Below are 72,089 nucleotides of genomic sequence, written 5' to 3'. Positions count from 1 at the left end.
TTACAATGAACTGAGAGTCGCACATCGCATGATGATGAAGCCAGAAAAAGTTGGCCTGGTATCAACTAAATAAAACCGAGGGTCACAGTGTTACAGATTAATTAATTGCACTGTGCACTCTTTACTGTGACATGATTGTTAAGCCCATAGAAGATAAAGTGGACTAATGGAGGTCACCTGTGTTCAAGCAGAGAATTGCCTGGGGCCTCGAGCTGAGGGGGGGGGGAGGGTCCCTTTCCAAAGAAGGGCTGTGTTCGTTCATAGCGATGATAGTTAAATTAATATGCACAGGACACTGCAACAACACCAGGGTTGGAACTCACCAATGAGGCACCATTGTTGAGGACTAGAATGAAGACTTCAACATACATGTGTGTGTATGATGTGCCTTGGATGGTGGGGGGGGTTGGACTTAAACTTTACTGCCTTACTATTATTTTGTGATTTCACATTATCTTTGCTTTTGATGTAAAAATAATCACTGTAGGATTGGAATGATGTGGTTTGCTTTATGTTCAGTATGATGGACGGACCCCGAAGTCCCTTGCAGTGCTCTGTGACTCCTGTATGTGAGAGGTCCCAGTGCTGACTGGTCAATTTCCTGCAGTAGAATGAAGGAACATTCCAGAAAGTCCAGTGATAAGGTCGCCAGCAAACAGTTTTCATAGAAGACATTGACACAATTTGAAAATCTCAAATGTAAAATCTGAAATGACTCAAAGATTCTTTAGTTCAAAAAGCAAAATGTTTTGTCATTACAGCTCGAGAGGAGAGAGAGCGTAAAACAACTAATAGGTTGTATTTTAAAACAGCAAGTGCAATGGCTTTTACCTAATGATGGGCGACCATGAATAGTCAGATATTATATTTGCTGAAATATCTAAAAAACAAAGTTTCTTGACTTTCCTCCAAGTTGAATTACTGATGATGTTATTTAATTATATTATAAAAAAAAGATCACTACCAGATGCTATAGAATGCCCGGTTGGACATATTGCATGATAGAGTCCAATCACCAAAACAAACTGTGGTGGTGAAAACACCAAACTATGGGGATGCTTTTCTGTTGAAGCACCTGGAAGATGGATGAAAAATGACTGCAGCAAACTACTGAAAAGTTCTGGTGAACAATCTGTTTCTGTCAGCAGGAGGAGTGTGGCTTCCGAGAAGTTCTATTATCCGGCAAGCCAACAAACCAGAAACATAACATCAGTGCTTCAAAAAAAAAAAGTGACAGTAATCCAGAAATGTTGGCAGAAGACTTATTTCACCCATGGCCTCTGGACAACTCAATTTAGAAAATTTGATGGGGAGAAAAAAAACCAGATGATCCAAGTTGCCAAAAGTTTTTCCAGTGAAAATATACTTACAGAGAGGTGGATACTGAAGGAATCATTTCATACACTTGTTTCTCTTCCTCCTTATTCTCAATTTCACTTTGTTTGACTCTGCCATGAACATTGTCTTTATCTTGATCAGTGTGAAAAGCACCTGACTGAACCTGCTGTGAATTTCATGTTGTTAAAGAATCGACCAGCAGGTCCAGCAGAGATGAGGATTATTTACAGGCACCGTGGACCAATAAACAGAAGCATCACAGTTTTACATGGGATGTAGAAACTGAAGAGTATTCTTAAGAATGATCGGCCCCGAAACACGTTACCGCTGTTTAAAACTAGCTTCTGACAATATGTTGCACATCTGGGTCCATGGATTATTATTTTACGGTGTTTTTACTGCGGTTAATTGGCCATATGATACAATAATACAATGTTAATGAAGTTCCCCCCCCCAAAAAAAAAATCAAAACCACTGATATAAAATGCTTCACTGCCTTTGCACCTGAGATATTTCCTGGAAAAACAAACCCAGCCAACACCAACAACAGTTTAAAACAATAACTGTTACAGATTTTATCGACCTGGACCTGAAACACTCATTTTATTGCTTAGCCACGGAGTTGCTACAAATATATTGAGATGAAACTGAAAAAGGGAGCATTCATAAAAACAAAAGATATCAGCAACAGTGAGAAAATAAAAAAAGGAAGATAATGTGGATTTATTGTTATGTGAGACCCCACAGTCTGTGAAATTACTGAGATAGAATCATAATTAAAAGTATCAGCTGGAGGACAGACTCCTCTGGGGCATAACAGGAGGATCTGGGAGCTTTGGACATAACAGCCCACAATGAACCTGGATATTGACTGAAATCCTCACAATATGGTCCATTTCAAATTAAAGCCAAACTCAGTTAACGACTCATGTGACGTCCTGTTGGGATCGAACATTTCACAGACTCCCGACCGCAGATTTGACTGTGGAACTTGTTGACGATGCCACACTTTCACAGAACGTTACAATTGTTGTGGCCTTGCAAACATGAATCGACAGCGTGCACGAGGAACTGTGAAGATTCTTCAGGAGGCTGAATCTATTTCCATGCGCAGGCGATAAAACAAGTTACACAAAGAACAAAGTCTAAACAGTGACCACTTCACATCTAAAACCATCTTCAGGCTCCGCTTACAGACCAGGTGCCACTAGAGGCTTAAAAAGGCAACTCACAATCAGCAGTGACCAATCAGAGGAAAGTCAGTGAGGAGCACATGTGTCTCCCATGAACTCATCAACTGCATGTGAGATAAAAGGAACCACACCGACACTAGGTGTCTTAGACTCTTTGACTGTGGAGGGGGGAGGCTTTCTTTAACTTGGTTTATTGATGTAATGTGATATTTTTGTGTTGTTTTGTTTGAGGCTGCAAAATCAAACCTCTGAGGTGATTTAACACACATCTGCAGTTGTGCCTCTGTTTTACAGCCTGATTTTAAATCGGTGTGTAACCGACCTGAAGATACTGGTCATGACTGAATCTCTGTCTCAAGATGAAGTGGCCCTTGTGAATATTTTTATAAACATGTGATCACAATTTCATCAGAACATTAAATCAACAACTTCCCAATTTCAAGTCATATTGAATTGAGAACATTATTTATGTGCATGAAGATTGTGAGTGTTGTTCTGACGAGGGGGGGGGGGCAGAGTCACAACACTGATGGCACCAATTTACTATAACGACCCTGCGAGCGGATGGCCATCGTCAACAGATCCACCACTTTAGAGCAAGGTCCTACATAAAGTCCAGAAAAAATCCATCACACCCTGTGCTGTGTTAAATGCTGCATTAATAACAGGAAGAATTAAAGTTTCATATTCAGAGTCCTGTAGTAAAACACACCAAAAATAACTTGTTTTATTCATGAGAGTTAAATTTAGTTGAGAAAAGCCTAATTGTGTCTTTCTTTTTTCACTTTTGACCAGCGAGTCACCGGCTCTGCTGTTTGGTACTCGTCATGTCTAAAGTGAGTTTATCAGAGTTTGAAGGCTTGAAAACCTTAAATGAAAAGATAAAATGAGATCTGCATGTTTGACTGATAATTATTTCATGTTACTCACTGTAATTCGATCCATTTGAAAAATAAAACATTGATTATGGAAGATTATCAGTAGAAAAAATAGATTGAAGGTCTTAACTTGCTTAAATAAATGGAGACATGTGTTAGCCAAAGTATTGATACAGCATTGATCCATAAAGTTATATCTATTCTAATTTTATCTAAGTGCTTATGTCAAAATTATAAGTACAAAACAGTGATGTGTGTAAAGGTCAGTTTGTAGCTGCACTCATTCAACGGGTGAAACTCAGAATCCAATCAAGAGAGCGGGGTAAATTACTCCTCAGTGATAAACAGGACACAAAATACAGGAGTCAATAGAAAATAATTACAGAGGCCAGAGTGTATATTTACACAACATCACAATAGGAGGACACGATACTGTTCAAAAACAGCATTGAGAGGTTTTTCCATCACGACAGGTCTAATTCATCTTCTAGGCTATAGCATTCTTCAAAGGCCCAAAAATAGATGTATAGATTGAATAGATAACTTCCAAACTTCTCACAGCCCTCTGACATTATCAGCCATTCTTGTTGTGGCATAAGAGTTGACTGTATCATAAATGAAAGCACTTTGTAAAGCTTATCTCTGTTAAATTAGAATGACAAAAGGACACCATTTGCATTAGAAAGGAATTTCAATAACTTGTACTCACTTTCCGGGTGCAGGACAATTTGCTGTGTAGGTATTTATACAGTGCATCTTGCAACAACCTCATTCTGTCAGAGGGAACCAATTGGCTGGCTTAAATTTCTTTGCCTCTGTGACAATTTTTTTCTTATGCTGTGCTTCTCATTGCACTTTCCCTCCTTGTAACACGTTGGATTAAAGGCTGCTTTCCAAATCCTGTGAAACCGCCACTAATATAATGTCAAATTGATCTGTCAGCCAGAGGGCCTCTGAATCTGAGACACTTTTCTCAACCCAAAGGCACGAGTAATACTATTAATAGCTTTATTTGTACAGCACTTTTCAATACAAGTAACACAATTATGTGCAACAAACATTATGGAAGTAAGAGGAAAATAATGTAAAAGTTACAGCTGATCAAAGTCATAATTATGCCATAAAAATAAAAGAGATTAAAGAGGCAACTGATTCTGCTCGTCTTATCTCTTCTGGCAGATTGTTTCAAAGTGTAAGGGCCCTTACGGTGAAGTCTCTCTCTTTGGTTTTCAACCGAGATTTTGGATTGGCTAGCAGCACCTCATCAGAGGACTCGGACCAAGGTCTGAAATATAGGAATGGGCCCGCCCATGCCTTAATCTTTCAACACTCCAACGCTGATCACTGTTCTCACGCTGTTGTTCTTGAGTTCTCAACAATCCAACACCACAGCTGCTTTGAACACTGAACTCAATGTGACCCTGTTCATCTGGAAACCAGCAGATGAGCTGTAAACCTCCTCCATAATTTTCAGAGTAAGTGCCACCATGCCTTTTTAAAATGTATAACTCTGGCAACATCAATGGATTTTAAATCTTTCTTCCCCTGGCTGTGACTGCACAACATTTATCTTGTGTGAAGTTGCCCACAGATGAAGCGTGTTTATCATTTTGATGCGGTTACTTGACAGAGAAAAGGTATTGTGGTCTAAAGCGCTTGGCAGAAATCTGACACGCATCCCCAGCAAGCACCTGATATGACTGTCAGAGGTAACATAACAATGTATGTAGGCTTGACAAAGACGTGAATCAACCAACGCCCTTTGAGCTCTCTCACACCCTGTGATGCCAGGTATCTGTCCTCGTACGAAGGCCAGAGGAATAGGCAGCTCCACAGATTTGAGGGGTGATGGAAATCGAAAGCAAGTCTTGGCACATTCATTTGCACAGGGAGAGTCGGTTAATGATCTGTGGCATATGGACAATTTCTCTTACAGCATTGATCATTTCCTAATCAGAATAATGCCCCTTGAGGCTGCTATACTGGATGGCTTTCAACTGCTCGCAGACATCGAGCATGTCAAGGGTAAGCAGTCCTCATCTGCGAAAAAGCTCAAGGTAAATGAATGTGTTCTCCAACTCTTCCTGACTTTCTTTTTTATTGACCAATATTTGTCAATGAAAGCAAATTATACCGGAAATCAATGCATGTCTAATTCTAAATTGCATTTATATAACACTTAGACCTTCATAATCTCGCCACGGACAATTTGCACTCAGCTATCTGCACGCATCAGCGGTTCCCTTTTACACCAAGCAAGCACATAAACACACCGTCCTGTGACATTTCTTGCTGACATTCACATTATATACTTGGTGCACTCAAAGAACTATGGGTAAAATTGATCAATTAAAAAGGGACAAAACCATCATTTACCTCAATTATTGCAGAACTTTGTCAGTTTTCCTCAAGGCATGACACTGTAGCATCATAAATCACAGATACAAAAGATTCCCTTATTCTCACGGGAGAGTTGCACTCTTAGAATAGAAAATGGCTCCTCGGTGATATAAAGACATGCCTGCGGCAGAAACTGCACACAGCTACTGTACACCTCTCGTAAAGAAGAAAATTAAATTTAGATGTTATTGATAAAATATTCAGGAGCCCCATGTCACTGGAGTGGCTTATTTATCAACAAAGAAACTGCTCTGCATATTGCTGACAGCACAAATCAAACAATCGTATTTGATTATATTTTCTATTTTTGATCTAGGTCCATTAGACTGGATTAACAAATATATGATATACCCTTTAATTGAAATTGTACTAATCCCCCTGATGCTACTGTTGGTCTAAAGTCCAATTTGACCCCTACATGTATGGCTCAACATTAGCAAGCCAGCAAAGACGCTAAATAAACCATTCTACTGGTGCACAGGTATTGTATTGAATAACTTATTACATATTGGTCGAAAAAGAAAATACTGGAATGTTTAAATTTGTTGCTAAAAGATGCTTGAAGTTATTAACTGACCATGAGCAGCTAGCTCAATGTTAGCCAGCTGCTTTTCAGGGATCTGTTAAGTTGTGGGGTTCACACATCGTATGACCCCTGAATAACTTTACAAGCATTAGCAGTAATGGTACCAAACCATTTTACACTTGGGGTTGGGTGTGGCTGAAGGGGTAGAGTGGTCATCCTCTAACCAGAAGGTTGCCGGTTAGATCCCAGCCTTTCTCCACCGAAATGTCCTTGGCCAAGAAAATCTCATCACACGGATAAGGAAGTGAGAGTATTCACAACGCAGTTCATAAAATGGCTTCCACATATGTAACGATGCGACAAGAAAAACGAAATAAACTAGAGTCTGCTTAGTCTTGGCTGGAGGTAACTCGACTCTCTGGCTAAATCACTTCATTAGCTGGATAGTAAATAAAAGACAAATCTTACATCGGGTTGTGCTTGGCTCTGTTGCAGATAAAGTAAGCAGCTTATCTGCCTTGGAATTAAAGGGATTAACTTTTTTTTATTGGGCTGTGTCTTTTAAAAGAGTTGATATGCAACTTCGCTGTGCCACTGGAGGAGTGATAAACAGAAATTTGAAAGTCCTACTGTTGGGGCTGCAAAACAGAAATTACTTTATTAGTCAGATGCTGGTGGTGATAATGGGATCTGATTTTCAAAGGTCTGTTTCAAGTACTTAAGTGGTTTGAATCAACCCATCTACCGGCTCCCTAACCTCCCCTCCCGCCCTAAATCAATATTAGTCTCATTCAACACGTTAAAGCCCCTGTTAAAGGATTTAGTGTCATGAAACAGGTAAGTCCTGGCAGCTCTTTGTGTGTTGGCTTGAGGTATAATGAATCCTGGGAATACAGCAGAAGGGCAAGGTATTTACCCTGGCTGTAAGGCAACTGCCGTCCATCCTGCAAACGGCTTTGCTGCCACATTGAAGGCCCAGTAATGAGCTGACAGGTGCAATGTTTACACGCCGATTGCCACTCAAGTTTGAGGGGCTGACTCTCGGTTTACTCTCTCGACGTTAATGATGCCAGCCACAATGGCTCACCTTGCTATTGATTGTCACAGATTCTTGAAAGGAACCTGGCACCTGTGGTAGCTTCTCTGCATGTTGTGTTTCGATTCTGACAAGGCATCCAAATGATGCTTTTATCCTCTGGTTAGGTTTGTAAAGAACAAAGTTGGGAATCATTGGTTTAAACACATCTGTCGTTTTTGCGTTAATCTCAATGTGTCCTCCGACGAACTGAGACCAAGATCTTGTGGGTATTTTTTCTTCTACTGAGTTTGTAGGCCGACCCTTCCCAGCACAAAGTGTAGATGTACATGAAACATGTACATATGAGATCAATACTACTTACCAATGACTTCTCTGCTGATGAATGTGACCAAACACTTGGTTTCGTCATTGAATTTTTTCCTTACTTAACAAACTATGCAGTCTTTTAAATTTTTCGAAAAATAGGGGTTTTTTCAAGAAGAGAAAAAGACCTTGAACGGATATACGCATACAGTCAACAGCCACTTAGCAATTTCCACCATGGAGGAAACATTTACCTTGAACAGCAGACATTAGGCAGAGGAAGATAACTGCTTCACAAAACCCGTCATTATCCATTTTGTTGCCTGTTCTGAGGTTAGCTCAGCCTATGGTTAACCAACAGGAGGAAATCACCCCCGAAAAAGCTGCCTTTCCCAGGGCTCCTCACCCGCCAGCCACTGCTTGTTTGTGTGCCACAAAATGGTTCTCAGCTTCTCTGTGGCTGGTGAGTGGGCTAATGCTCCTCATTAGCAAGGTGACCTTTCCGGAAATTGCCGTGGTGCACTCCTCACCACCCTCTGATTACCTCAGTTACTGTGGCTAAAATCAAATACCCCGGTCATTCTCACAAGTCAGGGAAACACATTTCGTCGATGCCTCTCCTGGCAGGATAACTGGAAGGGAACAGGGGGACTTGGGAATGGTCTGGGCAGTGTGCTTGTGCTTATGTCTAGTAATCGCTGTAAACTGTGGGCATGTGAATAAAGGACAGTTTGCCAGTATCTTGGGTTTATAATGACAGAAAATAATATCCTGTGTCCTTTTCTCTGCATTTTACAGTTTGTTGTTTCGCACCTTGGAATATTCAGGATTTGGCTGAATATTCAAACAACTTGAAGAATTTACATCAAATCTGTAAATGTGTTTTTGCCACAGCAGTCAGAATTATTGACATTTCTGAATAACAAATATTTTACCTTTTTTTTTTTTTTTTTTTGCCACACACTCGCTTGATGGGAAAATCCCAGGACTTTATATTTTGATGCAGATCTGGATCCTGATGAAATGTATTCTTCTAAAATGTCCAGATATTTGAAAATAACATATTGTGAAACCTGGGTAGAAGTATATCCTTTTTATTGAATTAAATGAATTTGAGTGCACCTCACTTTGTCTTTCTCGGTGCATTTCAATGTGTGGAAACTTGCCTGTCCAGGGAGGATTCTAATCTATAATGAGGAATCTTCATGTAGTCTTCACCTGCAGCGAATACTGTTGTTCACTGATGCCTCTTTTTTAACAGTAGACACACACAGACACGACCAATGAGACGTCACTAACACTGACATTTAGTGTCAACCTTACAGGAACGTCTTAACTCTCGTGGACTCACTCAACAGTGGCCGGAGTTTCCTCCTGGATTGAGATCTTGAAACTGAATCTTTAAGTGCAGACGGCTCCTGAGGTGATTTGAGCAGACGTTGTAAAGACGTTATCGTTGGTTGGGCAGAAGTGTTCAGGAGCGCAGCACTGCAGGATTTCACTGTGTGGCTTTTGAAGACGAGACACTACAGGCAAAGACATTATTTTTTCATAAGCGAGTCGACTTTGAGATTTTGTTGTATCTTTCTTACGTAACATGTCTTGTTTCAGATGTGGTTTTATTTTGACTTGGTCTATTAGTATCTATACGTTTCAATTGCAACGTCTCTTGAGCCAGAAATCTTACTCACACCAAACATTCGTATCTATATTCTGAAGTGTGTTGACAGGGAATGTCCATATGTCTTTAAAACATGGTGGAAACTGAATACAACTGGATTTTTGACTTTGGAGTTTTTTGTGATCAATGGACTGATTAAAAAAAAAAAATCTTTTTTGGCTCTAATATATCAACAAGATTAAAATTTCAAAAACAATTGTCTCAACGGGGGAAGCTTACCGATATGCAGTGTCCAGGAATTTTGGCTTAAAGAATAGATGAAAGAACAGAGTTTATCCTGTTTTCTCAAACCTTCATGTATTTCTTTTGAATTTTTCTCTGCTTCACTGATTTGGGGGGATTTTATGGCGAACAAAGAACCGCTGACTTTTTCACTTCACACAAGTAGTAGTAGTAGTAGTAGTAGTAGTAGTAGTAGTAGTAGTATCCTCAACTGTGTGATGAATAATATCAAAACATCAATATATCTCAGCCTCGGCTTTAATGTGGTAATCTAATTTTAAAAGTGTACTACTTGATTTCTTTATTCATGGTTTCAGTGAAAACAGTGTTCAATATTTATATTTTATTCCTAGAAAATTAAAAATTTAACTTCATGCATTCTGATTATACGGGAAAAAGTAATTATATTAAAAATTATCTCAACGTTGCACATGAGCCTTCGACATTTCTATTTCCAGATCATACCTAGAAAATGTAAATCGAGGGGAAACTTTCAGCTCAGAACCAATATGCTAAAGGAGACGGTGCTGCAGAACAGGATGGAGACGCTTCTTTTGAAGCAGCATAAAATAAGGTTTCATAACAATATGCTGAGGGAGATGCTTGCTGCAGTACCTGGCAGCTTTTCACGACTGTCTCCATAATCACACAAGCCTCCCTGTTCCAGGTGGCATTTCTGGCAACTCGCATTGCATTCCTGGATGAGCCAAAGCAAAATGAGTTTAAGCACAATGTTAATCTTCACATTCTGTACTGAGAATGGCTTTTCACCACACACAACATACACTCTGTGAGCGTGTGTAGCATAAAGAAGCGTGAAGCTTTTGTCCCGGAGTAATTTTCCAATATGATAGCTACCTAATGAGTTTTAACTGCATCGAGCCACAAAGAGATATCAGTATTCTGCTTGTCATCATTGGGAGTTTACAGGAGGCGGCGGTCATCAGGCTTCTTCAAGACGCCATTTGGTGCCTTCGGAAACAGAAATCTGTATTCAGATGCTCAATGACTGCGAAGATGGGAGACGTGTGAGACGTTTTTTTTCCATTACGAGGTTGAATTATTTTTACAGAGAAATGGGGAATAATTGATTAATTCTTCTGCCATAAGATTTGTGTTTTTTGGATCTTTTAGAGTTTTTCTATTCCTGCAAGGTTTTAACCTATATTAAAGCAATTTGTTGCCTTTCAGCTTGTATTTAATATGTTCGTGAGTATTAAAGAAAGAAGCTCAATTGAATATTCAATTAATCACCTTTTAATGAAAGAGTGAAATTACAAATATACACAATAAAAGAAAGGAATTAAGGAGAATGTACTCTGCCTCCAGTGGGAGATGAAATGGATGGAAATTAAAGCGAAGTTGTAAATATGCTTGTTTGGATACCATTAGGCCCAGCACCCTTTGTCCTCTCAGCCTTATGTTCAGAATATTACACTCACTAACAGACTAGCTTACATCTTAACTTTTTAATTTTAGGATGTTGCACTTAATTCAGTTAAATACTAAACTGCATCAAGACCTGTAGAAGAGGTGGCCTTGTTTTGGTCCTAAAAGTATTCTGGAACAGTTGGTCCAGGGTCCAACTACAAGTACTCTACCAGCATTCAGGACCCTGCGCAGCATGGCGGCTGTAGCAGTAGTGGGAGTAGCAGTAGCTAGAGGACGGATTCTCTTTGACTGTATGAGACATGAAGTTCCTTCTTCCTCTCCTCCTCCTGCCCCAGATATTATGTTTGTCATAATGCATTTTAAATCACTTGGGGTTTTGCTTCTTTTCACATTAAAGAAAAATCCAAGTTTACAAACTCATCAGCTGATTCAGGTCAGAGCAGACAAACCAAATGGGAAAACATCTTTATTTGTCAAGATTTCTTTTGTCTCTGCTGGGTCAAACTGTGACTACAGTTGTGCTGACATGAGGGGATTTTTCAGCGTACAGCTGAAACAGCGAATCTCCTCCCCTGAGTGGCAACTCATCGCTCTTTAATGTGTTCTATACCCGGAAAGGTTCTTAAGGTGAATGTCTCCATGAATGACCTTCCAAGGCTGATGAATTCCTCCTGAAAACCCCCTGTGGTGTTGTGACAGTGCTTGGAGCAATAATGTCAAAAACACAGGTTCTGCCAGGTGCAAGTTAAGCTATCATCCATTTGGTTTTTATAAAAACGCCTCTCTGTCGTCGGTTTAATAAGAATCTGGAGCAATAACACGATGCTTTCTCTGTCTGAAGAGGTGTGTTTCCTTCCTGTTCAATATGAGGGGTATTTTATGGGCCACAGTACTTTAAACTGTGTCCATCATATGCAGTGAGACACAACAAAGGAAAAACTTTCAGCAAAACTCTACATTAAACCTATGAGATGCAAACACATCAATTCATCAGGGATATTTGTTTTACCCAGATGCAGATGAAAAGGAATTTTCCAGAGTCGGATATCAACACTGTCGCAGGCTTTTGCAGGTATAGATGAGGAAAACTTAGCCCATCTCATAAGGCGTGCGTGGTGTTGATGTTGTGCATAGATGGTTTGTTTCTATCAGTGTACTGAGGTGGTAGATGTAGCTTGGCAAAGTGTAATGGAACTCCCACTGTGCCCCTCGTCCCAGGGGTTGAGATCTGTCTGATGCTATTAATAACGACATTTTGTTCTCAAGCCGATTAATCAGCAGCTGCAGAAAATAGATGTACTTCAGTGAAGCAAGGGAGGAGGAGAGGAATTGCTTGTGTTGCACAATGCACTCATAGATTCAATAGAGAACTGGCAGAGGAACCGAATAGAAGAAAAGTCCCACGCAACTATTGTAGGAAGTTACAGCCATATACCACAGTGTGTAGGTGCTATAAATGTTGTAGACGTCTATACAGTATGTGACTATTAATGCAGTAGTGCAGCAAGTGAATGATAATGATTCTGTGCTGATTAGCAGCACAATCACAATCCTTCTGGTTTTTTTATTTTTTAATTGCATTTCTCTTTGCCTAAAAAATCATGTCATAATAAGTCATCATGATTTTACTATGAACAACAGTGTCCCTTTCCCCACTAGCACATATGGATGAGTCGTTTTGTAAATGGGCACATGTCGATGCGCTCACATTATCCTGTGGATGAGGCATCATCAACCATCCTCTCAATGGTTTTTAGAATATTCCACTGATCTGGTGAACCCACGGCAATGTGCTTGCAAATGCAACCAGGGGACAAGTATACATGGATGAAAACGATGCATTTTTCAAACTAAATCTAAAAGACGGAACATCTTTTACAGATCATAGATGCACACGAGTCTTGGGGTTTGTCAAGTGGAGAGGATTTCAGATAATATTCATAATGTTTGTATCGCTGTGTAATTAACTGGCACTATAATCACCGTATTTTGTTTAACCTTAGAATGAGACATTCATATACACGGGGTCCTCTTAGTCCGCCATGTTGCACTGCCACGTGTCTATAAAGCAGCATAAAACCCACCATTTATGCAGCAGAGTTGGTCACAGTGATTTGTTTATGTCAGAGACAGTCATGTTAAGTGATGATCTCTTGACTAAACTCCGCAGCTACTGAAGTAAAAAGTTTAAGGTTTATAAGTGAGAGAATTTTGAATTAATTTGCCATCTGTTCAAATTTAAAGAGGCCTTGCGTTTATATTATCTTTTTCCGTGATGCAAAATAAATTAATATAATCAAAAGTAAAAACAACATTATTGAGTTGCTTGTCTGCAGCAGCTGTGGCTGCAGCTGTTTCTATGGTTACCACAAGTGGAGCTCTGTGGTTATCTTTTCATGAGATGCAGTGAAAACACTCTTTGGTCAGCATCACAGATCCACAAAGTTTGGTGTAACCACTTTGCAATTGCTAAGAGATCCACACCTCGCTCAATATCCGAGTTAAGCGATAAGAGAAAGCTCAACTTCTAAAAGTCTTTGCTTTTATTTATGTCCCAACTATGGATCTATACTTTGGAAGCAAATTTTAAATTACAACTAACTCACAAGATCAATACGATTTATCTCCTCCTGCACACGTCTCTGACAAGGCATCCACTGACCCAGCAAATTATCCATAGTCGTAATTGCAACAAGCCGGAATACAGTATATTAAAAAAACTGTGTGTGTCAAAGTAGAGGAGCTCAGCAAAATCCGTCGTTGATATTGAACTTCAGCAGTTACAGACATAAGGTGCAGTGACATGTTTAAAAAAATCAAAAGCCCTCAAATGCAGGTTGAGTCTCTGTGTAAAGTCTGTGCACTCACCAGGAAACCCTTCATGTGAACTACATAAGTTGATTTTCCTGAGACGTGTGTGTTGTAAAATCTTGCCGGGCAACACCTTCTGGGTCCACGTCTTCCACACGCCACAATTAGAGATGCTTTTTTATCCCCTGTGAACTGTGAGGTCACGGAGACGAGGACGACTGTGATGTTTTAAAGATATTCTTATCATTTTCAGGATTTCAGTCACATTCTGCTGTCGGCTGTTGTCAATAAGGTTTATGATGACAGGAAACAAGACAGCTCCTGACAAACTCTTCGATCACGCATATTGTTAGACCAGGACTCCAGTATCAACATCATATTTGACATGTTACGCTTTTTTTATTTTAAGCAATGTCACCCAATGCCTCCCTCACAAAGAATTGATCAGCCTTGTTTTTTTTTTTCTACAAAATCCCTCTGATATGAGTCGGGCTTATAGCACCATAGCTGTCTGTGTGTAATAGCTTGGGCTAAAGTAGGGGAAATATATGCATGCCTCTGAAACAATCAGTCTTGTTTATCCAGAGCCCTTGAACCTCCAGGATCAGAAAGTTTTTGCAATGAATTCTGATTTCACTAAATCCCTGTCCAATAAATTGCCTCAACTCTGCACAAACATCAAAAACAAACTCTCTCTTCCTTTTTTGTGCCACCAGCTGTTAGATTTGGGCGAGAATAACAGAAGGAGCGGGTTGGATGATAGAGACGTGGAGGATTCACAATTTGTTTATTAATGTCTCTTTGCTTCTTCCCCCTGTCTCTGCCTCGCCCACCCTTCGTTTCCCCTCCCCTGAAAAAGCTCAGCTTCCTCACCCCAGTGTTTGCTAACTGTGAGGGAACGGTAACATTTTGATGGAGAGCTCGCTGGTTGCCCTTGCTGGGTCTTAGCAGGTGGATTCATTTGAAAGTTTCCTTCCTACCACACTCAAGTTATATTTTGGTGATAGTAAAAATCTGTCGTCTATGAAGTTGTTATAAGGGCAAACTGTAAGGACACATTTTTATTTTTTAATCTCAGGTGTTCATTGAAGTCCCCTCGCTTGGCTGGAGACACAGCTTTACCCCGAAGTGTGAAATCCCAGTTTATGGTGCATCTGTCCTTTTAAAGCCTTGATGAAAGTGGATGGAATATGGAATCGAAAGAGTCAGATTTGGAACTCGGGAAATGATTAATTGCTCAAAGCCACAGTTGCTGCTTGGACATCTGCTTACTTGTCATTGTGTCTAATTAAAATGATAAACAATTAGTGATGCAAATCAGCAGCCCTTTGGTTTTTTTTTTTTTTGGAGCAGTGAAAAAATATTTTGCTGGACATGGAGCCTGAGTGTGATCTGCATTTAATGTAACCTAAAAATAAATATTCCACTCACTGGAAATGTTTTTCTGACTCATTGGAAGGAAGGAAACTTGGGGCTTACGTCAACATAAAGTGGCAGCAAAGTGTCTCTGCCAGTTTCAGATAGCGACAGTTTCCATCTTGCATCCTCTGTATTTCAAAAGCAAAGGAACTTGTGACCTATTATCACGAGGCAGCAGAAGTTGATTTGAATTGTGCTGTTGTTTTAAGATAGTTATATGCAGGTGGACAACACACACTTTCAGCTTTTTACACATGTGCTCGGGAGTGACAGAGTGACAGCATCCTCTCTTACTACCTGGTAAATCCGCCGTTAAATTAGCAATCCACTTGCTCGTTGCAGAAGACAAGGTTATTGCTCTATTGCATGTTCTGCCCAAACTACACCCAAGATGGTTAAATAACAGACCTTTTTTCCTCACTACACACGAAGTACAGCTGAGAGTGATGCAAATGTCAATAGCAGATATTAAATCGTAATCCTAACGAAAATGTTTACCCAGACGATGGGACTGGATGCAAAGATAAGTGATGATATACGTTATTATAATCGGTTAATGAAGGTTTAGGTGTAACAGCATCTGTAAATCCACTTAAGGGAATGACCAGACAGCAGAGATTATTCAGTTTTGGTCATTTAATAAAACAACAGGGACAGTTAGGACTTCAGGTGGGTTGAGGCAGGCAAGAGTTAATCACAAGGGAGAGAAGTCCAGTGAGGCAAACAAATCCAAAGGGAAGCATGCAGGCAGAAATCCAAACTCCAGAGAGTGCAGTCCCAAAGTCCAAACACAGGTATGCAAGCAGAGCACAGAAACGCACACAGTAACAAACACAATATCCTGGCAAATGAAAACAGGAAACTATGGATACACAAAGGACTAATTGACATAACAATCTGGCTGAAACACACAAAGACAGGAAGTAAATTCACAAAAGACGCTCAAGAACCGAATAAAACTAGAAACTCACCAAACTTGACAGCCCTTCAGTCATGTCCCCAGCATGGCTCAAAAATGGATAATATTTTGCACACAAGCTGTGATGTAAACTCTATTAATGGTCTCTTTAACTTTCAATAATAGCCCATCCCAAGAACTTTCTAAAAAAGCTTTGGAGTTTGGTTTGATCTTTTGCCAGAACTCTGTGTGTCAGATGCTTTGGACGGGATTCAACAGCCTTTTTGATCTGCAGACGGTATTGGCTGTGTATAGACTTGAAACTTCAAGATCTGCATATAAGTCTTCCTCTCATCACTAATTAATTGTTCTATTTTAACATCCTGAGGCAATTTTGGATCATTTTATTTCTTTTTTTTTTTTTTTACTTATGCCGTCCAGATACAACATTTGACACTCGAGTAGATTAAATAGCCCTGAAGGAAAAACTGCAGCTCGGAAGAGAGGCTCCGGCTGTGAAGTGATACACTTCATATCAGTCTATATACAAACCTCTCGGATTGCGCTTTTTAATCACATATCCACACCAGCAGGGCATTAGGTGGTGGATCTCATTGCATTGACGAAGCATGTGGACTTCAGTTGTGTGCGATATTCCATCACAAAATTTTCCCTGCTGCTGTCCAGAAGACCTCTCTGGTGCCGAGTTTATCGTAACAGCTTGAGAGTAGATGACCCGCCAGATGTTTGTAATCTCACACTGCGAGGCTTGTGACTGGGTCGCAATCAGATAAGGGAACATAGGAAGGGATTATAAATGGTGACAGTGGGGAAAAGGCTATAGATTCTTCCATAATCGCTGATAGACGGCAAATGTCCTCTCTTACCCCCCAACACGGGCCAGTCAGTTCATACACCAACGCAATATCTGATAAATATGCATGTTTATTTGAAATGAACACCCTTTGTGTTGCAGTAACTGAGTAGAGTGAATGAAGTCAGAGCTCACACACACATAAGGTGCAAGCTCATTCCTTCTTGCTAGTTTGCAAGGCCCCATTGAGAGTGTGTGGATGTGTGGGCAGGTTAATGATATCAGCTGTAGAGTAGTTTTTGATCAGGAACAGACTAATGAGATTGGTTGGGCTGGAGTTACTCCATTAAAAAAAAAACATAATAAATTGCTCCCTTCCTTCCTCGATTTGTCTTTTTTCTCTATTTTTCTTTCTGCTTTCTTCTGTCTAAACCAAAGAACGAAGAGATTTAGGAGAACCAGAGCAAAGAATGAGTGCACAATGGTGCAGATTAAAAGGAATCAGTCATATTTACAGGATTGAACAGCAGGACAGATTCACCCCGTTGCGAGGCACTGGGAGATTACTGGTAGCGGAGGAGCAAAATTGAGAGCTAGTTCTGGTGATAAATAGAAAATGAAATACAATTATTAAAAAAATAAAAAAATGTCCTGACTCCTTTCGACGGATAGAAGTCTTTGTTTACTTATAAACATGAACACATGGTCATGATGACATTTTTTTGAGAGAGAAAAAATAAAGTAAATCTCTGTTCCTTTAAAAAAAAAAAACATTCTCATTTATTCATAGAATTATTCATCGTTAATCAACAGAAGAAAATCCATTGATATTTTCACTGTTTTGTTATTCCACAGCCGTGCGGCGCTGCAGGAAATGGAAGCTCACCCTTTTTTTTCAACTCCTTAGTACTGAAGCATGTTTCACTCCATTAGAGAGTGAAAATTGGAGCCATGGAAGTGTAAAGAATTGGACATCACTACTCCTCAGCCCCTGAGGTACATCAAGAAATGTTGGCTTGCCAAGCCCTCCCAGTAAAGAGCATGTTCTGCCGGAGACGATGTCTTTGCTGGAGAGAGTACATTAACATGTTACCCCGTGCCAACTGAGTCCTGTGGTTACGTTTCATCCAGTAACTTACAGATTTGAATGATGGCTGGTTTTATTGAAGAGACTCCCCTTTCCAATCCAGTGCTCTTATTTAAAGTGATAATGCGTGACATTTTCTGAGAAATAACGCCAACGCTTTCTGATTCAACCAGTATGTCGTTTATGAATACTGATGCTTGACTCCTTCAAACAGCAATGTTGGTTAGAAAACACTGATTTTTACAATAAATAGCAACAACTAATAGAAATAGAAATACTCTTGGTATAAGCCAACTTTTGAATGAACATGTTGATCCATTGTCTTTCCTGGGCGCTGTAATTACAAAATATATATATATATATATATATGTATGTATGTGACCCCAATTTGAATCTTTTGACAGGAGCCAAAGAAAAGGGCAAAAGATCTCCAGGTTTTCTACGGTTTGCTTTTTTTATAATAAATACGTTTATTTTTAAGTCTAAAAGAATAAAAGACCTGACACGAAACGTCTCAGAAACATTGTGCACACCGCCTTCACCAAATGGCTCAAAGGGTCAGGGGAGTATTTAGATTTTTTAAGGAGAATGAACCATTTAAAAGTTCGATGTCCAATGGAAAGACTCAAACATCTCTCGGTGTGGATGATTCTTAAACTTTAAAGTCTTGGGTTCAGTCATCAAGCTGTAAAGAAATCTCCCAATTTCTCTAAAATAAATATATCGATAAAGTGTCTCTTTACAACTTGCTCGTGGAGTGGAGTCCAGTGTAATTGAATTTTATTTTATCATATAATAGCACAACCCTAACCCGAAAGTTCCGAAAGAAGCTCGGCCACAGAGGAGACATTCAAATTCCCTTTAAATAGAGACCTCCAGCAGAACTAGACTCTTCCTTGACCTGATGGGTGGAAAGGAGAGAACCCAAATAATCATATGTGAAGGTTGGAGGTGTCCGACTCGTTCTGAGGTTGTGGGTAATTTGATCCTCTGTGAATTGACTTGGTGAAAGATTTAATGACTCTAAGAAAAGGAGTCTGAGGGTGTCTAACCAATTGTGTTAAAGGGCTGCTTGGAATTTCTGAGGACGTGGGTTCAATTCTCATGAGGCTCGGTGAATTCTGAAGGACAACACCCATAGTGAATATTGAAAAACACACAGAGAGACGCTCTGATTGTGATTGATAGCGTGGAGAGATTGTTTGTGACCATACAGCTCCAAGGGTGCAGGTTTCCAGCCGGAGGTATCCGAACCAATCTTACTTGGGCGGTGGGACACTGACAAGCTCTGTTGACAGTATTTATGGGAAAATTACAGAAGTAGTTCTGCACTTTCACCTTTTTAAAGCCTTTTATAGCCATTAGTGGTGAACACTCAACAGTCCTGTGTGTGTGTGTGTGTGAAGCATGTGTATATGGATTGCTTTATTCTTTTTAATCATATTAAGTCGGATCATTATATGGTCCCATTTGCACAGTGCTTTCGTGAGGTGTATGCGACCAAATCCTATTGGCTATCAGCCTAATCTACAGCAAAAGCACTGCAGCTTCCAGTTGCAGCTTTAGAGGGAACTGCCTGTCCCCTCTGTGCAGGCCTGGCCACGGACATACATGCAGCATTAATTTGGCTGAATTAGGATTGAGAACAAATTGCCACTCTGCATTCCCAAATCCAGGGGTGATTCAGAAATAATGAGCGGCTCAGCTCACATAAATGGTTCACGAGATTATCCCCATCTGAATTAAACAGCTCACCTCTTGGCCAGGAAGCCCAGTAGTTTCATAACAAACTTATCGGGGACGAAAAAAAAGCCTGACAAAGCCATGGTGAGATAGGGCCGTCCTCATCAGGCAGAGGACGTCACATTGATGTCACTCTAACCAAAAATAAGACTTGTGGTAATTTGAGAATGTTTTCCACTTCGATATCCTGCAAATCACACATCATGCGTCATTTTCAGTGCGGTTCAAACACTGTAATGTCCCTGTAACCTTCCTCATGTCATGAAAGCTGTTTATTTCAGTCCACTTCCATCTAAAATGCTTCAAGATTATCCCTTAGCGGCATTTCATGCTATGATAGCACTAATGGCAAAAATAGAATCATGATCCTCATCGTTTAAAAGCGGATCAGGAAGGAAGGTCTTGCTGAAATGACCTTTGGATTGGGCTCCAGGGACTAAAACAAATACGGTCACAATTCTTGCTCCAGCTCAAGAGGCCACAGAAATTGGTGGGAGTCATTGAGCCAAATGGGCCAACAGGCACAACACCAGGACCTTGAGCAGCTGAAAGGAATTCAGTCAACATCAATTTCCCATTTATTATTTTTTATTCATTGTGACTAGTAAAGCAAATCCATCAAACCCAATTTTAGAAATGGTTTCATGGCCAAGGTCAATCGGAAAGATTGAAATAATAGATGAAAATGAATTAGTGTTTGCAAACTGTTGAGCGAATAACACTTATTATGTGAAACTACTTTCAATTAATTGATAAACATATGATAATAATAATAATACAATGATGAAGGGCATCAAACTTTAAATGAAAAATATTTTATTGACTTCTATTCGCCGAAAAGTTTCCAACATCACAAGGTAACGGGACGATTGGGTCACATCAGCTTTACCCGTGTTTTTTTCCCTTCTCTGCTACAACTTCTTTTTTGAGCTAGTGTTGAAGACAACCTCTCCCATGATCCCACGCTGCTTCACAATGTCATCACTCTAGGTCTGTTGTTATTGCTTTAATTTGAAGTTTAATAAGTATTTATCTCAATAACTGTGTGGATAAAATGTAAGAAACAAAACTTTGATTTAATTGTTACCCAGAAGCAGATGTTTCAATTCAATTTTCTTTGTATAGCCCATATTCACAAGCTTGGGGCTTAATTTCATTTACTTTTTGTTCCAATATTTACAAAAGATGTCGATGTTCCACGGTCTGGAAACACATCAAACGCAAATTTAAATGGCTGATCCCTTATTCAGAGAGATTTTCCGAGCGTGAATCATGAACGTGTTGGTGGCAGAAGGTGAGTCAGATGGGGGCGAAGCAGAGAGTGACAGAAATGAAGAAAGAAAGATTGACGGTGGGGGGAAGTGAAGTGAGATTTGATAGAAGAAGAGTGCGATAGCATTGGAGCGTTTAGTATGCAGAACGTTAGGCAAACACTTTTAGCCCCTCTGTCGAAGTCTGGGACTCCTCTGCAGTGAGCGGTCTAAACTTTCTCTTATAAGCCTTCGCCTCGAGCCATGAACTCAAATATTTTAGTCACATTCGCTGAAGCAAAAAAAAAAGTGCCTCATTACTTATGATCAAAGGTTGGTGTTTTCTGGAGGAGACATGGAGCGTCTGCTAGAATTTGCATTAGGAGTTGAAGGCGGGTCATTTTCTATGGAGAGACATCCAGAAACGGGCGGAGACTCCTTGTTTTTTTTTTCCTGCTTTAAAGCTCACTGCCTTTGAAGAAAGTTTACATGGGTAAACAGAGCTACATTAAATCTGAATATCACGATTAAAAAAAGAGGAGTTAAATCGCTCTCTTGCTGTAAAGTCACGTCGGCCAGTTAAAACAATGTTGACCTTTATTTCATCATGTTTGCTGAAAATTCTTAGAAATACAGAGCTCGTAGTGACGTATCTGACTGCGGCCCTCTGTGCTCTGTCTTTTGCACGCGTTTCCCTCCAAAGCAAAGAGTTGTTATTTCTGTTACATTTCATGAAATCCCGCCCTGTCAGCAGCCATCAGCAGGTTCACGGTAACAACAGCAACCAGAGAAAGGCCCATCACTGTCTGTTTGCCTTTCTTGTTTTAATAGAATAATGAATAAATAACATTTCAACTGAGTTTTAATCATTCATTAAGTGATTTCATTATGTATTCATCCACTTATGAATCTATTTCTTTAGTAGAATAACTGTTTCATAATGTTTTATGCTTTTAATATTTGATATTTTGAACTTTCCACAGCCGGGCCTTGCACACATGGGAGGCAAATTATAGTAGCAAGTTTACAACTTCTCTAACTGCCTCACGTATCCTTGACTTTTTCAATTTGTATTTCTACTTCAGTAGTGGCAGCTAGTAACACCTGCCTCACCCCTTGTTTAAAAACAGCTTTGGATTTCTATTATTCATAGAAATCTCTCACGGTGAGGGCTTCAGTGTGTCTTGAGGTCCATTATTCTTTCTAAACCAGTTACAAAAATCGCAGTGATGGATGAAAACAAAACTTCAAAATTAGAACCCACAGATATAAAACTATTCGGACCTAACCCTGACACCAGTGAAGGGCAATTAATTGCAAAAATACAAAACACCAGTAAAATAGAACATGTTTTTGTCCTGAACATTCTTTTAACCAGAGTTTTTTTCCATATCCTGAGGCCAATCCATGTTGCCTCCGGACCCTCAGTGCAGATGGAGTGTCGATAATTAGCTTCATATCTCTGTGTCGGTCTGAAAAGAGAAACATGTTACTGAGACCACCAACAAATAAACATAATATGATAGAGTGATGGTGCTCCGTTTGAGGGGCCCAGTGTTTCTGAGCACTGCTAAATGGAGCCGTGGCCCCAGCATGGCACTGCTGTCAGACCTTGCAGCCTCCGTCTCTAACTTAAGGGGCTTGTAAAGAGTCCAGGGCTGATGGGTTTTCAGTCTCCTTGGGCGGTGAGCCGGGAGAAAATTGGAAGGATCCTGTGCTGTGTTGTGTGTGTGTGTGTGTGTTTTACTGTGCATGGGGACTATACGTGGTTTAAAATTATTTGTGAAAGCAAGACACACTCACCAGCTCTGAAGGTCAAGAAATAAAGACATATACTGTGTGTACCTCCGATAACTCCTTCTGGTTTAGTTGAGCAATCCAGCTCACAATGTGTTAACAGGTGACTCCAAATGGTTGGTTGAGAGGAGAGAGTAGTAGCAGTCTGGGGTAGAATAGTATAAACCTCCTTTTTCAGACCCAAAAATGGAACCTTATCAAAAAAAAGGTTGTGTTTATGAAATACAATTTAAGAAAGTGTATATCACGGTCATCTGCAAACTTACTGGGCTGCGTATCCCCCAAAACAGACATGTTCAGAGACAATGAGTCTACATGTTTCCCTCACACAGCATCTGGTATCTGTGTAGGCGGACACGTTCACGCACATTAGTCAACAGTTTGAAATTTAAAACGACTGAGTGGGTTGAGTTAATGAAGGAGTTTAGCAGAGTTAGCATGAGGAGTAAAAGGGGACTAACCATCCAAATTAAGTAGAAAAGAGGAAAACAAGATAATAGTTTGATCGGTAAAACCCACCTAGATAATTTTAAAAGGTTATGAGAAATTGTTCCATCTGGAAATGTCAATTTAAATAGTTTTGTCTTGATTTGAGGGCTTCCAGACTGCAACATGTATATTATGTCTATGCCTGTTAGTGGCTCCTTCTGTACATTCGGGACATATTAATTAATCCATATAGCCATCATTTGCACATTAGATTTCTACCTTACAGAGCAATGTTTCTTGTGTATTACCAAAAAATATAAAGTTCAGTTGAAAGCAATCGCACAGGAATATCCACAGAGAGCTGCCCTTGAAAACCAGGAATGTGCCGAGAGTCAAGAGATAAGAGGACGGTGGAGAGGGACCATGAAATCAAATTATCACGTGTGAATGTAGTGGGAAAGTATATACTCCGATGTGTGAATGAGTGGTGATGTACTCGTGAAGGTGGATCCCTGTTTTTCTTGCCAAATGCTCCAAATTGTATTCATGCGAGGAGGAACTGCAGCTTCCTCTCAGCGTGAGTCTCTTCTTCAAAGTCTCAGTTCCACGGGCCTCGTGTTTGCCACCGTGGAAGTGTTAAATATGATCAAGCTAATTTAAAAGTGCGCTCGTGAAGTCAAGACACTTCATAATATTTTCATCAGGGAGATGCCTTTTAAGTAAAAATCCAGAATAACGACTTTTATCACACAACAAAACGGTGAATCCGTTCAGTGTACTCCCGTGATTGGGTTTTCTGTTTGCAACAGCTTTAACTGGTGATTTCAATTTGTAGAATTTACAATTGTTTTATTTATTATCATATATTATATTATCGTACTATCATGTATTCTGTCTGGTTTTACTTTTTAATTGTCATTTACGTTGTAATATTTTATAATGCGTGAATGCATTAGTTTCTGAACTGATTAATCATTTAAAATTTTGTCAGTCGCTTGTAAAGCACTTTTAAATGCGATTGATTTGTTGTAGAAAGGTGCCAAATAAATAAAGTCTGATTTCAAACATTGGGGTCAAGTCGTAACTAAATACAAACTTGTGATGGCAGTAATGGCTGCAATCTTTCTGTATATATATGGATCTGTAATGAAGCTATTTTTACCCAGACTCTTACACATCACAGGCCCTTGTCCACATTGTTTTAACATATGCATGGGACTGTGCTATCTCATGATTGCCAAGGTAGATCTACTGAAAAGGCTTTTCTGAATCAAACACGATCACTGGCATCCTCTCAGCTTGCAGTGGCTCTGTTGGGGGGGGGCTCTGTTGATTCCTAACCAAGATCAATATCTCCTCAGGTCCTTTTCCGTCCGCTTACTTTCCAGGGTTAATCGACGAGGATGCAAAGCTCCGAGGATTCGGAGACCCCGACTTCTAATCCTTTCACTTTGTGCAAGATAAACCGTTGGGCTGTTGACTGCTGTCTTGACTTCATTTGCCGAATATATTTTTATTATCCCGGGCTGTGGACACGGCACTGCGTGGACCTAACTCAAACATCTTTCCCAATGACAAGGTGACATTTTAAGGCTCCAATTATTTTAAATCCAAGTGGTTTATACTGCATTTTTCATGTTGAGAAAGCAAAACAGTGCTTAATATGATGCCTTGAGGGTCTTTTAAAGCTCTCAATGTCAAGGCTGTGATGCGAGGAGTCAAGTTTTTTTGAATATTCCCCCAGTATTTTCATACATTGTTTAATAATTCACTCAAAAATTATGAGGGAGTGTGGCAGTGTTTGTAATATACATAACTAGGTCTAATGGTATGCTGAATGTTGTGAAGCTGCCTGGGGCATTTCATTCATCATCATCGCACTGCATGACTGCAACAGTCGCTTAAGACTTAAATATACAAAATATATATATATACTGCATGGCATGGTGTTGATGTTGACCTTGTTTTAAATTGCATATTAATTAATTGATTTTGTTTGATGTTCCACAAAGCCTTAGGAGATTGTACCGAGAAAATAGGGTTTTAACTGCTGAAGATAAAACAGAGGCCTGTTAATTTAATTCCCATGTTAGTTCTTCTTAAAGCAACGGTTCCTTGACCAATTTAACATGAAAGTCAGAACAGGTGGCGGCAACTGTTGAAAAGTACGAGGTGAATAGTTCAAAAATGTGTATCAGTGAAAGGTTAATTTTCTTTCAGTCCCTCTGAGCTCATGCAGGTTTTTCTCTGCAGTGTCTCGAGCAATGCGATGCCAACGTCCTGAAGAGGCTGCGGAGAAAACAAACAAAATCTGAAAGCCTGAGGTTTGGATGGAGGCCAGATTCGACAAAACAGTCGGTCATCGCTCTCCCAACAATCCTGAAAAACAATAGGCACGCCACAGTGGGTCCACCATCTGCTTAGGAGGAGGAATGTTATTTGGCTTTTAATGTGGTGAGAGGGACACAATATAATTATATCCAGGTGCATGCTGGTAATTATTTAGAGCAATTTCGCAGTTTTAAAATTAAGTCTCCCTCAAATGTAGTTTTCCCTCACCTCATTAAAACAGTACACCAGCAATGCAGCAGACTAGATCCTGAGAAACTGCAAATATTAGTAGAACTAACTCCAAGAAGGTTTAGTTTTCCCAGCTTTTTTTCCTCAACGTTCTTTGGCAGCAACAAATGATTATTTCCATAAATCAGTAACCTGATACTAACTAATTGATATTAATAGGTCAATTGGTTAGTTTCATACATTGTACCTCTATTAAGGTTTGTAATTCTAATTTGTGTCATTACTTAAAAAGGTTTACATGCTCTCAGAATGCATTATCACATTTCTCCTACTGTCCATTGCTGCAGCTCCTCTTTTCAGCCTCTGTCTGAAAAAAAAGAAGGTTTTAGGTCCTGTCTCTTTAAGGCTGTTCAAGTAGCTCACTCTGTTGTGATCGGTCAACTGCTTCCAGTGCAAGAAGTGTAAGAAGCCTCCACATTTGTTTTTGGGGCTTTTGTAAGGGGGGGGATGTGCCAGGCTAGCTGCTATATGTGCATTAGGTGGGGGGGGGGGTCATCATGATGTCTCATGACGTATTTGTCAGACCACTAACAAGGTGTTTCAGAAGCAGAGAAGCTTCCTTTACTGACAACTTGCTTCTTAACTTTGCAGTTGTTTTACATTCCCAAAAAACCTATAACTCACAAGAGGAAAGAAAAACTGAAAGAGCATTATTCTTAAAACCCCAACTGTTTGATTTACAATCTGCTGTGAAGTCGGCGTGATCGGTCCTCTTCCAAAACACCACACAAAATCAACATGATCTACGAAATAAGAACTTTTATTCATAATATATTCATACTTGTACACAAGTAAAATAAAATGCATATCTATGGTTCCTTTGCAATCTCCATAAACAAACCCACAGCATTTCAATCAGTAAATGCTACCCATAAACCCTTTCTGTCATGAAAATAGAACTGAAACTGGGGGAGGTAAAACATTTGTTTTTATAAACATAAAAAACATAACATTACCCAACAAATGCATCACTTTGAATAAATAATAGGGGGGAAATCGTTTATGTTCATTAAACGGACCCAACATTCTTTGTGTGCGCTCTGTTTTCCTATATTTGTTTTTTTTTTTTTTCGTCTTTTTTCGTTTTTGTCTTTTTTTCATCGTCCGGTGTTCTGTCTAAGCAGCAAAAGCCTTTGGGAGGGAGAAAGGGAGGAGTCTCCGAAAAGTGTAGCTTAGACACAGTACAGTAAAGTACATAGAGAACAAACAATTTTGGGCACCAATTCAATTATATACATTGGATCTGTAGTGTTCTGTAAAGGCATCCATTTTGTTAAATGTACTCTAATGTCTTCATTATTGTTTGTCCTCACCCGCGACGGGCCATCAAGACTCCATGCTTTTCAGTCACTGCCTGTTGTAGATGTCACTGCATCTTTTGTATCATTGTCATGAGCATCAACAATCTTGAGTCCTGTATTCAGAGTGAGATCAGGAGTCCTATGACATGGTTAGAGATATCCAGATCATGGGAATCAACAGAAAGTGAAGAACTTGTAAAGTAGCGCCCTGGCCTTTGATGCAGTGGGTGTCTGATTTTGGCTTTTTGGAACACTTCTTTTTCTTTTTATTTGACGCTGTGGACGATTCCGTATTGTCTATGAGGTCTGGGTTTAGATTTTCCAAAGACTCGTCCAGGGTGTTGGACAAGGTTCCCAGCGGACCGTCATTCTGCTTGTTCTGGGTCTCATTTTTTGTTCGTTCTGGCTCTTTATATTTAGTCTTGGACATGTTCTCCTTTTCCTTCAGGGGGTTGTTAGTGATTTGGCGGCTCTTGCCAGACAGGATAGAGGACTTGTCGTTATCTCCGAGACAACACCTGGGAATTGCTTCTCCCAGAGGATTTTCAGTGGACGGGAATTTCCCAGACTGTGCCTTGGAGCTGAAGAGACTGGTCTGGATTTGAGGCATTTCCACACACCCCTCCAGGTCTTCACTCTTCAGACGTTTCAAGTCCTTTCCTGCCAGGAAATCGGGAACATTGCACTCCAACTCAGAGCTGGAACCTTTGAAACGTTTGAACCAGTCCCACAAGGTCCTCGCCCGGCAGTCGCAGATCCACTGGTTACCATTTAAACGCAAATACTGGAGGGACACCAGCGGGTCCATGGTCTCTCCTGACAGGATGGTAAGATTGTTAAAAAACAAGAACAGGGATTTCAGCTTACCAAGATCACTAAAAGCTCTGGGTTGCACAAAGATAACCCGATTTGCATGTAGCAGTAGCCTATCCAAATTGATTAAGCCTCGAAACATGTTGTCCGTTACTATCTTGATCTTATTATTGTGCAGGTAGAGATAAGTGAGGTTGGCAAGGTCCAGAAAAGTGTCATCATGCAGGGTTAGAATGTTATTATCCTGCAGGTAAAGGTACTGTAGGGAGAACATTCCTCGGAAAACCCCAATAGGGAGCTCTGACAGGCCACACCTGTGCAGGTGGAGGGTGTGCAGCTTCGTTAAGCCCCGAAAGGCTGTAGGGCTGATGGTGCGGAGGTTGCTGTTGTCTCCTATGTCCAGTTCCTCCAGTTTTTCTAAGCCATAGAAGGCCCCAGCCTCAATGTAGCTGATGTTGTTGGAGTACAGCCAGAGAACAGTGAGATTGTGGCAAGAGCTGAAGCTGGTGGATCTCACCACCGTTAGCTTGTTGGTCTGGAGGAATATCCGCTGGCTCCGCACAGGGATCTCAGTGGGGATGGAAAACAGTCCTTGTTGTTGGCAGGCCACGGTGGGCCTGGGCTCACTGTAGCAAACACACTTGGCAGGGCAGCTGTCAGTTTGAGGCACAAGGTGCAGCCACATCACCAGAAACAGTAGTCGCCCCCCTGAGGAGACAGAAAACAAGAAAGGTTGTTAAGTTGGTGATTTTTATCGCAGAATTTTAATACTTTTTTTACACACAAACGTCTAATAATATGCATGAACACAATAAGTACCCTGATAGAGAGGATATGGGTACAGAAATCCACAATCGCAAAAAAGAAAACGTGAAAAAAATCCATAAAATTGTCTTTTAAAAATTTAAGAGAGAAAATAATATCTCCACAGTGATTCAGCTTGTATTTTAACAGAGATGTTTTTTTTGAAGGTGGGATTTGGGGAGATATCTCCTCCCCTGCTTTCTCTGCTGACATGAAGACCCACACAGCTGAAGAGAGCCCTGTAAAGGCAAACTCATTTAAAATTGGGTGGGTGGCTTTTATGTGGAATTAGCTTGCACTAATAGGGCGAACATAACTAATGGTGTTTCAGCGTTCCTGAGCTTGACATTTAGCCTGGTGCTGGGAGATAAGCTTTCATGCCAGGCTAAGAGATTGATGCCTGGGGCTGGGGTGGGAAGAGGTTCTACGAACGCCCTGCTAGAGTTTCCACTGCACAGCCAAGACTGAAGCATTTTTTTCCTAAGTGCAGCATGAAGATGAGATACACAAGAGGTGTGGTAGCACTCAGAGCGAGGCTTGTAGGATCCTTGCATGTGTTTTGCCCTCAAGGCGTCCATGTTTAAAATAAGGAGTATTCCGCATTGGCTCGCATTAATTATTTCTCCCTGTCCTCTGCCATGGTTCATATCAGCTTTCTGCACCACATCATAAGTGAGATGGGCTGGATCACTACATGTGAATTATCAGTTCTGACATTACACTGCTGTGGGTGTAGCTGGATGAAGAGCATCTTCTGGGGCTCATTCTTTCACATAGAGATGCAAGTGTCAGTGTCACGGGAATGTCTGGTATCAGCATATAACTGCAGGCACACCTCCAAATCTCTAAATCCTCTTCAGCTCCTGTCCTTACTGAGGATTTCCAATCTCTGCTCTCATGCACATGTGAGGAATCCCAGACTCGCAGCCATGACAGGTATAGTGAGTGTCTGGAAAAATGCATGAGCCTTAGTCAGCCTGTCCTCCATCCCCACTCTCCTTCCTCTCATTCCCCTGCAATATGTTTCGGTGCAGCTCATCTCTGGACCTTGTTAAACGGAGCACTGGTGTGGCCTGACAGCAGCCCTCTGCTGCACTTTCCCTCCAATCTCCCTGCTCAGCCGTCAGACTGCCACTGGAAAGCTGTCAAGACTTTCCCCTCTTTCTGCATCGTAGCACTTTTCCCTCAGCTCTGCCTAACAATAGCAATATTTTATCGCACAGCACGCTTCACGTAGCTCCTCTGCCGTCTTCACCCCCCCCCCTCTGCTGTCTATTCATTAACGGGCTATTTCCGCCCACGCGTTGCATGTCAAAGCCCGGTTTCCTCAGCTCTCGGCATAATACGTCTTGTCTTTGTTAGCATCTGCTGAATGACACCACGAGAGCCACAATGTCATCAACTCTATCCCAATTATTTTTTGCTCTGTAACAGCAGCTTTCACATCTGCACCACGCTGATTACATTACCATACAGTATGTTGCAAACATCAATCTGGAATCTCTACGATTTCACTCTGTCACGATCACATTTCTGAGTAACCTCTGCTTGGCTTCACAGTTAGACCTCTCACCTTCCACTCTGGAGATTTGTCCTGTATCTACAGCGTATACAGCTGACGCGAGAATTGTGTTCACGCTATCGATTCGGCAGCCAACAATGCTGGTCCGTGCACTTTTATTTTTCGTCGTTACTTTCTTGTCTTTGCTTCAGATCTAAATCATATAGCAGAGATTACACCAAAAGCAACTCATGTTTGGTCGTTTGTCCTAAAAGCTGTAGACAGAAAACTTTAATATCTTAAAATACAACAAGGTTGTGAGGCGGGGGGAAAAAAAGAAATCCGTTTCTTATCGTCTTCTGCCAGCTTTGGTTTCAACACTTAATCTTCCCCTATCTGCTGTGTCAAAACATGGCTCCGAGCACTGCCTTCCTGTGTCAGACCCTGCCAGTGGCCTCTCCTTTGAGAGCTATATTATTGTACAATAGCAATCATCGCTCTGTTTAAGAGCAGACAAGCCTCTTTGTTTCCTTCTGACTGACACTGTGGCCCCTTCAGCTTTGAGTACAGCCCATCATTTAACCCCCTCCCTGTCGTTCAAGACAAGCCCTTCTATTTACATTGAGAGCCTGACAAAATGCAGTACTGCAGCTTAGAGAATTGCATACAACCAATATTCTTTGGTGATGTAGCGTCCTTGCTTGTGTAATTAAATTGGCTGTCAAAACAAATCCTCCGAACTCATATGATATAGCTGCGGACAGTCTGGTTAGGGCATTAAATTGTGCATTATATTGGTACTCAACCAAAGATTGGATATTGGCCTCTTGGTGTCCCTTGCTGGCGCCATGAAGGTGAGTTTATGATTTTATTCATCCAGCTTCAGGCTCAACAATGTGCAAGACCTGCTGTGAAACCTGTTAACAACCCACCGAAAAGAATTTCATTACAAGGGGATTTCAGGAAAGTTTTGTCCTGTGGTCAAAAAAGGAAAATTAAAAATCAAGAGAGAACTGTTTTGGCCTGAAAGCACTCAGTGTTGTAGATAAATGATATCAGCTAACTGCAGCTTATGTCCAGAAATATTGGTATCAGTGTGTTTGTAATAGCTGCAGGACACAGATGCACAAACTGTGAGTTTTATGAGTAGGTGCACGCCGCTTTGTTCTGTTTATGTTTCATCTCATCACTTGACCAGACTCTATGCTTGTTTGGACCTCAAAACAAACTTTTGTGAAATTGCAACGTGCATTCAAACCCTTCCTCGTGCCCTGAAAGCCACAGTGAACTCAGAGGGCAAGTTGGGACAGCACATTCGGAGGACCTCCGATTCATCACGGTGGCTTTACTTTGAAGGGCTGGGGAATCGGGCAGGGACGGCTAACATGACAGTCTCATCCCCTCGGCCCAGAGTGGAAGTGATGTCTCTGTCATAGATGAATCACGGTGGTTCTCCAGAGGGACCTCCTGGCCCCTTTCTGAAATCATACATTATTGTGCTGCTCAGAGTCGAGCCTGCATTTAATATAGTCATGATCCCCTCTCTGTAAGGTCATGTATCTTCTGTGAATCCATCCATGCATAAGTAAATTGTTTTTATATCATGTTGAAATGAATAACTTAGACAAACGTTCCAGGACGTGACAGTGGTATGAATCCTGATTTCAGCACAGCCTAAATGGCAATAAATGACGTTGCAGTAATAGGGGGCAATAAGTTCATTTGAACCATTTTGACAATATAACTTGGTATTTGCTGTGTAGCTTTGCGGGACGGGCCGGTGACTGCATTATATTGTCGTTTTTGTCCATGTTGAATTCGTTTATTTGTTTTCTCTCTCAAGCCTATCATCAGTTCCCGACTATTTTGCTTCCGTCTGCTCCTCCATCTGGTGCACATCACCATTCCCCACTAAAAACAAATATGACATGTGGTCAATCTGGTTATCAAGCTACAGGCTACCAGTGAAAGGCTTAAAAAGGCAGGTAGAGGCTCTGTTAAACGCTCCTCAATCACACTCAACCAGAATAGTTTAGCTCAGGCCCCAGGTTGGTGATTAGAATTGACAAACTAGAACTGTAAGAAGATGAGGCACAACCGTCCTCTTTTTAATTCACTGCGTCCAGATTTTTATTTGGATCTGCACTAAATTGAAAATGTTGAAAAAACTCACAAGACAGAAATAAAATTTCCTGCACAGCTCCACCGTGTTTCGTGGTGATCAGTCTGGTAGATATTGCATAATCCTGCTAACTACCTAACAAACGCTGATGAAAACTTCAAGGGGGAGGTTATGATCCTGACTACTTCTTTACCAAAGCCTTTCTCCCATGAGTACAATATATTACAACTGTCTCCTGAGACTAACAGAGACAGTCAAGAGCTACAAAGTTTAATAAAAAAGGGAAAATGGACATTAAGTTGATATTCTCAAATCCTGAGTGATTCATCGAGCCTTCACTTTTGGCTTTAATGGAGTTTAATGCAGCACAGTCCTGTATGTAAGCAACCAATTACATCTACTCTTGTTACTCTAGATGAATCCCTTTCCCTGTGCTTTAACAGTTTGGAGTACTTCCTAAAATCAGTAATTCTACTTTCACTTTCTCCGTGGTTCTCATACACTCGACATATCGGTTACCTTGTCGTGCCTGACCGGGAGAATATTCCATTTAAGTTTGCTTTGAACCTCTTTTCCCTCCTCAGCCTGGGGAGAAGGTTTTATTGTGAAGAGGAAATGGTCTTCACTTTCAAGAGCATCATTGAATTGCAGATGGAATTGGTCGCTGGGGAATATTCACACGGGAAAGGTTGTGATCAAAAAGCCACATTGGCCCTTTTATTGAAACATTATTTACCCTGACACAAAGAGCAAAGTGTTGAAAAGAGGTACTTTCCTTCCTTTACTTGATTTTCAACACAAATATTCTTACTTCAGGGTCAAGTAAGTTTATTCACTTGTTCGTTCAGGTACTTTTTCAACCTTGATGTCAATTTTTATTATTTTCTCAGCCATATCATGTAATGTGACGTAATTTACCATTGACTTAAAGTACATTTAAGGTTCATAATTGGAAAAAGTTGCCTATATTTCTGTGTCATATTTTCAACCCACTTCCAAGAACGCCAAGAATGAGGCTCATACACACAAGCAAACCAAACACACACACGCCCGAGCACAAGAAGGCAGATTCGTCCTAGCCCTTACAACATTGATGAACCAGATGCTACGGTCTTAAATAAAGATGCACACATCAGATCAAACAGGTTATTTAGGACATGATGGACCGGCGAGTCAAGCTGGAGTCTCTTGGCTATAACCATGGAGTATTGCAGGGGCGTCAGCTTCAGCGTGTAGACGAAGACACAATTAGAAGACGAACAGGGGGGACAGACGAGGTTGTGTTTCACACACATCTGACACAGCACTAGCCCAAGCAGATGGCTCATGAATAACTGCAGGAACCAGCAGTCAACTGGCAGAAGGAAAAACACAGGCTGTGTGGGAAAGAGCCATGTAGAGGCCTTAATGCATGTGTGCACACGGAAGTCTCTTTTTGTCCCAGAGAGAAATTTGATCAATATCTGTAAATACATCTGACTCGGCGTGGCAGTGGTAGGCAGATAGGCTGCCACGTTACGCTACTGAGAAGTGACAGCGGTAACAATAGGCCAAGAGGTGGCAGTATCCTGACAGTGAGGAAATGAGCTTGCAATCAGAGGGCTGTCGGATCGAATCCCTGCTCAACTGGACAACGATTGGAGAGAGTGGAAGAGTGGAAGAGAAGAGTTTTTCTAACCGCCATCAAATTACCATCAACCCTTGACAGACGCCCCGACCTGCCAAATACTTAAATGTGTTGTGCTCGTCAACATCTTTGTTGTTTTTAGTGGTGAAAAGCAACTTGGCAAATTAGATTAACTCCAATACAATTTCTAAAGTACTCACACAGGAATTTTATGCAACTTGACATTCGGTTCTTTATACTCCACTTTGACAGCTACATATTATACCTGCAAACTCTATCATTAGCTTATAGAACATAATAGATTGTGAGAGATTTAAATTGCCTAATAGCAGAGATTAACGCTAATAGTTCAAATGAATCTTTAATGGCTGCAACATGCTGTTTCCCCATTAAGTTCTGGCAGTAAAATGGAAACTGCACTTTTGAAACTTTGAGTCTTATAAATACTATATAAGTAAGAATCATGTGGACTCACAGAATAAATGACGTGTTTTACATCGAGAGCGGCCAGAGTCGATAATCTGACTTTGTCCCACGCTCCGCATACAAATGATGCTGCTCCTCCAAATCAATAATATCAATATCAGGACCCTATCTGCCTGGTGAGTGCCCATATCTTTCAAACCCAATGCCAGTTTGTGTTACAGGTTTCCCGTTACAGATTTGTAGACTAAAAGCCAAGGTTGCGATTTTTCAGACGTGACAAAGCTCCTCCAGAGCCACAGAAAATATTATCTAACTGTTTAAGACTCCTCACGACTGTTAAATCCCCTCTGACGTATATACAACCCTTTAAGTAAAGGATGGATGGTTCTAACACTGGTGACTCTGTATATGGGCGAAGTTTTCTGCTACCATCTATCAGCCCAGTTGTAAAAATGACAATGCTTTTTCTCGTAAGTTGAATTTAAAGATGGCTGAGATAGAGTTAGGTGTGCTTAAATGCCACCACAGTGGATTAATCGTGGTGCGGTGGCATAATGCCAGTGGATTAGAGGGCAGAAATGGCACATTCGTCACAATTCTATTGCGTGGTTGGCAGCAAACCAAGCCGCCCTCAGTGCTGCTCAGCTCACTGTGAAATGTTCCACGGAAGGCGTCGGGAGTGAAGGCTACCCATGAGGTTTTGCAGGATGGCTGAAATCCAGCTTTGTGCCCTCCTCCACGTGTCACAGACATGGGCAATTTCCACATGTGAAACCGTGTATAATGTTCAATTCAAGAAGCTGAAATAATGCAGGCCTCCACCACCAGGCACGAGAGTGTGAGGGTTGTCCAGATGTTTTCCTCAAGCCACAGAGGAGAGCGAAAATTCAGAATGCCCTACTTTTGTGCTGTGCGGCCTGCCAGTGGTGCAGCCAGGCGTTTTTTTGTTTAACAGAGTGTATAAGTTTATCTTATCTGCACATGGCTGCAGAGCAAATAAATGAAGGTAGCCGCTGCAATACATGGCTCATGTGTCCGAGTGTTAATAAGGCATCCTTTTTTTATTACAAACAGCGTGTTATCGCTCTCTTCAGAGGATCGTGTGCAACACAAGCATGTGGAGAGATCACGGAATCAAATATCAGATATCAAATATCCATACTTACTGGTTTCAGTGAATTATTAACAGTTTTCTCCCTTTTTATTTAAACAGGCTTCCAGCGTAATCTAATGTCTTTTGGTGAATGCAGGACAGGTTTGGCTACTAATGCAAATGTTATAATTTGTAATATTCCTTTTTAATCATTTCACATTTGTGTCTATCTAACGAACTGTATATTCATGAATAGAGATCCAGAGTCCCAGTGAATATATTGAAGACATTTTATGCATTAATACTGTGCAACAAGTTACCTGAATCAAAACAAGGGATTCTATCTTTTGAGTTTTATCATCACAGTCCCCATCACCCTTCGGGTAAGACAAATATTAAGAACTGTATAAGAATCACAGACTGTGGGTTAAACCTGAGGCTTGTTCTGGTTCTTGCTAATATTCAGATATTTTTCCAACCTGGAGGTTTGAATTAGTTACTCGCATTTCTTGTTTTCGCTGAAATCAGTGAATAAATTGAGTTATAGGTTGATTTTGAGCAAATCTGTCTCCTAGAAATTTGTTCAAACTAGTCTCCAAAGGAAAATACAATTTGCAGAAAACACAACTGTGACCATTACTTTTCTACCAATTAATTGAGGATGTGTTGTTGATTTATGTATTTGCGAGGTTGCCAATGTTTTGATGCTGAACAAATCAATAAAATGTTTGGATTACTTGTTTGTTCTGCAATATCCACGTTTCGAGACCAAACTCTTTCTGTGTGTGATCTTGTTTATAGATGTTAAGTATGATTACAGTTGGTATCACTGGAAAAACCAGGTGGTTTTTGCGTTCTGTGTGTATTTGAATATGTCCACAGAAGGCCCAGTGTATTGTGTATCCCAAAACTGAGTCATGGTCTCTCATGCAGTTCCGGGGCTCTCACATCAACAATGTGAAATTGCACTGGCATGAAGGCAAATGAGGCATAATGAATCACGGCTGTATTATCTAAAAAGGATGACAGCCCCAGTGAATATTGGATGATAGCTTCAGATAATGCTAACACCTCCTCATGTGAAGTGTCAGCTGGAGAGGAAGAGAGCAGCGACGGCGCCCACAGGCAGCCTCGTATATCTGGGCACGCGGAGATGAGAAAACACGGCGAGGTGGCCGCAGCAGAGAACAAGCTGTAATGGCTGGTTACACAGTTTGCTGCTGGTTTGATGTCACCGTCTGTCCTGTAGGCACAGAATAGACTACTCTGTTTTTCTACACCTGGAAGCAGAGTCAATACAAACTTTTCCACTCTGATAACTTCATTACCAGAAAATTTCCCATGTGCTGCCGCGGCACTTGTTGAGCGGCTAGCTCTGGATGAAGTGTGTTTGTGTGCGCTATGAGAGAAATAGCATAAAATTGTACTCGTCCTTTGCTAATTAATTAGGCTAGAGAAAATTAAATTGCAAATTAAGAAAACAATGCAAATAGAAAAAAACTTGCAAATAACGAAAACCACTTCATCATTTTGACAACGCCTGCGCTGCAAAAAGATCAAACAACGAATGAGCCTGGTGTAGTTCAATGCTTTGTGAAGTTTTTAAAGTCTCAGTGGTGATGGAACTTCACAAAGCATGGGACTTTTTTAGCGTGCAGTGCGTTGAGCTCTCTCAGCCACAGTAGAGTATCTGTAGCAGGGGGAAGCAAAAAATGTCTGCTTCTGATTTCTGTGCTGCCCGAGCCTTTGCTGTTTGTTCTTGACATGGACGCTCAACTTAACCTTGCAAAGCCTTTGTGCCGAGGATAGAAGCAACTGCAAGCGCACACATTAGTCATTCCAAGGTTATGCTCAGGTGAGTGCACCTTACAGCACAGCCCAGGTTATTTAGAGTGGGCAGTTGTTCTCATTCAGCGAATGATACAGGTAGATCCACAGCCTGAGCGCAATGAGCCTGAGAATACTTCACACAAGACAAAGCCCTACTGACGCCCTTAACACGGTTGTGACGTGTCATCCAACCTCCCTCAGTCTTCTCCGGTTTCGTGCTCTGTGAGATTGGTTGTCTGACTGTAGACTGGATGCAGAATGTGACGTTTGCAATCACCTTAAAAACCAGGAGACCAGAGTGAGACCAGGCAAGAATAAAAAAGACGATCATTGATCTCCTCCTTACTGGAGTGGATGCAATGCATACTGAGCTCATGGCAAGGGAACACACACACATGCATGCAGATGGATCTCATACCCCAGCGTTCACATGTGCAAGCGGTCATGCATAATTCTCAGTTAGTGTGTCTCAGTGTGTTACCTTGAACAGGAAAACCAAATCTATTCTGCACTTCATTCTGCCGACATGTTTCCTAAAAAAATAAAGGTTTTGTAAAGTTTTTCTACACATTTAGTAGGTTTTAATATTTATTCCGATTTTAAATCCTCTTTCTCTCTTTGTGTGAGAAATAATTAAATAATGCATAATTTGCACATTTAAAAACAATATTTCAGAAAACCTGCAATGCAAAAAAAAAAAAAAATCGCTCGAATGTAAATAACCTGTGAGTCACCTGAAGGGTCTTGAAAAAATTGGACACTTGTGTTTTGATAGTTGGGCTTGTGGTTATTTTTCATGGTATAAATCCACACACACAGGATGATGGAGCTCATGAGATGACATGTCATGCAACACAGTGCTCAGCAAGCTGTTATCTCTGCTGCTCGCCGCAGAGCGTTTTCAGCTGCAGCGTGACATATGGCAGGATACTCATTTGGAGGAGATGAAAAAGAGGAATCACGCGGGACGCACGGCCCTAAAAGAGCCGGGCATTTTAATGACATGTGAGTGACAGGGGGCGACTGGATCTCTGTGTGGGATACAGAGGAAGATTGGATCTCAAGTGGAAGAAGATGGAGATAAACTGGAAAAGAAGAGGAAGCACCCAGTTTGCAGTGAGTGACTGAGTGACTTGCTCGCTGTTGTGTGGCTGGTATTTACATGGCCTGTCTCATCAAATCAACATGTCAGCGTGTTTAATCTCTCAACTCACATTTACAGCGCGTTCCATTACCTCATCTCGCACAACTCATGTGCTGCAAAGTGCCATCTCACAAGGTAGACATTACTTATCCATTATATCAAACAACGGCTGTGTAGTTTTCTTTTTCGGTCCCTGTGCATGACTCACCAGACACACAGTGGAGGACGGGGACAAAATGTGCCCACAAGGATGTGAAAGAAATTCGCCAGAGGAAGGAGGAAAGACGGACATTCTGAGACTGGCAGAAAATGAAAAGAATAAAATAAATAAATAAATTGGGTGGCTCATTGTGCAAGCGTTAACTACTTCTGGCCAGCTTTCTTGTAGATCCATCTATTTTGGATGTGTAGGCAGCCCTGGAGGCATGTTGACCTGAAAAAGACAAACCTCTCCCTCCCTTTCATCTTTTGAGTCAGTCCCTGCAAGCAAATGAATTAGAGCCAATAACGCGAGGCCTACTTCTGCTACTCTGCCCTGTAACAAGAGTTGTGTTCTCAGCACGTTGGATATATATATATATATATTTTATAACAGGCCTCCCTTTCCAAAATAGTGTTGTCAGAGGGTATACAGTGGGATTTGTTGCACAATGAAAAACCTGGTAAATATTTGTGGGGGCATGCAGCAATACTCTGTGTGAGCACATGTAGGTGGATTTCTGACATCAGTAAGGTATAGGATCTCATATCTCCCCCCCGCCTCTGCACACATCTGATTCATTCTCTACCTTAGACCTTCCACTTAAACCCAGAGCATGTGAGAACTGCAGCTCTGAAACTGAATTTAGCCAGCGCCTGTTGACTCAAACCGCATTCACTGCATATTCTAAAGCTCAGAGGCAAATAGAGACCTTCGAGCCCACTACAAGGTCTCCATTCTCCGCTGTGCTTTAAAGAGAAATGACAGCCTTGCAGCAGTTTGACTGTATATGAAACGCCAACAAATATAGTTGCAGAATTGGGTAAAAAACAGGAGCTAAATAAGAAAGCCCTTTTCTTGCAAATGGAAATACTGCAACAGATCAGAAGTAAAAGAAATAATGTAGAAATAAAAGGTAAGAGCCACAGGAAGGTAGAAAATGACTAAAGCGCAACTTGAAACTTCAATTCCATCAACCTTGAATTCTGTCTAAAGTGAAAATGACCATTTGCTCCACTTATTATTATATTTTCTGTTAAATATTATAAAACTTTCAAGGTAAAAACGTTTTTTTTTTAGAATCCACAAGGCAAGTCAGCCATCTTATCTTTCAGCAAGGGATCAGACATGACCTGACTGCATTATCTCTGCAGTGCAGGATCTCTGCACTACAGCAGAGGCACACTTAGTGGTGTCGGGAGTTCAGTGTTCGTCTTTTACTTTCATGGGTAAGGGTTAGATGGGATGGAGTAATGGACCCTTGCGGCAGTAGTGTAGGGACATCCTCGCTTTCTTTTCTTGGCACCCTGGGAAAAAAGGGAAGGAAACAGCTGCGGCCTGGTTGTTTAATAAGCGCACTTTAGAAGAGGGTCTTATAGTGAGCACTCCCTCCTCTGGAAGAATGAAAGGAGAATGACTTGTGCATTATTTACCACCCGCCTCAGTACTGCCGCACCCTGAGCAGACAAAGTGGGCTACTGCAGGAAAATGGATCTTTCTGCAGTGGAGCTCCGATAAGAAGAATAGAAGGAGGAAAACTGAAAATCAGGGGATGAATACAGAGAGATATTAGTAACGTCGCCACCCAGCCGAGCTCAGAATCAGTTAAATTTCTTTGCAGCAGCATGTCTGCTATCTGCTGCTCTCCCTCCCCGTTGGCCTGATAAGGGCACTTCTTTACATCACAGGCCTCCACGGATCAGTCACCTTTTTCACTGGAAAGGTCGAGCGCTGGCCCAGGGCTCAGTTCGTGCTGGGAAGTCATCATTCCTGCTCTTTATCTCCCAGGTGAGGCATGATCCGGGGCTGAGTGCCATGCCAGGCTGCCCCCAATATGCCCTCTCACCCCCTTAAACATCTCCCTCGCACCACCTTGGGTTGCATCCAGAGAGATAGAGAGCTGCTGATGTATAAGCGCAGGTTTCATGGCAAAGCGGCCATCAGATAAGACCGGAGTAAAGATCCGCGGTGGCACACTGCAGTATCTGAGCAATGGGTTGGTCCGGCTATCTCCCAGCAACCTTTACTTCTGAACAAGTGAACCACAAGATGAGAAGAAGGGATAAACATATCAGCATATGGCAGCCAGCTGAGACTTTCCCCTTTACCTTGCACAAACTAAAAGGGGAAATAAAAAACATGCCCCTGGAATCCAACACAGGTGTGTGTATGTGTGTATCGTCGTTGTGCTCCCAGTCCCAAAACGACTGTGGCGCTGTAAGTGATGCGCTAGCGCAATTTGCGTGTCACTATACTGTGGGACGACCCAACTGACAAGAGTTCCTGCTTTGCTGCCTGGGTAATGAGTCATTCCAGCCCTGGAGAAAAACAATCCGGTATTTTTAAACTGCATCCTTCAGCTGTTCCTTTCTCCCTGGAGCTCCAGCTTGTGAGCTTGTGGTGGATTGTAATATGAATGCCATTCTAGTGCTAATGGGCCTGATATGTCTGAATAATACAAAAGCATTACAGGGCTTTTAACGGTACTCCTGGTCCAACCATGCCCTGGTGATTAAGACTTAATGCTCGGCACCATGCAACAAAAAACACAAAATATATGCCGGTTAAGAAACTAACCAGGAGTTTTAACACCCGAGAGACTTCAGAAAGGGGAAAACAATTACTTTTTACTGAGGTGTGAGAAACCATCTGCCCCATCAAGGGTTCTGATCCCAGGAGCGAACGAGAGTTGGACAAGAATGTACTGATGCATTTTACAAAAAAGAAGAAGGTAAGTGAAAAATCTGACTAGCTGAAAGATGTGCTGAAGAAATCACTTCGTTAACATCCTGTTCATGTTTAGTCTGAAGACGCAACTGCCAAGATGGTGTCTGAAATCCTGGAGGTGATGGTATTGATGAGCTGTTTCCGGATTTGTCTTGTTTTCTCAAATCACTGCCCCTTTGTTGTGTGAGCAGGATTTTACTGGTGGAGCTATTTCAAACAATAAGTTAGTTGTAGTAACTAGTCACTACTAGTAACTAACAGTTATACTGCAACTCCCTGAAGGAGTGTTCTAAAATGAAAAAGAAAATAGATGTAAATGGAAATACCCTTTTATGTATTATAATGTAATTAATGGACTTATCTGCTTTAAACCAGCGAACAATTATATAATTAACTGCCTGAATAGAAGATATTTGATGCTTAAGTGAATAGTGAGGAGATTTCTGAGGAGAAATGTTTCAACTCTTTGTTCTGGTTCCTTTATCAACCTCCTCTTTGTTCAGGCTGTTTGGTCACTGTTATCTCAATCGCCCACAAATTCAAGTCAGTGCTAATAACATTGCTGACTTGGTATGTATGTAAAGTTTTGGTTTTAAATTAATCCTCTTTTCTATGTAACATCCTTTGATTTAGTTGTGTTCACATGCACGACAGGATGTTCCGCTCTCTTCTTGGTTTGCACATGTGCCTTTTCACATTATGCTTCCGCGATATATTTTACGCTGCGTGCGACACGCGGCCCTGACGAGAAACAAGAAAGCAACAGACAGCACAGAACCAAATCCCTCTTGATCCCCTCTCGTATGAAAACATCTGAAGTCCTCTGCATTCTGCTTAGAGACGCCGGCATTGTGCCGCATCACCTGAGCAGCCATCACCTGACAGCAGGGATTTCAATCACTCTGCTGAGCTTGTCACCCTCGTCTCCACCTTCCCCCAACGCAGCCACCCACCAACGTCATGCTAATTTACTGGTGCACACTGACGCAGGCGCTCACACTTTAGAGCTTAGAACCCATCATGGGCTGGCAATTAAAGTTAAGCATGATATGAAGTCGGAGCACGAAACACCATAACTTTTGTTCCTCTCCAGGGGGAAAATCCGTTCATTCACAGGTCATGAGACAACGTGTGCTTGGTTATACACACATGTTTTCCAAAGAGGGAAATAGCTCAGAGGCAGATAATACAAAGAGCAGGGAGAGTCACTGTAGCTTCACAGGTACGCCCGTGCATTTCTACAGGGCATCTAGAAATAGCAGCTGTGCAACAACAACAGTGGTTAACAATAGATTATGTTTGCTCTCCCACTTCTGTTGGCTGCATCTATGGTGAAACGCCTCTGGTAAAGTAGAGTAAACAAGAAAATAGCAGGTCTGTGTCTGCTGAAAGCAGCAAACCACGCTCCCACAGATTATCATTAGTCTCACCATGCAGCCAGCAGAAAATAAGACAAGAGGCTTGTGCCTTAATGAATTGAACACAGATTTGGAAAGAAAAGCAATAAATCAGCTTGTGTCTGCATTACCTTTGTCCACGTTAACTAACAGAAGCCTCTAATAGGCTAATCTTGACGCTGTATCCACAAAGCTCTGTGCCGTAGCATCATGCTTATGGAGCCTGCACACCTCGTCATGAACATGCCATGCCATTTATGATTAATGGCATTACCGGCTGGCCTGAGATAAGGGCTCAATTAGCGGCGTGAGCAAGGACCTTGACTTTATCTCCAATGACTAATCCCCTGGCTTTTGTCATGATCAGCAAGAGCGGAGTTTTAATCCTGGCTTCTGAGCGCCTGGCGTTGGCCCAAACACACACAACTGATTCATTAGCAGTTCAAAATCCTGCTGCACAATCCATCGCAGCGTTATGGTGGCTGCAATGTTTATGTCAAACCGATCTGCCAATCTCTGCCGTGCACATGCTCCCGCAATGTCAGCAACAACCTTCATTGGCTCATAAATTGAATTAAGTCTTTTAAGTGAAATGAATTCATCCACCTTGTTAATATTTTAGAAAGAGGGGCCTCTTGGGAGTTATCATCCATAACAAGCCCACTCATCGTCTCCGGGGACCGAGTTGCCTACACGCTTGCGCTGATGCTGGTTTCCTACAAATATATTTCTTGCTACGACAGCAATGCCCAGGGAGTTTTGCTGAACCACGTAATCTCTACAGAACTGTCAACCGACTGTGAATCTCAGGGAACTGTAGTACAAAGTGTCCCCCAACAAAGCCGTTTAATATTTCACCAGTTATCCATTGGAAACAGTCAAGGACAATCCTTTCAGTTTTGCAGCTTTAATTTAGTGCAAAAAACTTTGGCAAGGCATTATGAGGGTCCTTGATTAAATATTAAAAAAAAGTCATGCAAGGATAAATCTTTTAGAGAACATCAGGGGATGCTACAGTATTCAAGGAAGAATAGAGTTGGTACAAAGCAGCATGGAGCATGATATAGTGGCATTTATATGTGCTGATAAGAGTCACACAGCGGAGAGGATCTACTGTGGTAGTCGGTTCTGCAGTAAAACCCATCCTGCATGATGCGGCACTTTGTAGCACTCACCCTCTGCAGGGAGAAGCGTAGCACACCATCTGTTCCCTGATCCCCAGCAACAACAACAGACAGACAAACGCAACAGACAGACCAGCAGACACAGGCAGGTACCACTCCTGCACCAGCAAGGCATTGTGGGAAAACAGGGAGGCAGTTACACGGATGCAAGGCAGCTAAATGCGGGATGAAAGCTGCTCATCAGCTGCTAGGATTTGATCAGGAGGCCTGAGCTGACACCACGTTCCCAGGAATGATGCAAATTGAGGCAGACACTGCAAAGGAGCCGCCGCGCAATAAGAGAGAGTCGATGGCAAAGGGAGCAGGATAAAGCGAGATAATGGGCTGGGGCGAGAGCGAAGCAGAGAGAGAGAGAGAGAGTGAGAACCTGGCCACCACACACTGAAGGGGGGCACAACACTGAGGATACAAAACGAGGAGGAATATGGGGTGAGAGAGAGCGGGTGTATCGAAAGAGACAGCGTGCACCATCAGAGACTTGACAGGGTATGTAGGGGCACAGGGAGGGGGGGGGGGGAAAGAGCGTGAAAGATTTGGGGATGCAATCCATTTTTAATCCGAGATGCCAGACGTCTACACCACTCGCCTCAATCAGAATGCTAAATAGCCCCGATGAATGTTATTTTTGGATTAAGATTAATGTGGGTGGCTCACCACATGCAAGCCCACACCAAAACAAATATGAGCAACGTGTGAGTGCAGGCTATCACAGGCGTGTGCCACTGCAAAGCAAACACGTACACACAGTCTAAAGTGGAGTATGGAAAAGGGGACAGATCTAATTGTCCAAATATGCTATGGACGTGAGAGGAAGGCTTAAGCTTGCCCCCTAGTGTTCATCCCAGTCCCTGATGGCAGAGGAGCAGCCGAGTGCAAAGACGTCTCCATCTTAACGAGGCATTAAGTCTGTCATTACATCGTAAACTCATTTTTATTACACAAGCACAGGAAAGTCCACAAATACGGAGACCTGTTTTCAGCATGTGCTCTTAAAATATGTATTAGTCTCAGTGCAGGTGCACAAAAGGAGAGTTGCAGTGAAATTTGTCAATATTGCTATTGAGATTAATATATTAATGGTTTCACCACACTTCAATGTATATTACACATAACAGTAATTACAATATAATTTAGTTTTTATCTGGTAAGAGGTACTTGCAGGAGAAAGATAGATGGTGGAATCCATATCTGTATGAATCATTTGTAACAAGTATGTTGATGAATAATAATGTCCCGCAACAAAGGCCGTGAGAAAACGATGTCCTACAGTGAGAGAAAGAAAAAAGTCGACAGCTTCACGGCTAATGGTTAATGTGCCTGTGGATCGACATCAAAGTCAGCACCACATTAATAGAAAGATTCATTATATGAAAGATAAAAAAGAATGCGATCCATTAACGAGACCTTTTTCCACTTGGCTCTGGAAATTCTCCATTTTGTATTGCCAGCAGCAGATTTGATTTAATAATGTGCAGTGATTCAACACTGACACGCCAGAGGAAGCCAGGGAAGCCAAACGAAGAAAACACACAGAGACGTTTACGTTCGACGTGCTTGAACCGAGGAAAGACCATTAACGGACAGTAAATTGAAAAGTACTTAAACTAATACAATGAATATCATATAAACACATTATTATTAGTTATTATGACTTTATTAACCGTGATGCTCCACAAGCTCAACTGCATGATGACGGCCCTTTTATTTATTCCAACCAGAACCATCATCTTCTAAACCCACGAACGAGAGGTTTTTGTGTCTTGACTGTGACCATTTCACCGTATGTTAATCGTAACCATGACCACGAAGTTCTCGTTCGCCAGCTCCCGTATTTTTAGCAGGACCTATGTGGTGGAGTTGTCATTTCCACTGAGCAAACCCTGCAGAGAAATGTCCGCAGTGCTCTTCGTCTCCATGCTGTTCATTTATGTTTTGTTAACATTTTCCAGCTGCGCACAGGCATGTGTATGTGTGTGGCATATTCATGAGAACCGTTATCCCTGTGTCCATGCAGTATTCACCAGAGAGAAACTGTTTTTGTTTCTTGCATCACTTTGTTTTGAGATAAGCTTTAGCGTGTGACAGCTCAAATCCCTCTAGTCGATGGTAGAAAAGGCAAATCATGGCAAAGTGACAGAAGCAGCTTAGCTATCAGCTTAACATGGTTATCACTGGTGTTTTTGTTTTTTTTTAAATATTAGTGAACGCTGTCAATAGTCCTAATTAAGGTGGATTCCAATAATCAAAACCTTGTCAGGACGGGATTTATCCTCCGGTGAGGTGATTATTTTAGCCGACAAGGACCAAACCCTGATCAATAATCCATTTGTAAACAAAATGGTGACCTGGAACAGTAGCAGAGCTACGATAGCAAAGCATGGGTTTTATTTGTGGACGGAAATGGATCAAAATGTATGTTGGAAATGGATCAATGTGCATGAACACTTTCATTAATCTTGTTTTTTTGTTGTACTTGATAAATCACATTCTCCAAAAAGAAAACACCTCACAGGTTCATGTCTGAAAATGTAGAAAAACTGCATGTTTGGTAAAGTGATAAATGAGTCATGTGAGAAAACTAATCTGTTTCTTCATTTTGAAATAAAATTTGCATTTGTTAATTGTTTTGTTATATCAAATATGATTCTACATTAAAATGACCACAGCCCTAAACTGCAACAGATCCCTCCTGACACATGCAAATAGTAAAACTCCCTGGGGCAGCCTGCACCCACACAGCATATATCACTCATTATATTTGTTTGATATGTTAAGTTATTGCCATTTGAGTTTTTTTATCCATGTAATCAACAGCAAAATATGTAGCCTATAGAAGTTTGCATATAAAAACATCAAATGTGCCACAGAGCCACGTAACTGCGGTGAAAAATATCCTCTGGCTTCCTGACGTCGGCTTTCTTCTGACCTTTGAGGCAAAGTCCTTGATCCCGTCGTCAAAGTCTAACTAGTGCAGGATTTCGGATTCAGTGACCATGAGCGGCGGCGTGTTCAGTCGTCACTGCGTCATCTGGTCTTCAGTTGATTCAGTCCTGGACGTGTGCGAGAAGGTCAGTCTGCATCGTGGATGCTACAGTCTTCATGTAATATAGATGCAGCGGTGCATTGTGCAGGCAGTGCTATAACGTTGCATGATTCATCGGCTCATTTATAAATCATTCAAACAATTTTTATAATCGTGCAACATTTTTCAAAACCCCATTGACTCCAATATATTAAAAACAAAAATAATGAATAAACCTTAAATTACAGCACTCGGGGCTGGAAGGTGCAGTGTTATTACTGTGCTACTCTGGTGTTTTTATTCCTTCTTTCCCACGTCTGGGAACCGAAACACTGGAAACCGTGACCACTCTGGCTCCCAGTCGTTGGATTGTTTCCCTCGACCGTGGTAGCAGCGTAAAAACAGAGCAGCCTTGGTATCACACGAAGTGTTGGAGAAAACCATCTTTCTCATCAGAAGTCACGGACCGATTTCTATCCCACTCTATCCGCCGGTTTGTCTCCGGTGTCCTCTTCTCGTTATGATTGAACACCACACTGACAACCCGCTGATATTTGGACCTGTTATCTAAGCATTTCAGCTTCTCTCAGTGGAAGAAAGTGGTTGTTTTAAACACTCCCTTACAAAGTGCAAGATACAAGAGGGTGAAAGGGTCACGCGTGTTTCTCACAAAAGAAAAGAGTTCCTCTGGTTTCTCACCCGAGAGCTTGTTCCCACACCCAGTCGGTCAGTCGCTACACATCTGGACATGGAGGTTACGACCTAATGTCTCCGCACCGGATCAGAATGACCAGAGGATCCTATATGTACAAGATAAGCAGCTGCCCTTTATTACTTAAGCAGCCTATTAACTGGGTGTTGTACAATCTCCTTTTGTGAAGGCTGCCCTCTGATACTGCTGGCAGGGCTCAGGAGTGAAAATGCAAAGCCATCAGTTTATTGCAAGGAAAGACAGACTTTGTGGATTATAGTTTTTTTTTTCTGGTAAAATGAATATCACAGGACAAAGCAGGGATAAGCAAACAACAGCAGGGAATCCGCTTGGACTTTTAGACGTCTTATCAGTCCTGTTTGCGTTTGAAATATTATTTTTTGAGCATTTCCACGTGTGTTCATAGTCAAAGGGATTTATTTCCGTGAGAAGCTTGGAGGTTTTGATGTTTCGCTGCAACCTGACCAGCTCCACGTTATTGGCAGCAGAAGGGAGCCAACAGTCCGAGTGGGAAAAAAGACTTATCATGAAAAGCAAACATCAATGCTTAATGTTGTCACCTTCACTAATTCCATTATTCAAACCCCAGTATTTCTTGTCCTGCCAATAGAATCTGGCAGAGTGCAGATTTCTCCCCCTCTCTTAAAGACTAATATCCTGCGAGCAGAACTTATCTGATGGGACCTTACACTTGAATCGACAGTTTGAAGATCAGGGCTCAGGTCGCCGTTTAGAGTCTATTCCCCTCAAAGAGCTTATACTTCCCTGTGAGCAGCGAGACAAGACACACTCCCAAAAACGCAGTCAATAAAGTATCTGCTCATCAGGGGAGCGTGACAGCCGGAGAGATGAGACCACATCAATCATGTGGACTCTGGATAGCCACTCCGCAGTTCGGATAAAATAGGGAGCGCAGACTGGCAGCTCTTTAAAAAGGCACAGAGAGGAGCCAACTGGAGACCTTCTCCATCCTTCTTATTTGGAGACAGGTCAAGAGGTCATTATCCCTCAAGAACTTTTGGGGTTTTTCACTTCTGTGCCGAATGAGAACCAAAACGCTCTCTGAATTCCAAAATGAGCCTGCCGTCTTTTCGACTTCATTTTAAGAAGTCAAGCTGAATTTTTCTGAGGCAATTTCTCTTTACCCATATACCGTCAGAGAAAGAAAAAAGAAAATCAACTGCCGTGTGCGTTTCTGACTTTACAAAAAAGGAAGAGATTAAAAGACCTCTTTAAAGACACCTCCTCGCCCCCTCATCCCGAGGTGCCTTCTACTCCCCCTCCCTTCTTTTCATTGTCACGTCTCATTTCTGCCATAACAAACTTTACAGAAATGCAAAACGAGGTGTGTGATGAGCCCAAACCCGTTCTGGCACCGGGCTCCCCGGGGCAGCTTCAGAACAGGCGAGTAACAGCAGCAGCAGCTGTTGTGTTCTGGCGACTGTTGACTGTGGATGTCACCCGAAATACGAACACGTGTCTGTGAGCCACGCTGCCTTTATGTTACTGGGGAATCCTGGAACTTGTTTTGAGGCATTTTGTTGGTGGTGTGAATGTATTTAGACAGAAGTCCCACGCTGACTTCTGACCCACTTTCCCTCTCAGAGCCGTGTTTTGACATTCGCTGTCCAACATGGAACCCTGCAGTTACACGCTGCCATTTGGCATTTAGCGGCGGTCAAGTCCAATCTTTTCACATTACGCATTCACAGTCAAATACCATCGTTTTGTGCCGCGTTCTCTCCATCTTAAAATACGCCCGAGGGTTTCAGAGAAGACAAAAACTCACGAAATCGTGAAGAAATCTGGTGTTCGCTCAGCGTGACTTCTTCTCGTCAGTCAACATTGTCACAGTCAAAAGTAAACTTTTCTAGCCTGTGCTGTGCTTATTAGTTAGTTGAGCTATCTGCCACCATGATTACCATTCAGTCCGTGAAAACTGTGAAATAATGAATAATCTGTGGCTCTGAAGGAAAGATTAACCTGCTGCTGTCATAGTTGCATCACCAGGGTTTATTTATCTACTAATGTGACTTTTATATCTCAAAAACCATTCCTCTTATCAGCTTCACACTTGGCAGGTGTATCTCTAAAGGCCACAGGAAGTGCAGAGTCGAATTTGGTGCAATGTGGAAAAGCAATATGTTCAAAAGACTTTGAATAAACAGGTGACCAGCGCTATTATTGTATATGTTTCGCTGTTTGTACCACTCACCAAAACAAAACCAAAAACAAATAGACTTCTCTATGAAACTAATTTGCATCACAAAAATGAATCACTTAGGTTTGGGAACATTAGCGGTCTGGCGATAAGACAGGCTGTAAATACTTCATTAGCTCAGTTGGACACAAATCCAAACTGGAAACGTCTGTAATAATAATCACTCATTGCACAGAAGAAAAATATGTGCATGCAAACCACAGTTTCGACAGCAGGTCCAAGTTGAACCAGCTGCTCCACAGAATCGATGGATTCCCGGAGGATCATTTTTACTCTTTGCCTCACTTCACTTGTGTAACTCAGACTGCTCATGTGTCTTACTTCTTTTTCAGGACTTAACTTGGTGAGGACCCTGTTATTAAAAAAGACAAGACTGACGGCCTGAACTGCGTGAAATGAACATTTTTCCTTCGCAGCGTATCTCAACACATCACCAAGGCTACGTCCAGCTGTGTGGGTCAGTGAAAACCACCAAATTATCCATCTCTCCTCCCCCTCACGCTGAGAGACTGTCGGCATCAGTCACTTTCATCTGTTTTCATCACCTTTTGTCAGACAGATAACCCGTCTCACCACCTCCTCGGGTATTCACCATTACACTATGTAGTTAATGACACAAATATACCACAGACTTCCCATTTATCTTCATAATACCCTCGTTTCTAAGTCCATTAGCCAAGTCAATATACTGTCGGTTATTACTTTCACTGTACCATAAATACTTCCAAGCATTCCACATACGTCTATCAGGTTAACATCGATGTGAAATATGGAGTCGGACAGGAATCATGGATTGCACAGCATGGAGACAGAATCAGCGTGTTGATTGACGAGAACTCCACTTGCAGGGGAATATGGGGCGTGTTGTGTAGGAGGCGTTGTTACATGGAGACTGCGGATTCTAAAGTCTGGATAAAGATTCTTATGTAAAGTAGTGAGAGCGAAACAAGAACGCGGAGGACAGCATTAGTATGCAAGCTTCCCCTCGCCTCCTCAGATCCTGAAGTTCTCTGCTGCGGTCTGATCTTGAATCTCGAATCGTTTTATCTTAAACACGCTCAGTGACGGCGGCTGAAATCCGCTCTTGAGAAGCTAAGGAAGATGTTGTGACACTCAATCTCTAACATCGCACTGTTGGTTGGCTCCGCCGAGAAGGAGGAGATACGTGGGCTCCTGCCGAGGGGACACGGTTAAAATGTGTGACAAGTTTCGAGACCCAAACACAGAAGGCGACGAAACTTTCAAAGCAGCGCAAGGCCGCTGAAATGTATAGGGAGCTGAGGTGACACAAAGAAAGGTGAGGCTGTTGTTTTTGTTGTGAGGTGGCAGTCAACGCAGAGTCTTTCTATTCCTCTGGTGATCCCAAAAAAAAAAAAGCTTTATATGGGCTTTATTTAAAAACTCTATTTGGTATTCAGAACAAGATGCACTTGGATTCTCTTAGTTTTAATTTCCCCGTCGCATTTGGGAGCCGGCATTGACTCATCAGAGGATCATTTTTGAATAAAGAAAACAAACGGAGTTGGGGGAACAGCTGCAAGTCGTGAGTTTTTGTTGTCGACGTGGAAAACATTCATTAAAGCGGTTACTTGGAGTGTTTGCCGAGACTATTTTGCGTACCGGTGAATTTGCATGGCCACCTGGGAATCCTGCAAATTCATAAACCAGCTCGCCCTTGTAAATATTGAGATTTATTGTTATTAGGTTTTCTACCTGTTGGTACCAACAAACATTCAAATATTAATTTCTCTAAACAAGCAGGAACATAACAATATGGCTCAACGTGTTCCTTTCAGCGCGGCTCGATTTCATGCACTTCTAATCTTATTCTGGCTGAACGTAAACAAACCTGACAGGACCATGATTGTATTATTAAACCTGTAACTAGTCTTTTATTTTCTCGACAACCAGTCATAATTTACAAGAGTCTATTAGTATTCGGGTTTTATTTAGATATCACGTGATTTGGATTGATCTAATAAAACCTGGCGAGTACCAGAATAGAAAAGCACGTGCAGTCGATGAGAGAGATGTTGTTTTTCATGCCGATCAGTGTCTTCCTCTGTTTTTTTTATCCTCCTTCCATTGTGTTTCTGATATTTTAGGTTCACCTCAGTTGCGTTGCGTTTTAATTTGGGATGGCATCCTTGAAATTAAAGCCAGATAAAAAGGAAACTGCCGTTATGTTAATATCTCTTTGAAGATGGAGTCAATCTGGCAACAGAATGCCTGGCCCCTTGTTTTCCTTTCCCTTCTTCCGTTATCCAGCTCAGTGGATGTGAGACGATAACTGCAGACTCAGCTTAGCAGCCGCTTACCTTGGATGGTGCAGCTCTTAAAACCTGCTGCTTCCATCTTGCTCCTTGTGACAGACACTAGGTTTTGTTTTTTTAAATTAAATCCACATCTGGACACTGAATATTTATCCATGTAATTTCAGCTTGTTCCTGTTTGTGTCCCTGCAGAGGGACACACACTGCACCTGGCTGGATTTCACCATTACGGTGTATATGATGGGAATGTGGTCTTCCACTGTTTCTGAAATAATGGCTGCACAGTAATAATGGCTGCACAGTAATAACGGCTACGTGTGCGCAGTCGTAGCCATTATGGACGTCCTTCATGCATTTAACCTGCATAATCCTCCATTAGAATTTCAGATAACGAAAATGTTATAAAGCAGAAACAACCTGGTAAATAACTGGCCCAAAACTCAGTTAATTGCCAGACAATTTTATGTAAATTCTGATGATGTAACCTATAATTTTTCCCAAGAGTTACCCTTGAGAAAAGCTGCAACGCGAGGCAGTGTAATACAAATGAGTCTCCAGCTGCATCTGCAGTTGGAAAACAGCCTTTTTTTGACTTTTGCAAATGTATTACAGATTTTCAACCTTTCCCTTCTGTTGGTTCTGCTCTTATATCCAAACATTTCCTTATCATCAAGGGTCGGTAAACAAAGTAAAAGTTATTAGCATTTGTATTCATGCAGGTGCTTAGAAGTCGATTCACCACTTAAGTTAAACAATGGAGCTCTTCTCATGTAATATTAACATCAGCACATCCTCTGCACCTCTGTTTTATTGCTGACATTATTTATCTTTTCCTCAAAGAGAGCTTTTGAACTAAAAAGTGAAATCTTGAGTTTTGATCACACCCGTCTCAGCGCGCCACACCACAGCCTCCATTTTGTCTCAAGAACTGGCGAACGCGTTGTGCTGCGACTTTAATACCCAGTTAATTACCATCATCTTGACCTGCCGGTGAAATGAGACCGGCTGCCGACGCTGCCCGTGTTTCTGTTATCTGTGCAAAAATGCATTAGCATGTGCCCCCTGTGATGACTTTAATTAGTCGTAAACTGAGCTGATTCTCCTGTTAAGTGGATGAGGATTCAAAACTGTAATACAGTCCCAATATGCACGGCTATCTCATTGAGAAGGAGGTGCAATGAAGGATAGTTTGCACAGCGATGGCAGAGGGAGGGCTGCGTACACCCATTCGGTAATAAAGAGGGTATCACATATTCCAGAACCACATCAGGCAGCACTCGCTCACTGCTCTGATATGAAAGGAACATAATTAGAGAGCTGCTGAATCTTTCTAGATGAGTTGTTTCAATGTCAGTTACATAATGTTAGAGGAAAGTTTCCACTGAAGCGGATGAAACGTCAACAGGGTCTATTGTCTGCGGTTGGAGAGGAAGTCATCTTCCTGTCATAATAAAGTAAACATGTCCTTGGGATGAGTGGAAAGAAATATGGCTCCAGCAGAATTGGGAGAAAAATTACAAAAGCGAAAGTGTGCCTGTTTTCTGAAGCCTCACAAGAATAAAACGTGATGATTTCCACACAAACGCATCATTTTTATTTCAGCCTTCGATGACAATGTTTGCCCAATAAATGCTTCTCCAATAATAATAATAACCTTGCAGATTCAGTCAATAAGGCTACTTTGAGGAAGCCCCATAAAGTCAATGTCAGTAAACCATATCTGCTTCCATCCGCTCATCTGCAATAAAGTTTCCAGTCTCCATTTGCTGAGTAATGCCGGGGCCGGTGGTGAGGTGCTCTCACACTGGAGGCTGTTTATGGTTTCTAATGCACGATGCTATGGCTTTTGAAATAACAGGTCTCTGTATTACGACATTGTCTGTAGATCGACTCCCTTGACGGGAAATACTGTGATACCGCAAGTGACCTCCTCGAATTTCCGAATGTTTACGTCTTAACGGTTCTTAATGGAGCCGAGCTCGTACATTAAGTTTGGCTGCCCAGAGGATTTGCTCCTGGATCGAATTTAGTTCTTTGAGAAGCAACAAACAGGAATCTCGATCATTTTATCCTCTTCCCCCAAAGCTCCCAAATCAACCATCAAAACAGGAACCAAGAGGGTCTATAAAAACTGCTGAGTGATATAACAGGGACTCCTTGAAAACTCCATCCATTCATTACCTAGACCACTTATCCTGTGACGGTCGGCTGGAGGTGGGCTGGAACCAACCCCAGCTGGGTAAACCCCGGACAGGGCTGCAGCCCACTCTCACACCTATGGTGGATTTAGGCCTCAGTCTGCATGTCTGTGGACTGAGGCTGAATCAACTCAGAATAAGACAAAACCTGAATTAAAAAACTTGAGGTGTTTGGATCACGTTTGGTAACCAGAGTAACTCAGACTTTTTTTTCCGGAAGGACACGTTTCTTTTCAGATTCAAGTGTTGGATTCTTTGAGCACTGAGAATAAAATCTCCTTCACCTGTGTTTTTGTGAAGGACGAAGAACATCTCAGCAGCAGAGATTTCAACCTTGACTTTTTCAGTTTGAAAGCAAAAGTATTTCCTGCACTGTAACTTTTATACAGATAATTATTTCTCTAAAGCACAGATGTGTTCAGATTTATATTTATTTAGTTTTGTGATCTCGGCTGTGATGCATCCTTGAATTCTTTGAAATGTATGCATCCATGTTTTTATATTAAATAACCTTTGTGTGCCGTAATGTTGACATAACGGATGTTTGAGGCCTTTTCCCGAGCTCTCTACTCTATATTTATATAAGTGTGATTGCTCTGTGGTGTAATTGATTTCAAAAGCAGCCACTGTGGATTATATACAGCAGCGTCTCTGATGAAGTAGTTTTATCTGAAAGATGATCATGTTTGCAGAAAGACATTTGATCACTGGAGCTTCATTTCCTCTCCTTCATCCTGGTGTGTGAGTGAAAACCCTGAAATTTAAGGTTGTTGTTGAAGTAAACAGTGCATGAGGCGACACGTTATTTATCAGCGATCTCATAAAAGCATTAAATGGCACAATGGGCTGTTCATGTTTGATCTAAACACTGGCAACGACTCTAAGAGGAAACATTTTTTGGGGGGGTGTGAAGAGTCTCTTGCTCTAATTCCACCATCTTTCCAGAGTCGACAACAAACGAGAGAGAAACCACGGGAGGCTCTGGAGGTTTATCTTTCTCCTGAGTTAACAATGGGAGACGGGAATGTACTCATGTACTCACCCCGACTGGAAATCAAGTCCACATCTTAAACATTGTGTGAGTCTGGAAGCAGTAGGGGGTCCTATCAGCCAGTGTGTGTGTGTGTGTGTCTACGCATGTGTTGAGCTCAGAAAAAAGACGACCCTGCTCTCCCTCTCTCTCCCTCTCCCTCTCTCTCTCTCTCTATCTCTCTCTCTCCCCCGTCTCCTATTTCTCGGCTGTGCAATGTGCCGCCTATTCATGCGATGCCTTTTAAAGGCATGGTGGGAATCGCTTCACAGTCAGGCACGAAACTCAATATGCTAATGCCCTCCAAGGGAGCGATGGAGGGGGAGAAAACATAACCTGTCAATTACCTGCGGCAAAACCACTGAAAGATTTATTGAAAACCGCGAGAAATTTCCACTTGACAAAAGGGCTTAAACATGCGATACATCAAAACACAGGCCGCCGTTTGTTTGACTAATTACAAAATCATGTCGGAAACTCAACCTCCTCAGACTCAACGGCATCAAGTGGAATAAAGATACATGAGGCTGTAGATTCTTTAAGTACTTCCTGAAGGTCCCAGGTGGACTTTGACTAAATTCATACGTTTTAGTTTGTTACAGCATTTTAAAATTCAGAATTTTAGTGGCATTGAAATTTAAAAGGCTTCTCATTTTCAAAACTAAACTGCCCTCCGTCCACAAAAACGTTATCGTTATCAAGTCATAACTGATCAGAAAGAAGCAAATGTGTGAGATTGCGTCAAAGTCTGCGGTGAACATCACCGAGAAGAGAAATTTATGGATATGTGGATGTAGCCTTTGATTCAAAGGCTTGATCTGTCAACACTGATCTTCCAAAACGCTCGGGAGGGGTTTACACTTTCGGTTGAGAGATGCAAAATTAGTAAATACAGCTTTAAAATGCAAAAAACCAATGCAGATACGCTCTGGAACACCTGGAAGGGACGACTGCCACCACCAGCTTCCTCCTGGTGGCGACACCCGCCCCCCGTGAGTATCTGCTGGCTGAGGAGCTCAACTCAGCACAGCGGGACCATCAGATTTGGGATCAGACTATTTCATTTCTCACACAGACATCATCAAGACCCCTCAGCATAATTTGTTTACAGCTCAGTGATGGAGTGTTGGCAGAGCTCGTCTCCCTCACTGGAATAATTGCTGTGATGATGGGCTTTGCTGGGAACTCGTACAGGCATGTGAAAACAAGCACCGTTTCTGATTAGAGGTTTTGGAAACGGAGCCGAGGTGATGTGTCTGTGTGACAGCGACGCATCCCGAGTACGATCTTCGCACTCATGAGTTTTCTGCTCTACGTTTTTTTTTTTTTTTTACACAGGTCTTCCATCTGCTCTAATGTGCTCAGAGCTGCACTGCAGGATCCGAATTCTCTTGTTCCGATCCTGCACAGTGCCCGCAAATAACCATGGGCGATATTTTCAAACGGATACATTTCAAATGGATAAATTTCCATGAGACTCGGTTGTTGTATCATATCAGAAGAAATGAAAAAGGAGCCTCTATATTTTATGCTTTTAACAGTAGAATTTGTACAGGAAGTGATGGATGTTGTGATTCGAGCAGAATTGCTGGGAATACAAAAAAAGTGGAAAAAAAGGGAGGTTGTCATTATTGTTTTTTTATGACTGAGTATTAGGCTCATTCCAAGAAAAAACATATTCATGGATTTGCAGAGAGAAAGTCATGACATTACAAGAATAAATACACAATTTGATGAGATAAAAACTCATATCACAAGGAAAAATGTGGAGTTGCAATATTTCTAGAATACAGTTGTAATTCATTATTTTGGAGGAAGATGCTGATCTTCTCATATTCCCCCTTAAACATGAAGCATAGCCTTAAATTACGAAGTTGTTATTTTACCATTATGACTTCTTGTAAAATAACAACTTTTTTCTCACAATATCACAACTTCATTCTAGATTACAACTTTATTTTTGTGATGTAAAGACTTTATTCTCATAGCCCTAAAAGATTATTACGCACTACACACTAGAACTGATGGAACCGACTAAATTCAGCAATAAAACTCCAGCACATTGTGCATTTTTTGTACCCTACAAAGGTTCATGACCTCCGACCTCTGGATACGATTACGGCCTTGGATGGTTTTTGTGGTTCGTGGGATTTAAATCCATGGACGACATATGGTCCAGCTGTCCACGTGAAACCTCATCAGAGCAGGAAAATCCACGTCCGCTCGTCTCCCGCTGGCCACACCGAATCCCCCTCCGCCATCCTCCCTGTATCGTCCCTCCCCTCCCCACCGCTTCCCCTGAGCCAGCAGATTACAGATATCATTATAATGGACGTCCTGGCAGGCTAGCTGCGGTCACATTTAATTTGCCGTGGTCTGATATCTGCACAAGATAATCAGCATTTACACCTGAGAGTGAAGACAGAGAGAGGAGCGACAGTGTGTGTGTGTGAGTGAGTGAGAGAGACAGTAACAGAATAAGTGACCAACACAATGTATGGGGAGCGAGAGAAAGAATAAGCAACGGAAGGATTGTAAAGAATCAGAAGGAAAATGCACGAACAAAAGAGAGAAGCAGCGAAACACACTTGTCAGATTTGCATTTTAATAAGAGTAACCTACTTTGTGGCCCCTGAGATAACGGAGACCTGATTCACACGGACGTCCCTGAACACAGACGTTAACAACATCATGGAGAGAGAGAGCTGCCTTTCCCTCATACTGTATTTTGCCCTGTTCAGTTACATGCAGATAAACAATAGAGTTGCTCTTTCAAAGTGCAGGTTATAGGCCACTGGTATTGCTGCAGACAAGTGGGACCGCCCATTGATTCCACTTTTATGCTCGCGAGCGTCTGCAGAAAGTCTCACTTTGCTCCTGCAGCGGTGGCAGGATTATGCGTTTCCCTGCTCGACAAATCGTTTTACTCCCGCCCGCAATTGAGGACATTGATTTGTGTATGAAAGGAGGTTATATCTGCCACCTGAAATTTGTGCAATTCTTGTATAAAAGCCAGCGGAACGGTTTAGGTGTTATATATGTTTAGCACCTATGGAACGAGCTTTCACATCTACAAGGGATCAATTTCCTCTGAGCCGGCGAGTGAAGGCCGGTTTCCCTTTGAACAAGCCCCCCCCCACCGTACATAGAAGTGGCGCCCGTGCACTGAGAGAGACATACTGCTGCTGCGGATGTTCTGCAATGTGACTGTGAAAGTGCAACTTGTCGGAGAGGCTTAGTTGCTCCTCCATCTTTAATGGGAGTATGGCACAATGTAAAATTCAGGATTCTGTCTGTACTAATGAATATTTCTGATACTCTGCAGGAAACTTCCATCTAATGACTAATATTGACTCAAATCGTACTTATTCTGCAGCCGTTACCTCCTGCCAAAGAAAACAGATAATTCCACTTGATGTTTTAGATATTTAAAAAAACCCAACTCTGCTCGGAATAATAATTTGTCTGAGATGTTTATTTTCCTCAACAAATCTTCAATTATCTCATTAAATATTCTTAAAATAACATCTGTTCCTGCTGGATAATAGATGATTCCTACTTTGATGAGAAGGTCTGTTCTCAGCGGACGTACGCCGGAGGTTTCAAGTTTCCGCATCGTGCTCGTGTAAGATCGTGATCGTCCTCTAAAACAGTTTGAGTCACAAATTGAACGTGTGTAGGGAGACAACTTGAACAGATAAACCTCCCGCTGCGCTGCACGTCGAAGGTCGAAAATCCAAATGAATGAGAAAAAACTCAGACGATATGATTTGTGCTGGGGACAATCTGTCAAATAACACCTCCCTGTATCAGACTTTTATGTTTGTTTTTATTTCTTTTTACTTATTTATTGTTTAGGTAGATCTGAGGATGCGATAGTATAGATTCCTGGTGCCGGAGAGATGGATAGATATAATAGCAATTCAGCTTTCTATCCATCTAATTTATGGTTTGTCTAGCCTCTCTTTCTCAGTAAGCCGCCCTCCCTGTCATTAAATGGGATCCTTACTCCATCATCTCAAGGTGCCTCTTTTCCTTTCACGCTGCACTGTGGAGCTCCGCTTTGAAAGCTCGCTGAAATATGCACTGTGTGAATTCAGCCCGCCGTATTTGTCCTTCACATGAAAAAAAAAAAAAAAAAAACCTATATAAGCAGCTATTTATGCAAGTCACAGAGTTCCTGTGAAGTGGTTCTTTAGAATGTGGCCATTAGTGGAAATGAATAATGAGAAGAGTAGGATCCAACAATTCATACGGTAAAGAAAGGTGTCCCCACCCCCCCCCCCCCCCACCCCCCCTAGTGGCTTAAGAGCCTCCATGATGTGTTGCCAGGGTTTGACGCAGCATCAAAAACACCGACTCCCATCTGTCGAGTTTGCAAACTAATCAGGCGGACTCACACAGGATGATCAGAAGAATTGGTGGGGAGTCCATTTTGCATCACTAACGCTAATGAGATCAACATGGCTAAAAATACCAGAGAATATTTATCCATCCGTGGGGGGAAGCAAAAACATAAAAAAAATCTGAGCTTCCTCCTCAGGATATCCTCCCTCTAAAAAAAAATCAGCTGAACATTTCACAGGCCTGCAGTTAAAAGCAAATACTGACTGAGTATAGCTTCTGATCATCTATCTATCTACCTATCGGTTATCTGCGACCTCCTGGTAACAAAGTGATCGATGATGCGTCCGTGCTCACGTCTTAGAGCAGTCGGTCACTTTATCCATCTTAGTGGCACTGCAGCCGGCAGACAAGAGGAGCGGAGAGCGGAGCCTGACTTATAAGGACGACAACGACTCCATCCATGCGTCTAATTTAAGAGCGGCTTCTGCTCTGTCTAATTAATAATTTACTGGGCCATCAGTCAACCTCCCCATTGTGGTATAATCAGCGCCTTCATCGCTCAGGTGAACCCGGCGCACACTTTCACGTCGGCAGTGGGATTAGAGCGAGCATGCAACTTTCATGGGTGCACGGACGGAGGAGAGGGCACGGCGAGTTCCGAGAGAACGACTGTCAAACCCCCTGGATTGAAAGACGACGCTGTGGTGGAGTGAGATGAGCCATGTTTTTTTTTTTGTTTTGTTCTTTTGGGGACAAATTAGCCGGCTCTGTTTGTGCATGCAGCCATATAATGTTATTGCCGTGTCAGAGGAATCAACAGATGAATATTCACCTCCCCTGGGGGGGGCATCCGTGCTGGCTCAGCCGGTCGGTGTGTGTCACGACTCTGGTGTGAATGCAGCCCTGATGGAAGAGGTCAGGCATCCGCTCTCTCTGCTGTTGCATGTGTAGGCATCATGATTATGATACGGTGGCAGGGGATTTTGGTAAGAAAGACATAAATAAATCCCCCCCATTAAGACTCCACCCACCTCACTGCCCTTGCATTGCATAACGCCAATTCATCCGGCCTCGCGTCTTCTCCCACGCCCTCCTTAACAACCAACTGTTATTGACATGTTTTATTTTTCATTAAGAGGACAGGAGTGCAGGGAGGGCGCTGGTTCTCGTCTTCAGTGTGATTCTGCTCGTTGTCCCTCCAAATATTCTGACGGTACAATAATAATAACACACAAAGAGGATTAAACACTGGTAATCTGGGGGAATGGTGGATTCCATTTCTGCTTCTTTCTGTATTTTTCTTTCCTCCCCCTTAGCTTCCTCTGTATAAACAAATAGAATTTTACTCGTTTATCCACTTAGTCCCTCTGTCTTGCTGATTAGCAGTGAAGGGCTGGGAGACTGGGATAACCTACAGCGGATGGTTCCAAGGATATCTGAGGCCAGCATGCCTCTGTGAGTATCAGTGGGAATCGCTCTATGTGTGTGTGTGTGTGTGTGTGTGTGTGTGTGTGCTCACGGATGTCTTTGCATGCACCGTATAAACAAATGTAGTTGGTACTTGAGGGGCGCGGCCAATTAAAAGAAGCCCCCGGAGGAGCGTGCTCATCAGGATGCAGTGAACACAGCAGATCCTCTCTCAGATAGCCTGCTGCAGTCTGTCACTGTAACTAAGGCATTAACACCACCTCAGCTCTGCCCCATAAAGTACTGACATCTTCATGCTTTAGACTTTGAGCAGTCAATCAGCTCACAGCAGAACATGGACTCTGAAATCTCTTATGTACGACACACACACACACACACACACACACACACACACACACACACACACACACAGCTTCTATGTGATCACTGTAATAAACACTTATTCAAAGCAACATTTCTAGAATAACATCCCTTTACAATTACAAACCAAAGTCCATAAAATTGGTCATAAAACTATAATAAAATGTGGAACACTGTGTTGTGCATTGATAATGTACAGTATAACTAAGCTGCCATGCAAAACCCCATAATTATCAGTTGTGCACAACACTGTGGATCTATTTCCATGGATTGAAAGTCTTAAACACTGTTATCAAAGAGTTACTATCTGTTGCTAAGAAGCTTTGATTATCAATCTGAGCGAACACGTAAACGTGTAATTAGATGTGGATGTCATTGACTTGCGAGATAAACAAACAGATTCTGTTGTTAGGGAACAGGAAATTCGGTGTCGTGCAGATAACACAAAGACGAGTGGAGCCGAGGCTGAAAGTCGGAACTGCATCGAACCGCCATCGCCAAGGATGATGTGCTGATGTGCAGCGTTCAGACCGTGTTGAGGACAAAACCACATGTTGCTCTCATGATGTCTTTGTCTCCTGTTGACCTCAACTTCATCACAGCTGGACAATTACCCCCAATGACCCTGTGACCCTGATGGACCTCTAGTGGCAGAGGTGAGACATGTCACGAGCAGCGTCTGTATTTATACGTTTCTTTCTAGACTCAGTTTTTACCTGTTCTCACAAACTGCTGTCACAGCCAAAGAGTCACAACACTCACTATCACTATCATGATCACTCTTTGTATTATTATTGTTAGTGCATTCCATAGAATATCTCATTTTTATAAATTGCTACCGCTAGCATTGCTGCTGTTTTCATAAGAGACTCACTCTTAGCTCTCGGTCCTCACTAATCCCACAGTTGTTTGCATGCAGTTCAGATCTGCTAGTTACTTAAGCTTAGCAGCTTTGCTCTGTCTCTCTCTCTCTCTCTTCCTATCACTCTCCTCTGCTAACTCGGCCTCCTTTAGCAATAATGGTAGCCTACGTGTGAAAGTCGTTTCAATGGAAGCGAGGCTCGGTGAATTAGAGGCGTGAATCTGCACCATGGAAAACTATGTGCAGCCAATAGCTTTACACCGGAGGCTGGGGACTATGTAGTCCTCATTTCTTTTTAAAATTCGGGGACGATTGGACATTTATAATAACATAACAAACGCTGTCTTCAGTCGAATTCATTAACAGTCCATTTTGAGTGTAGTGGTCTTGTGGGTGACCTGCGTGGGTGTAGTTTATTGTGTCTTTGTGGAGTGTGTGAGTGAAGAGTGCCTGATTGTTATACACATGCTACAGGTATGTTAGTCTGTGTTTAAGTGTCCTGGTGACCTCAGGTCGCAGTATTGTGTTAGACAGCTGGGATTTTTCCTTCTGATAGAAGAGCCAGTACTGCATCTTCTCAATATCTCGAAAAACACGATGCAAACTCATTTTGAGTCATCTGCGTCAAGTGAAGCAGAGAGTCATGAATACCAACTTAAAGTCAACTCAAGTATTTCTTCAATTTTAGTCAAGGAACTCTAAAGACCTTCAATCTGACCCTTGAGTCAAACAGTTCGACTCAAGTCCCCAACCTCTGATGGTGACCAGAAGGAATGGCGAGAACATTAGTGGGATTTATTACGTCCTCTCCTTGGAGCGGCGAAGGTAATGAGGCTTATTAGTCTTCACAGTTGAAAGGTCTTGCTCGTACATCCTCGATTGTTAAAGACTTTAAATGAATGAGACCACAGAGACTGGGAGCGTCTTGAAATTCTGGCTGAAAACTAGAAATCTCTTTGCCTGGTGGAGTAATCAGTGAGTATTGATCAGGAATGTTCCCAGCTACAGATATGATAATAATTTTTAACAAGAGGAATGCAGAAATTATACACGTTTCCCTTGAATACCTCAAGAGAAGAGTTGTGCTTCATCCCTGACTTTAGCCAATTAAGATGGAACGAACCTCAACTGGAGCTCACAAGAATGAAAACAAGATTCCTCAGGGAATTTCAGGAGCTGCTCATTCTTTTTTCTCTGCATTCTGGAGCTTCCATGCAGTTTCAGTGCTGGCGTGGTTAAAAGACACTGAGCGGAGGACGCATGGTGGAGAGTCAGATGCATGGCAGGCATGAAAAGTTGCATAACCTTCACACTCCTGAATTTTACATGCATTCTATCTTCCTTTCTTAAGGTTTCCCGTCACGGCCTCTTCTTTCCCCAGACCTCCCGGTAAAAACACTCTGAGAAACACCGCAGGCACGTTATCCCTCACATACAAACACACAGATGGATCTATTTCACTGTGCCGTTGAAATCAGCTTTTGTTCTAACTTCATTGCATGCCAACTTTTCCTTCATGGCTTTACATGTTCTAGACAATTATCTCACGTCCTCAGATAGTGCATCTTGTGCCCTATTTTTTTTTTAAAATGGGGCAGCGTTCTTTGGCAAAAACAATAACAAAGTTAACTAATTGACGAAAAAGAAACCCGCCCTCATTATGTAGTGGTTTAAAACCTCTGAAGAGAAAGCTTTCAGTTCCACCATAATGGTTTTATCCATTCATTTGGGCTTTATTGGCTTTGCTTGGCAGCAGAAGGGGAGCAACAGCACCCCAGAGCAACAGCTTTCCCACAGAGGCATTTGATCATATGCTGACTGGCTGAAAAACAGTGTAAATTAAAGTCCCACCTCTCTCTGACACTTTAAACACAAGACACGACAGGTCATATTTTCACCCGCCAAATCAGGAGCCTGAGAGATGGATACCAATTATAATTGCAACAAGAAAAAAAAAAAAAGGAATCAGACATACTGTAGGTGTAAGTCAGGGGCTCGGTGTTAAATCACACCAGCAGTTGGATGATGAAAACCTTCCTGTAGGGTCTGTGAGACCCAGAGCCTTTCTGTGCCAATGGAGGGGTGTGCACTTGAATTTGCATCACCCCCTGACATATCAAAGAGAATGCACAAGTGGATGTGCCTCTTTGCATTTCACAACGAGGAAAATCAAAGTTACTCGGCAGGCTCGTAATCTGGAGCTGTTTCACCATAATCCCACAGTTTTAGCCAAGTAATGAACAAGGAAGAGAGAGTGTGCACATCCTGTTGCATAAGGACTGCGTGTGTGTGTGTTTGTGTGTGTATGCATTCTGTTAGCTCTTTGGGACCTTTTCCAGTGTAGGCACTGACCTTGTCTGGAGCAGTAGACCTCATAGGGACTAATGAGGCAAAGCGTCATTTGTGAGATGCTGGTTAAGGGGTCACGGGTTGGGTTGGGATTGGGCTGTCCACTGGAAGACATTGTCCTAACAAGGATAGCTGCATGTGTGTGTTATGAGGCAGTGTGTGCAGGGGTGGGGCAGGGTGGAGATGAATGTTTTCCATCAACTCGTGATGGAACAATTTGGATGTTGCGCAAATGCACTTATCTCATCACGGTGCATGCTTTTCCAACAACACACGCCACATATCAGTGTTCCTCTCTCCGCACTGCATTAGACACAGTAACACATCCAGGCCTGCAGGAACACACACGCACTGACACACCAGGTGCTTCTTCCTCCCCAGCCCTCATATGCGCACAAAGCCTAAAGGCACACTGCTGCCAAGAAATGAAGTTCTTTAGCCATTTCCGGCGGGGGCTGAAGCCGAGCCTGCGATTATTAGAGAAGCAGGTCCGGTTGGTGGAAGCTGTAAACACCCGGCTTCCTCTCACGCACCCTGAGTGGGACGATGCCACAAACAACCACAATTATGAGCCAAGAAGCTGGTTGGTTATTTCTGAGCCGCCAGGCGCACCATCTGCAGACTTCTTCAAAAGCTCAGCCTGCAGCTTCCAGAGGGGCAGGAGCGGATACCCCGGGTTAAGTTGCTATATCACGCACAGCATATTGACCACCACTGTCGCGCACGGGCACGCGCATGGCACAAGAGGAGGGAGGAGGGAGGAGGAGGAGGAATAAAGGGGCGCGCACAAAATCTGCCCTGAATTATGACTCAATTAAGAGCCACTGAGTCAAGGTCGTTTACAGCCGCAACATCTATAACCTGCATCGACTGTGCTTGTTAGTCCGCAGCAGAAATACAATGTTCACTTGTTACTGTGCAGATTAGGTGTTTTTTTTTTTATTGCGCACATTCTCAGTGATGCACCAGATCAACCAAACCCTGGAGGAGCCAGGAGAGTAACTCCAATTAGGACGTGTGATTTATCTTCTCCTGCCCGATGTGGGTTTTTTTTTTTTTATCAGTGCGCATTAACCCAGCAGATTTATACTGTCTGCTTCAAACTTTACAAAAAAAAGGTGTCTAATGTCTAATTGTCTAATGTGCAGCCGTACTCACCATCAATAATAACGGTCTTCATGATTTAGATGCGGGTGAAAATCCAGAAGCTGTAAAATCCAAGGCGAGTGAATCCCAGCGTGCGCAGAGACAGAAAGGGTATCCGACGTTTATTGCAATTGTGTGGGTGATTGCAAATCCAGTGCACGGTGGGAGACGGACAGGATAAAGCACCCCGGCACCCTTCAAACTTTACCCGAAGGTCTGCCCGAGTGGGGAGACGCGTCTCCGGCTGCACCCGAGCTCAGTCATTTGGGCGAGGGATTCAGAAAACAGGATAGTCAGCAATAAACATCCAAATTGGGATCGCACCAGTCGACACCTCCCCAAAAAAATACAGGACGCGCGAACAGCTCCCGGAGAAGAAGAGCTGGAAGTGTGAAGAGGGGGGAAGAAGTGGAGAATCAGCGCAGACGCACAATTTGATCCATCTTTTTCAAATCGCAGCAGCAAATCCAGTCCGATCACTTGCCTTGTTGTATATTTCCCAAGTACACAGAGAAAAGTGTGCGGTGGATGCGCACTGGTGCGCGTTAGTGTGCGTTTACCACAGGGAGGTGGGAAAGGGAGGGCGGGGCAGCGAGGTGAGAGAGGGAGATAGAGAGGGAGAGACAGAGAGAGAGAGAGAGAGAGAAGATGAATGTTTTATGTTTTCTGTATCACGCTGCAAAAAATATTTCTTTTAACTCTCAGAAGTGGAATTTGAAATCATGCCAGTCAAAGCAGATGTGATTGATTTATTTCACCGGCCTGGGTTCAGGTACCTGCCGTAGTTTCCACACGATCCCTGACGCGGATGAACACAGATATCTTGGAAGATGCGCAGTTTTTACATAACTGATGGACTTTCGGGATCCAGAGGGACGGAGGGCAGAGACCGGGGGATTCATGCACTCGGACATTTCTTGCAGCGCAGGGGGCTGCACTCCTATGAATGTTTTATGTGCACGGGGAGGTGGGTTGATGGTGGTGGTGGTGATGGTGGGTGGGTAGGAAGGTGACGTGAGGCGAATCTATTTGGATCGGACACGGCCAGGCACGCACATGCATACCCCCCCCCCCCCCCCCCCCCCCCTCCAAATAAAATAACAAAATAAAAGACAGGCGAGCAGCCAGGCCTGGGGGGGGGGGGGGGGGGGGGGTCCACGCTTCCTCCCGGGGAATGGACGATTTGGCTGCAACGATGTGCGAGGAGGAGTTGTTCAAAACCGACAAAGAGAAAACAAACAACACACACACACACTCACAGACACGCACACACTCACACTCACACTCACACCTCTGCTTCATTATTGAACAGATATAATAACCCGGGACTGTTCGTACAAGGCTGTCATGGGATTCATCTCTTTACATTTATTTTTATTTCCTCACTATAATTTATTGGGATTATCTTAAAATAACTTTGTGAACTCTGTGTTCTCCAACACATTCATTTTAAACGCATTCGACATGTCAATAGTTTCTGATCAGACCACTGAGCAGTGAGAACACACTGTGTGGGTGACGTGGCATCGAACCCACCGCAGATGTGCTGGTTCTGCTGAAGCTGGCCGGGTTCACAGCAGCGTGGCTTTATCTTTAGGTACCACACGCCCCCTACCGGTGAACACGGAGGCCTTCCACCAACATGGAGAGAGACACCTCATGTAGAAGACGATTCCCTGCTCCTCCTGAGAGAAAAGAAGAAACCCCACTATGTGTTTCTGTTCTACATAAATTATTGAATCCACAGTGGAGACTATGTTATGTATATATATTTATTACATCTCCTATAAGGGAACTCGGTATATTTCCATCTGCTGGCCTGCACCTCCATAATGAAATGTGGGAGAGTTTCCAAATCACCCAGTAAATCTTTCACTATAGGAATAGAAGCAGCTTTCTCTGTGTGTATTACGAGGCCCACTGGCACAGGATCAAATGCTTGCATTAATTACATTACATTACATACACTGACGACAGAAGGGAACAAAAAGACAAGAGATTATCACAGGGAGCAAGTGAATGTTTTATTCCACAGCCAGGTGGGTGGTGTAGCTGAGTGTGACGGAGGTATGTGCAGCAGGCTAATCCCGAGCTTACAACTACCACCGGTACAGAATCACATAATCAGAATATGTCAGTGAGCCACTCGGCTTTTATATGAGCACAGTGGAGACCGGCGGGGCCAGATGGCCGGTGTGGAAGCACGGTCCAAGGCCGCCGCGGCAACCCGCCGAGAGCGAGGTCACCCCGGGAGAAGAGGAAATGCTGTCACCTTTCGCAGTGTCTTTCATGTTTTATCTGACTGTATCACACATGTGTTGATCTTGCAGTGGCTCTGTGTGGTGTTTGGACATGTGTGTCCTGGACTGTACTAGAAATGGGCAATTAACATTAGACTTGTGTCACATTCTGGTCCTTTGAAAAGACAAATGACAAAGATGAGCAGTTATCAGCTCTATTAACGAGGGTGGACGGCAACAGACAGCATATACGTGTACATTTATGTTTCTTCCTCTTATATTTAATCTACGGAAAATGTCATAGAGAATTGCAGACTAAAGAAAATGTAAAGTGCAGTAACCCAGTCCTGCAGAGAAAGTCTCGTCTTAAAACAGACAAGGACATTAGTCTCATGTGAAAATAATCTTGTTTAAGTGACATAATCACACAAAAAAAACATCCCCACTGTAGAACCCACTCTAAATTTATCCGCTGCTAGAAAAGGACTAATTTGGCTCAGTGGTTCGGACGTCTTCTTGTGCCAGGGAATGAAGGGTGTTCAGTAACTGATTACTACCTCCCCCAGCTCATTATACAACATGCCTACTCACTCCTGAGTCCTCCGCTCCTTCCATTATTGTATATCACAATGATATGCGCCAGCGAGTGAAAAGGACACAGGTAAATTGTCATGGGAGCTTTAAGGCTGGCGGCCTCGCACAACGAGCAACTGTAAATTAACCAAGGGCAGATCATTGCTATGCGAATGGGGGGGGGTGCAAGAAATGAGGAGATTGGGGATCTTTAATTCATGACAGTAATGAAATGAGTCAAGCTGTTGAGTCTCAAAGGCATCGGATCTCTGGGCTGAGGCTCTACTATTCTTTTCATCCCAAGACGAGACGAGAACGAGGGCACATGACGGAAGTTATGTCCCACCACCACAGGAGCTGCAGCAGGACCAGTGTTAATCACAGAATCTGCATGAACGCTATACTGATGAATGTAACGAGGGGGGGGGGGGGGGTTCACGTTATGTAACACACGTGTTTAAAGGTCAGTGAGGTTCCTTTGGGAAAGTCGTCTGTGAGTCCAACACGTCAGGAATGAACCTGGAATCCCACATAGCCAGATTTGGCCCAGACTGTCACACATCTCATTCCTGGATGTTCTTTGGTGGTCCGCTCCTGTTCGCCGTATATGGGCCACGTTTGATACCTAACAAGTGGCAACTGCAGGCTCTCATCCATTCCGCCACAATTGCTGCATCATTGCCTTAAGTGGCCCACATCTGTGTGCTATCTGTGGTATCAATTTGTCCTCCTGAGCTGGCCCTCATCTTTCCCAACGTGCTCCCAAATTTGTAATGAATGGTGTTAAAGGTGCAAATTACTGAGCCGGAATAGCACATGTGTCATATGGACAATATGCTACCAAGCAGCATGGGGTGGCTGGGATAAACATAATTAGATAAATAAATAAATTGTGTAATGAAAAGGGAGAGAAAATGTGAATCCCCCTCAGAGTGGATCCCTGCTGGCTGAGCTCCACGTGCGTTTGTGAAATATGACACGTTAAACCAGTTCAGAGCAATAATGTTGTGTTTTTTACACTAATCGCTGGAATAAGAGTCAGTTTATTGGTTTTGTTATTGCAAAAAGAAAGTGGTGAATTGTTCCTATAGGTCACATTAAACACACACACACAAAAACAAAATGCATCATGAAATCCTAAAGCAACAAAAGAAAACACACTGATTGAAAAGGTTTGTGAGGAGGGAGCTCTTGTGATCTGTTTTCCTTTGGTCCTGCAAAAATATGCAATTTCCATCACTTTTCTTGTCTTCCTCTCATTTTGTCCTTATTAGAACCTAATTGCAGGAAAATAGTCGAGTGATTATCGTTTTGTTTTGGCACAAACTGGCCTGTTATATCAGATGAAGGTGACCAGAATGATAAAAGAGATCTCCGCACTCTTAGATCTGTGCGATGTTTTCGCTCAGTGAACAGTGAAAGCATTGCACAGATCTAAGTGGGTGGTGATCCCTTATCATTTCTCGTGCATTATCTGATGAAGGAGACACGTTTTTATTTAGACTATGCATCAACATTTCTTGATATCATTTTGTTTTTGCAAAAAAGTGAAAAAAATGTCCAGTATGTTGTTTCATATAATCCTGGAGAGTTTTCATTTTCTTTTATAACTTATAATAAAAATATCAAACCCCCATAGACCAACCGCAGGTAAACAGGTATATAATTACAAATAATAAAACATAATCATTTCTGCAGGTGTCCGGTGAAACATGTAGTTAGTTTAATGGTGTCTTTATTGGCAATCATCATTCAAAGGTCCAGTGTGTAAGATTTAGGTGAAAGAAATGTAATTCTTAACCAGAGAAAAGGCCCCTTATATTTAAATACTTTATATTTACATTGAGGGGACCCTCTCTACAGAGGCCGCCATGTTTTTTACATTATTCCAGACCGGACAAACTAAACACCTTTTGAGTTTTTATGACAAATGGAGGCTTCTACAGGTTAATTTTCATGTTTGGGAGGAGAGGGTGAGGTGAGGGGTATTCAGCTGCAACATGCAATTTCAACACTAGATATCACAAAATTCTGCACACTGTACCTTTAAATGGTCAAAATGGAAAAAAACAAACAATGTAAATTAAAGAGACGACCAGAACACAAAGGTTAACACAGCAATATTTGTAATCTCCAGCCTGATGTAAATACTGTGGTTATATAAATATCCAGTAGACATATGAAATAGAGGAGACAAGTGTGTACATACGTATTTACAGATATATACACTACCAGCTGCTCTCTGCGCTCAGCAGCTGTCTCAACCACTTAAAAAGCCATATGCAATGCAACATGTGAGTACATAACATTTTTCCATTACTATCCATCCATGCAGATAAAGCATGCATTCATTGTAAAGGGTCCTGAGACACACATATACCAGCATGCATGAATAACTAATGTGAAAATGAGTTTTCGATATACAGTAGGTCTAGGTGCTGGAGACCTTCAGCTTTGTTACTACTACTACTACTACTCCCTAATTATGTCTTTGTATATCATTTTGCAGCGTTGTGTAAAATAAACTTGAACATGGTTAATTTTCCGATCGTCGCGCTGATGAGGCAGCTTTGAATCCAAATCGCCCCCGAGGAGCAGAATCCCGTCAGAGAGATGCATTCCCTCACAAGAGCCACAACTCTCTGCGCCATTCTATTCTTCCTTTATTTTATTTATTTATCAAGGCTATATTTCTTTTCTTCTTTTGTTTGCTGTCCCTTTTCTTTTCCAAAAAAACTTGCAGGACAAAGGAGGCTCTGCTCGCCTCGCCCAGCTCTTGCTCGTTAGGCCTGGGAGTCAGATATTAATTCTGGCCCGGGTGAAAACCCTGTTGCCATTAAGATCTGGTGACAGCTCATTTTCCTTGCTGGTCTGCAGAAGACAATAGCTGTGATGGAATTGTCCCCCCAGCCCCCACCCCACCCCCCCAGTCTGTAACCTCATTAACTCATTGCAATAAAGACAATGTAGAGTTGTTTGCATTAAGATGTAATTATGCTGATTCACTCAGTCTTCCCTCTCTGTCCATTTGCTATTTTAATTAGATTCTCTTCTTTCCTGAACGCTGACAACGTGGACTTGATTTTGACTCATGAATACAGCTCCTGCATATCCATCACTTCCTGTATGGATATGAGCGCCGTGTGTGAGAGGAGAGGAAAAGCAGAGGGGGGAAAAAAGGAAGGTTGATGGTGATGGAGCTCCACATGCAAACACGCCATACGTCTTCACTAGACATGTATTACCTGGCTTGACAAGGGTACATTCCCTCAGACTGTCGGGGGGTCATAGAGGACATAGTCTATGTGGAAATTTACTCTGCAACTTTATGTGCTTGACCTGACCTTGATTTTCTTTTCT

General features: G+C 42.2%; 1 protein-coding gene across 1 annotated transcript; it reads right to left on the bottom strand.

The window, feature by feature from the left end:
- Positions 1–26,849: 26,849 nt before the first annotated feature.
- On the bottom strand, positions 26,850–66,471 carry rtn4r (reticulon 4 receptor). Its single transcript, XM_020099023.2, has 2 exons — positions 65,929–66,471; positions 26,850–28,622 (listed from the first exon to the last, which is right to left on the bottom strand). The coding sequence occupies exons 1-2, from the start codon at positions 65,948–65,950 to the stop codon at positions 27,241–27,243; spliced, it is 1,404 nt and encodes a 467-aa protein (XP_019954582.1). The 5' UTR covers positions 65,951–66,471; the 3' UTR covers positions 26,850–27,240.
- Positions 66,472–72,089: the final 5,618 nt, after the last annotated feature.

The sequence above is a fragment of the Paralichthys olivaceus genome, chromosome 4, assembly GCF_024713975.1.
Source record: "Paralichthys olivaceus isolate ysfri-2021 chromosome 4, ASM2471397v2, whole genome shotgun sequence".
NCBI lineage: Eukaryota > Metazoa > Chordata > Actinopteri > Pleuronectiformes > Paralichthyidae > Paralichthys > Paralichthys olivaceus.
This window is presented reverse-complemented; position numbering and strand designations above follow the sequence as displayed.

Coding starts and splice junctions, on each gene's coding strand:
- rtn4r (XM_020099023.2), bottom strand. CDS start 65,950: ATGAAGACCGTTATTATTGATG. Junction 28,623..65,928: donor GAAGACCGTTATTATTGATG/GTGAGTACGGCT, acceptor CTGTCTCCTCAG/GGGGGCGACTACTGTTTCTG.